The 71,357-nt window shown below is 47.7% G+C and overlaps 4 gene segments (V, D, J or C); 3 read left to right on the forward strand and 1 right to left on the reverse strand.

The window, feature by feature from the left end:
- Positions 1 to 17,479: 17,479 nt before the first annotated feature.
- LOC133772386 (Ig kappa chain V region 3381-like) lies at positions 17,480 to 26,927 on the reverse strand. The segment is given in 4 exon segments: positions 17,480 to 17,583; positions 17,802 to 17,829; positions 26,468 to 26,748; positions 26,873 to 26,927. Coding segments are annotated over 4 exon segments (468 nt in total).
- On the forward strand, positions 25,538 to 26,008 carry LOC133772840 (Ig kappa chain V region 3381-like). The segment is given in 2 exon segments: positions 25,538 to 25,597; positions 25,725 to 26,008. Coding segments are annotated over 2 exon segments (339 nt in total).
- Positions 26,928 to 28,493: 1,566 nt separating the features above from the next.
- Positions 28,494 to 45,938, forward strand: LOC133772388 (Ig kappa chain V region 3381-like). The segment is given in 3 exon segments: positions 28,494 to 28,557; positions 45,419 to 45,721; positions 45,919 to 45,938. Coding segments are annotated over 3 exon segments (378 nt in total).
- A 9,750-nt stretch (positions 45,939 to 55,688) lies between these two features.
- Positions 55,689 to 56,211, forward strand: LOC133772389 (Ig kappa chain V region 3381-like). The segment is given in 2 exon segments: positions 55,689 to 55,743; positions 55,868 to 56,211. Coding segments are annotated over 2 exon segments (399 nt in total).
- Positions 56,212 to 71,357: the final 15,146 nt, after the last annotated feature.

Genomic DNA, 71,357 nt, shown 5'->3' on the forward strand with positions numbered 1-71,357 from the left:
CGTTCTGCCGTGAGGCTACAATGGGAGGGCATCAGAGGAGAAACAGGTAAAAGACATGGCCCTCAGCTTTATGGTGTAACCTAGTATTCCCTAGAAAATGGACTTTCTCCTACAGAATCCCAACATAACCATGAATAGATTACACCACCTTTTTGACCCGTAAACTCACAGTTTTGCCAAATGTCCTTCAGTGACATTGGGAGGTGACGTCTTCTAGTAGAAACACATGCACTACAGGAAAACTGGTGCAGCCCTGGTCTGAGCTGGGGCAGCTGGAGACACAGCCCCTGGGCTGAGTTCTGAGCTGCCCTGGGCCCTTCAGCTGGGCACAACCTGCCCCGCCCCTGCTCATTTGCATGTCCCCAGAGCACCGCCCACCTCTCTGGGCATTTAGGCCCAGGCTGCTCCCGCCCCATGCAGGAGGCAGTGCCAGGCAGGACCCAGCATGGACACGAGGGCCCCCACTCAGCTGCTGGGGCTCCTGCTGCTCTGGCTCCCAGGTAAGGAAGGCCAGCAGCAGGAACGGCCTCGGGCAGTGTGGCCAGGGCATTGTGGTCTCTGCAGGAGCGTCCTCTTAGAACGTGAGGATGAGTGTGGTCTCTGTGTTTCTCTTTCCCTTCTCAGGTGCCAGATGTGCCGACATCGTGATGACCCAGACTCCAGCCTCCACGTCTGCAGCTGTGGGAGGCACAGTCACCATCAATTGCCAGGCCAGTCAGAGCATTTACAGCAATTTAGCCTGGTATCAGCAGAAACCAGGGCAGCCTCCCAAGCTCCTGATCTATGGTGCATCCAATCTGGCATCTGGGGTCCCATCGCGGTTCAAAGGCAGTGGATCTGGGACACAGTTCACTCTCACCATCAGCGGCGTGCAGTGTGACGATGCTGCCACTTACTACTGTCAAAGCACTTATTATAGTAGTGCTACTTAATACCATGTTCCAAGCCCTAACAAAAACCACCAGGAAAGCAGATGTGTGAGGCTGGGCTGCCCCAGCTGCTGCTCCTGGGCCCCATCTGCTGAGAGTGATTCTCAGAGCAGCCAGGCTTGAAGGTCCTGCAGGGTCGGGTGGAAGGGGCCAGGGTGACTCCTTTGAGGCTCCCTCATTTCTTCCTTTGTTGCAGCAGCACAGACATGGTTATGCAACCACTACTTAAAGGAGAGTAATTATTCTACTGGAGAGTTTGACTGTTTTGTATCATCTTTGCTCCACACAGCAAATAGAACATATTATAGGTATGGCAAGAAAAAATACTTTAAATGAAGTGAGGGAGTCTTATGATAGCCTTTGATTTCCTGGGAGAACAGCTGTCAGAGAAGGAGATCGTAGACACAGAGACTCTCAGATCTCTCCTGGAGGCCAAGCACCTCTGGGGCAGAAGGCACAGGTGCTGCCCCGCGTGTCCTCAGCCCTGTCCAGGAAGCCCTGGGGTGGGGGCGCTGGTGCTCTCACTGCCTGCAGCACTCACAGGGGATTCTCCCCCGCCCCTCTGTTCCTGGCTCTGCCTGCAGGAGCTGATTGACAGACGGGAATTCTGCTGGTCTCGTGGTCAAATCTCAGTTAGTTTGTCTAGAATACAATGGTGACCCCAACATGCGGGCTTGATCTAACCCAGGTCTGTACATCCTTTTGTGTTTTCTCTCCACGTGGCAATGTTCCCTGTATAGAGGAGGCCCTGCTTACAGAGCAGGACCAGAGGCACAACCAGGATGGAGTGAAATGCACCGTTCACTGCACCCCTGCTTCAGTCCATGTTGGCTCACACCTGTCACGCAGCTCCTTCTGCAGTTTGGCCACCAAGTACAGTTCTCTCACAAGCAGTGCACACCCCAGGGGACGTTGTTGCAGATTCTGGGAAAGTAAGAGAAGTCGCGTTTCCTCCCCTTCCTCATCTCCTCTGTCCCTTCTCATCCTGGGTCAGTGCTGCCCCCTATGGTCACAGTGTTCTAATCCCTGCCCCCGGTATGGAAACAGATGCACAGACACAAAGCTCTTCTTCCACTCAGGTTCTGCTTGGGAGCCTCTGCCGTCACATACCGAGACTGAAGAGAGACCATGGAAGTGTTTCACCCAGCAGATTTGTATCTAAGAGCAATGCTGTGCTGACTCCCCTCACAATAAACTGCTGTTTGCCTCTTGTCAAGACACCCAACAGGGAGCAAAGTGAAACTTTGGGTGACAGAGCAGGATCAGGAGGGAGGTGAAAGGCGTTGTCTTCCTTGGTGTTTTTTGGTGAATTGTTGCTGTAATGAATTATTACATTCTCTTCGGCTCAATCAAATCCACGTACTGTTATTGAGGTTAGAAGCTCTGAGGTCTCCCTGGAAGAAACCCTAAAGGTAGCAGGGCTGTGTTGTTCTGGAAACTCCTGAAGATGGGATTTGGTGGCTTGAACTAGAAGTCTATAGTCACAGGCATGTTCTGATAGTGGTTTTTTCCTGAGGTAGACAATGCCCATGAGGAAAGCTATGTCCTCACTTTAAAACTTTCTCTCCCTCCTCTTTGGTCTGAAAGGGACGTTTTGCCTGTTTACTGTGCCCATGGTGAAGTAAATCTAGCTGTGAAATTTTAATTTAAGCTTTCCCTTTTGGCTATGCTATTACAGAAATCTGTTAGCGCATCCCCTGTTTTAAGGTCTAAAAATCAAATTGTGCCTCTTGGAGCGTCCTTCGGAATAAAATTAGTTTCCTACCTGAAGAGAATAGAGCAATGAGAGGACAAGTTGGGCTTTAGAATAGAGAGATGAGGGAGCAAGTCCCAGATTGCTTCCTGACAATAGCATTATCAAATGAAAATTTAGGAAAGAATTTCAAGCATTAAATGACAACTTAGGGAAACATTTACCAGAAGGTCCAATGCCTTCTATAAATTTTAAGAACACATGTACTTGGAAACATCTCTTAAATATCTAGCATGGTATATGCTTGTTTAACCAGCAAATTCAAGCATGAACATTTAGAAACGTTTTTTAGTTTCTTTCTACCAACCAAGTGAAAATATCTGATATAGAGATCCAGGTCACATGAATCAAAATTTATCTTTGATTAATTTTAGCAGTTTAAATTTATTGGCAATCTTTTATCTATAAACAATAAAATAAAGTTCTTAATGAATTTTCCTATGTAAAAAAAAAGAATTTTCCCATGTAGACATACAATATGTATACACATATAACATAAGAGATAGAACAATAAAACCATTTCCACAATAGCTCTTTAAACTCTTTAACTGTTTTTCAGGTTACCAGTTGATTCGGATTGCTTCCTGCTCTTAGTTGCCTGAATTAACCCTACTTTCTTCCAGGTGGGACCTGTAGTGCATTCTTGGCTTCATCTGTTTACAGAGCATCCCAAAGTACTGAATACAGTAGAAGTGGCTGGGAAAAAGTCCATCAGAACCGATACAAAACTGTGAATGACAGAAGACTTTAAATAACCATGTTTAAAATTAGAAACCATGACCAACAAAAGCAGTTGCTTTCTTCACACAGTAGTTTTGAAAGCAGCTGTAGGATTTTACAGAACATTTAACCATTTAGGCCTCTGGGCCTTTCTCATTAAGATAACCATCATGTCTAGTAACACAAGATCATTAGACCTTTTTAACTTTAGGACATTTATATCAGCGGCATTTTATATTATTATAGAACTTAAACTTAGCACCATTTCACATGTTGACAGTACTTCTAGTAGAATCCTAATAGCCTGATTAGTTGGTGTCTCTACAAGATGAGAGACATATATCCTTGATTTTTCTAGTTGGTTGGGCCCAAACTGGAAAAATCAAAGTCCAACTTTACTGGAGATTCAGAGTCCAAATTGTTTGGAATTTGATTCTTGATTTTTTGGAATGCCTGTCAAGAATGCCAGGAAGGCTTAAAGTATCTGGTTGAAATAAGATCCTTTACCATCAGGACATAATGTAGACGAAACCTGATCATCCTTAAAAGGCAAATATTCAAATATTTTAGAATAAGCATATATTTAAATAACCCACAGCTCTTAGTAGAAAACTCAGCTGTGTTCTAAACAATTAGAATTTAACAGGGGCACCAGAGAACATAATAGATTACTTTTGGTGGAACAAGGACACAAGCCTCAGCCATTCTCCCTCACTGCCCAGAGGAGGTAAACTTTGGGATGTACTCCTTGCCCTTGAAACTCAGTTGGGTCTCACACCCTATTGCCTTCACACCCCACCCTGCATTCTTTCCCAGGTTCATAAGCCCCCCCCCCCCCCCCCCCCCAGATCCTGGAATTCCCCTCCCTGCTGCCTCCTACCCGGACCCCAGCCCTAGCCCTCCTGGCCTGGCAACTGGGAGTTGAGGCCTTCAGCCACACGCTCCATCTTGTACACACAGGCAGGTGGTCACCCAGCTCCGCGGATTTATTTTCTTTGAATAAATTCAGTCTGTCTGTGAATTCGTGCATTGCCTCTTCTCTAATCTGCAATGGAGGATTAACCAAGTGAGTCATGGCGCCGGCCCCGTAAACCCATCTTTAAAACATAAGTCTGAGACAAAAAAAATAGTGTAAGAATTTCATGAAAACTCCTGAGATGTTAAATTTGGAGGCAGCTTCAGACTCTGACTGGGGTCACCACTCCTTGAGCTCTTCTATGGGTGACAGCTCCAGAGAAGCAGCCTGGGGTATCCTAACGCTTCGTGCACGTACCTCTACGTCTAGAGCAAGCCCCAGTGAGACACTGGAAAGGCATATAGAACTGTTGGTTCTTCCATGGTTTTATCATGCCAAGATACATGGATTTAACTTATTTTAATGCAGGCAAGGTATCCAATTTTTGTCCATTTAACTTGTTAAACTAACATCCCTCTCCTACACTCTGATTTCTTAACCCAAAATGGAAATACTTAACCTTAGATCAACATGGGAGAGAGATGACTACAATGAATGTCTTTACTAAAATACCAAAAAATTTCTCAGAAAACAAAAAAAAGACAATTTCATGCTTTCCAATCTACATTTTTCAAAAAAAGATTTATTTGCTTATATGTAAATCAATGATACACACATACACATACATGCACACACACAAATGCAGAGAGAGAGAGAAAGAGAGAAAGTTTTCTTTCATCTGCTGTTACACTCTACAAATGGCTGCAATGGCCAGGCCTCCCATGTGGGTGCTGGGGCCCAATCACTTGGGACATCTTCAGCTAATTTTCCAGGCCATTAGTATGGAGCTGGATTTGAAGTGGAGCAGCCAGGACTCCAACTGGTGCCCACGTGGGACGCTGGCATTGCAGGGGTGGCTTTATCCATGGCATTTTATCCATGGCTGGCCTGTCGTGTACATGTTTTAAAAGCATCCTGATAGTTCCCCCATATGCCCCATCCTGCCTCACTCCCACCCTCAGTGATCTTCTTTTTTTAATTATTATTTTATTTTAAAAGGATTTATTTATTTATTTGAAATTCAGTGTTACACAGAGAGAGGAGAGGCAGAGAGAGAGAGGTCTTCCATCTGATGATTCACTCCCCAGTTGGCCACAATGGCTGGAGCTGTGCCAATCCAAAGCCAGGAGCCAGGAGCTTCTTCCATTTCTCCCACCTGGGTGCAGGGCCCCAAGGATTTGCATCATCTTCTACTGCTTTCGAAGGCCATAGCAGGGAGCTGGATCAGAAGTGGAGAGCCCGGACTTGAACCATCACCCACATGGGATGCCGGCACTTCAGGTCAAGGCGTTAACCCGCTGTGCCACAGCGCTGGTCCCTATTTTAACTTTTTGAAATGACATACTTTAAATGTAATAAACACTAGCTCAGCCCTTCATATATAATACTTCAACATGGAGTAAGCAGAAAACCACTTCCTTGTTCTAAGACAAGGCTGTGAGTCTCAATCCCCCCAATCCCTCTGTCACTACCAGACCTGAAGTGCACTTGCGCCCCCTGGGGGTCACAGGTGGAGTCGTGTCAGCTTTCAATCCCTGATAGAGCAGTTCTTCATTTAATCTGAAATCAAATAGAGAATTCTCATGGAATTGAACCAATAGTAACTTCATTGTTTGCACACAATGGCACACAACTAATGGATTCACATCTCTTGTAGATGTAGACTAAGGGGAAAACTCGAACACATTCCTTTATCTCATAGATCTTCCATGGTAGTGGGCAGGGCAGATGATATTCAAACCAATGATGTTCTACCTCTGCTCCTGGTATTGGAATTTGACCTTCCAAAAATATAATTTGGGGTGCCATACGATATCACCATATGCTTCTTAATAAGTTGCCCATATTAATAAGCCCATGTGGGTTCTTGCCTAATATTCAGAGAAGAATTTTGAATACTGGCATAAAAGAACAAGGTAGCATGGTACATTTTAAGATTTTATTCAGTGAGAAAAGAGATGAGGGTCCTGTGTAAAGGAGAGAGGTAGATCTGGGTTCACACCAAGTACCAGGAACCAGCCACGTGGAGGAGCATCTAGGTCAGGAAGCATGGGGCGGGTGCCCCAAAGGCCATGCGCCATGGAGGCAGAGGGCTGCAGCCAGCCCCCTACCCAGAAGAAGCCCGGGAAAGAAGGGAGGGAAAGAGGCCAGACACACCATGTCCCAGGCTTTTAATCCACTTCCAAAGGGGAGTGGTTAATTCACCTGACTGGCCAGTGCACACAGGTGTGGCAGCAGTGGAGCAGTGGGGATTCAAAGCAGTCTCTGATGTAGGCTGCTGGTTTGCAAGTGGCAGCCTTATCCACTGTGCCGCGATGCCAGCCTTCCTTCCTCTCTGGATTTTCTTAAGAAAAACGAGAACATCTGGAGAGGGGAGAGAGGGAAGTTGTTTTTCTTGATGTTCCTCAGACCTATGATGAAGCCTAGCACTTTCACTTCTTTTTTCGTTATGCAACCCGACTCAGAACTCTGGCTGCAGACGGGAGAGCGCACCTGTGTGATCTCTCCTCTAAGCACCTGCGTCTCCTGAGTCCTGGTCTCTGGCAGCCGCTTGTTCTGAGGATGTTTATTCTGAGTCAGTACAGAGGTGAGTGTGGACAGAAGTCTCGTCTCTCAGAGACCATCTCCCTGGTGCCGCGGTCTGCCATGAGGGGACAATGTGAGGGCATCAGAACACAAGTAAAGAAATGGCCTTAGGCATAAATTAGTTTATTATCTTTTTTAAAGTAAAGGAACTTTCTCCACAGATCCCAGATAACCATGAATTTATTACACCATCTTGTCCAATAAACACACAATTTTGGCAAATGTCCCTCAGTGACTTTGGGATGTGACGTCTCCCAGTACAAGCATGCGCACTGCAGGTAAACTGGTGCAGCACTGGTCTGAGCTGGGGCAGCTGGAGACACAGCCCCTGGGCTGAGTTCTGAGCTGCCCTGGGCCCTTCAGCTGGGCACAGCCCTGCCCCGCCCCTGCTCATTTGCATGTCCCCAGAGCACCGCCCACCTCTCTGGGCATTTAGGAGCAGGCTGCTCCCGCCCCATGCAGGAGGCAGTGCCAGGCAGGACCCAGCATGGACACGAGGGCCCCCACTCAGCTGCTGGGGCTCCTGCTGCTCTGGCTCCCAGGTAAGGAAGGCCAGCAGCAGGAACGGCCTCGGGCAGTGTGGCCAGGGCATTGTGGTCTCTGCAGGAGCGTCCTCTTAGAACGTGAGGATGAGTGTGGTCTCTGTGTTTCTGTTTCCCTTCTCAGGTGCCAGATGTGCCGACACCGTGATGACCCAGACTCCAGCCACCGCGTCTGCAGCTGTGGGAGGCACAGTCACCATCAATTGCCAGGCCAGTCAGAGCATTTATAGTGCTTTGGCCTGGTATCAGCAGAAACCAGGGCAGCCTCCCAAGCTCCTGATCTATTCTGCATCCACTCTGGCATCTGGGGTCCCATCGCGGTTCAAAGGCAGTGGATCTGGGACACAGTTCACCCTCACCATCAGCGGCGTGCAGTGTGACGATGCTGCCACTTACTACTGTCAAAGCAATTATTATAGTAGTAATACTGATACCACAGTGTTACAAGACATAACAAAAACCAGCAGGAAAGCAGAAGTGTGAGGCTGGGCTGCCCCAGCTGCTCCATCTGGGCCCCATCTGCTGAGAGTGATTCTCAGAGCAGCCAGGCTTGAAGGTCCTGCAGGGTCTTGTGGAAGGGGCCAGGGTGACTCCTCTGAGGCTCCCTGCTTTCCTCCTTTTTGGCGGCTGCAGTACAGACTTTGGGTAACCCTCTCTGCCCCCTGAGATGCAGTCAGATAGGAGAATTCTCTGCAATCCCTCAGCACCTGCAGCCTGACACAATGTCCCCAGGTGTCCACATCAGGCCCAGGTTGCACAGGTCTCCTACAGAGAATGTCTCTCTGGGGGTCTCAGCAGAGAGAGGACCAGTGTGGGTAGAGTGTCCACGCTCTCCTCACGGCTCAGCCCAGCTCTGCTGCTGCTGCTCCACCTGTGACAGGGGCTGCAGGGCTTGCACAGCCCAGAACCTGTGAGAAGCTGAGCAGCTCCTCGGTGTGAATCTGGTGGACGTCACTGAGGCCTGGGTGGCTTCTGCTTTCTCTATTTCCCTAATGGCCTTGGTGTGATGTAAAAGAGCAATAAATAGAAAACATGACGAGGGCTATGATTTATAATAATGGCTGTGCTTGGGTCCGGCCACCCACTGGGAGTCCTACATGGAGTTCTGTGCTCCTGACTGTGGCCTGACCCAGCCTCAGCTGACAGGGTCATCTGGGATACTACCAGCACATGGAAGACTCTCTCTCTCTCTCTCTCTGTCTTCCTCTGTCCCTCCTCTCGCTCTCAGTCTCTCTCATTTCCTCTAACCAATGCTCAGTCTTTCCTTTTTTTTTTGACAGGCATTGTGGACAGTGAGAGAGAGAGAGACAGAGAGAAAAGACTTCTTTTGCCGCTGGTTCACCCCCAATGGCCGCTGCGGCCGGTGCACCTCGCTGATCCGAAGCCAGGAGCCAGGTGCTTCTCCTGGTGTCCCATGGGGTGCAGGGCCCAAGCACTTGGGCCATCCTCCACTGAACTCCTGGGCCACAGCACAGAGCAGGACTGGAAGAGGAGCAACCGGGACAGAATCCGGCGCCCCGACTGGTACTAGAACCAGGGGTGCCGTCGCCGCAGGCAGAGGATTAGCCTATTTAGCCACGGCGCCGGCCCGAGTCTTTCAAGTAAATAAATAAATAAATATGTATTTTAAAAATTTAAATATTACATTTAAGAAAACAAATGGGTGTCACATGTGCAATCGTGTCAGTTTTCAATCTCTGATGGAGTAGTTCTTCATTTATTCCAAAATCAAATACAACATTCTCATCGAATTGCACCATAGCAGCTTCATGGTTGCTACATAAAGGCACACAAGCAATAGTATCACAAACTCTTGGGCCTGAAATAATTGGAACAAGTTGAACTGAGCCCTTTGTGTCATAGATCTTTCATTTCAGTGGGCCGGGCAGAGAAGAAACAAACCAATGACGTTCCCACTGTGCTCCCTAGGGTGCACCTCCCATGGAGCAGGGCCAGTGCTCAGGACAATGAGGCTGTGGGTGTGCAGGTGCACGTGTGCCTCCTTCTGTCTCCACCTAGACAGGAGCAGAGGCAGAGGCAGAGGAGAGGCAATGTATCGGGCAATTCCACATTGTGTTTCCTGAAAAATAAACTCATTGTACTCTCAGTAATGGTCATATAGCCAAACTGTCCCTGACAAAACTTTTAAAATTTCTCCCATGCCTGTAGCATGAAGTCAGCCAACATACAGGTCAGAGGCAATCAGTGCCCTGATGCTGGAGATAAAAAAAAATGAAGCCCAGTGTTAGCAGGGGTGTCTTTTACTGTGGATAATACTTGTTTTGTGAAGATAATATTCTCAAATGCTAACATTTTCCATTTTTCAAAATATTTATTTATTGATATACTTGAAAGATTGAGTATTGGAGAGAGGCAACACAGAGAGATTGAGAGGGCAAAGGAGAAAGAGAGCGAGAGAGAGAGAGAGAGATGTTATGTAATCTGGTGCTCTCCACAGATGACTTCATCAGTGAGTGCTTGGCCAAGCAGAAGCCCAGGACCAAAACTACCCCGGGTCAGAAGCCCAGGACAAAAACTACCCCTGGGTCTCCCCTGTGGGGCAGGAATCCATGAACTTGGGCCATTTTCTGCTGCCTCCCAGGGTGTGCATTAGCAGGAAATGGGATCAGAAGTGGAGCAGTGGGAATTCAACCCTGTCTCTGATGTGGGCTGCTGGCACTGCAAGTGGAAGCCTTATCCACTGTGCCACACTGCCAGCCTTCCCTCCTCTCCTGATTTCTTATTTATTTATTTATTTGAAAGACAAGTAAAAGACATGGCCCTAGGCTTAAATGTATTAACTATCTTGAGAAAAGGGACTTTCTCTTCTAGAATCTCAACATAACCATGAATAAATGACGACAAATTGTCTTCCAGATCAGTTAAAGTTTTAGTAAATGTCCCTCAGTGACATTGGGAGGTGACGTCTCCCAGTACAAGCATGCGCACTGCAGGTAAACTGGTGCAGCCCTGGTCTGAGCTGGGGCAGCTGGAGACACAGCCCCTGGGCTGAGTTCTGAGCTGCCCTGGGCCCTTCAGCTGGGCACAGCCCTGCCCCGCCCCTGCTGATTTGCATGTCCCCAGAGCACCGCCCACCTCTCTGGGCATTTAGGCCCAGGCTGCTCCCACCCCATGCAGGAGGCAGTGCCAGGCAGGACCCAGCATGGACACGAGGGCCCCCACTCAGCTGCTGGGGCTCCTGCTGCTCTGGCTCCCAGGTAAGGAAGGCCAGCAGCAGGAACGGCCTCGGGCAGTGTGGCCAGGGCATTGTGGTCTCTGCAGGAGCATCCTCTTAGAACGTGAGGATGAGTGTGATCTTTGTGTTTCTGTTTTCCTTCTCAGGTGCCAGATGTGCCGACATCGTGATGACCCAGACTCCAGCCTCCGCGTCTGCAGCTGTGGGAGGCACAGTCACCATCAATTGCCAGGTCAGTCAGAGCATTAGCAATGCATTAGCCTGGTATCAGCAGAAACCAGGGCAGCCTCCCAAGCTCCTGATCTATTCTGCATCCACTCTGGCATCTGGGGTCCCATCGCGGTTCAAAGGCAGTGGATCTGGGACAAAGTACACTCTCACCATCAGCGGCGTGCAGTGTGACGATGCTGCCACTTACTACTGTCAAAGCGCTTATTATATTAGTAGTGCTGGTACCACAGTGATCCAAGCCCTAACAAAAACCCCCAGGAAAGCAGAAGTGTGAGGCTGGGCTGCCCCAGCTGCTCCTTGTGGTTCCCCATCTGCTGAGAGTGATTCTCAGAGCAGCCAGGCTGGAAGGTCCTGCAGGATCGGGTGGAAAGGGCCAGGGTGACTCTAATCCCCAGCTTCACCCTCCACTAAACAAAGAATTCAACACGGAGTAGCAGAAAAACCGCTGTTCCTCAAGAGTCTAGTCAAGGTGTGAGTCTCTTCCTCCCAATGCCTCTGTCACTGCCAGACCTGAGGTGCGCTCGCGCCCCCTGGGGGTCGGTCATAGGTGGAATTGCTTCAGTTTTCAATCCCTGCTCCTGCAGTTCGTGGTTTTTTTTTTTTTTTTTTTTTCTAATTTTTTTTTTTTTTTGGACAGTGAGAGAGAGAGACAGAGAGAAAGGTCTTCCTTTTTCGTTGGTTCACCCTCCAATGGCCGCCACAGCCGGCGCGCTGCGGCCAGCACACTGCGCTGATCCGAAGGCAGGAGCCAGGTGCTTCTCCTGGTCTCCCAAGGGGTGCAGGGCCCAAGCACTTGGGCCATCCTCCACTGCACTCCCGGGCCACAGCAGAGAGCTGGCCTGGAAGAGGGGCAACCGTGAGCAGTTCTTCATTCAATGCAAAACCAACAAGAACATTCTCATCAAACTGAACAATAGTGGCTTCATCATTAGCACACAGAGGCACACAAATGCCATTATCACAATCTCCTAGGCATAGAATTACTGTAAAAATTCGGAAAGAGCCCTTCATCTCATAGAGCTTAAATTTTAGTGGGCAGGGAGATAATGCACACACATAGAAGGTTCTCCACCTGCTCCCACTCTGTTTGCATGTGAGATTCCTCCCAGGAGCACTTCCATTGCTTGGGGCAAGTGGGCGGTGTGTGCCCACTTCCAATTAGTGCATCCTCCCATCTTAGGGGCAGAGGCAGAGGGGACGTATCGGGCAGTTCAACTTGTGTTTCCTGAAAAAATGAAATAACTCCAGCCTCAGTAAAAGCTTTTTAAATTTCTTAAATCACTGAAGGCTGAAACCAGGGAGCACACAGGTCAGTGGAAGAATCAGGACACAGGAGACACAGGAGACAAGAAAGAGGAACCCAGTTTAGCAAGGGCGTCTTGTACTGAGATTAATATTTATTTCTAGTGAAGATCATTTTCTTACATGTTCATCCTTTCCACTTTCCATTACATTTATATTTACTTGAAAATCTGAGCGTTGATGAGGTGCAAAGTGAGAGAGACTCTGTGTTTGGTGAGAGAGAGAGAGAGCGAGAGCGAGAGCGAGAGATGAGAGAGAGTGAGAGAGAGAGAGAGAGCGACAGAGAGAGAATCTTCCAGGTGCTGCTACTTCCTAGGAGATCCTGTCAGCTGAGGCTGAGTCAGGCTAAAGTTGAGAGCACAGAACTCCAGGTGACTCCCAGTGTGTGGCAGGGATACAAGCGCAGCCATTTCTGGAAAAATCAAAGCCCTCTCCATGTTTTCTATTTATTGCTCTTACATCACACCAAAGCCATTAGAGAAAGACAGAAAGAGAAAGCGGTCCTGGCCTCAGTGACGTCCACCAGAACCACACCGAGGAGCTGCTCAGCTTCTCGCAGGTTCTGGGCTGTGCAAGCCCTGCAGCCCCTGTCACAGGTGGAGCAGCAGCAGCAAAGCTGGGCTGAGCCGTGAGGAGAGCGTGGACCTCTACCCACACTGGTCCTCTCTCTGCTGAGACCCCAGAGAGACATTCTCTGTAGGAGACCTGTGCAACCTGGGTCTGATGTGGACACCTGGGGACACTGCACCTATGTGCAGGTGCTGAGGGATGGAGAGAAGTCTCCTATCTGACTGTGCATCTCAGCAGGTAGGGTGGGTTACCCATAGTCCCATGGTGAGCATCTGCGGGTGCAGGGATTTGAACTCAGGTCTCTATAACTTTAAATCCATTCCTTCCACAAGGCCAAGTTCATCCCATGGCTGAGGCCAGAGTTTAAAATAACACAGGAGACCAGCCCAGGATGGGGTAGAACACACAGCTCCTCACTGTCTCCGCCTCACTCCATGGGGACCCACATCTGCCACCCAGTCCCTCCTGCAGCTGTGCCCCGACTGCCATTCTCTCAGAGCCTCCTCCACCCCAGGGGACTGCATGTCAGTGTGGGGCAGGGCCTCCTCTGCAGCCCAGACTCTTTCCTCTCCTGCTCCGTCCCTTCTCATCCCTCCACTCATCCTACCTCTCATGTCCCTGTACTTCCAATTACTACCGTCCACGCGGACACAGATCAACCAATCGAAGCCTCCTCCTCCACTCTCGTCCTTTGATAGCTGACCCTGCGGCTGTCACACACCTACACTGACAGGAGGTCACCAAGATACTTACCCAACAGATTCTCTCTCAGAGGAGCTGTGTGCTCGCTCAGCTTACAGTCAGCTGTTCTCTGTGTGCTGTCAGATGGACCCCACGTGAGCACACAGTGACATTGGGAGGATATCAGAGCCCAGCCCCTCACTCAAAAGGGAAAAGACACTGACTTCACCTTCCAAGGTGTGACCAGGTATTCTCTAGAAAAAAGGACTTTCTCGTACAGATCCCACCCTAACAAAGAATAGATTTACCAACAGGTCGTTCAGTTCATTGAAAGGGTTGGCAAATGTCCCTCAGTGACTTTGGGAGGTGACTTCTCCCAGTACAAGCATGCGCACTGCAGGTAAACTTGGGCTGCCCTGGTCTGAGCTGGGGCAGCTGGAGACACAGCCCCTGGGCTGAGTTCTGAGCTGCCCTGGGCCTTCAGCTGGGCACTGCCCTGCCCTGCCCCTGCTCATTTGCATGTCCCCAGAGCACCGCCCACCTCTCTGGGCATTTAGGCCCAGGCTGCTCCCACCCCATGCAGGAGGCAGTGCCAGGCAGGACCCAGCATGGACATGAGGGCCCCCACTCAGCTGCTGGGGCTCCTGCTGCTCTGGCTCCCAGGTAAGGAAGGCCAGCAGCAGGAACGGCCTCGGGCAGTGTGGCCAGGGCATTGTGGTCTCTGCAGGAGCGTCCTCTTAGAACGTGAGGATGAGTGTGGTCTCTGTGTTTCTGTTTCCCTTCTCAGGTGCCAGATGTGCCGACACCGTGATGACCCAGACTCCAGCCTCCACGTCTGCAGCTGTGGGAGGCACAGTCACCATCAATTGCCAGGCCAGTCAGAGCATTAGTAGCAATTTAGCCTGGTATCAGCAGAAACCAGGGCAGCCTCCCAAGCTCCTGATCTATTCTGCATCCACTCTGGCATCTGGGGTCCCATCGCGGTTCAAAGGCAGTGGATCTGGGACACAGTTCACTCTCACCATCAGCGGCGTGCAGTGTGACGATGCTGCCACTTACTACTGTCTAGGCGAATATAGTAGTAGTTGGTACCACAGTGAAACAAGCTCTAACACAAACCCCGCAGGAAAGCAGAAGTGTGAGGCTGGGCTGCCCCAGCTGCTCCTCCTGGGCCCCATCTGCTGAGAGTGATTCTCAGAGCAGCCAAGCTTGAAGGTCCTGCAGGGTCGGGTGGAAGGGGCCAGGGTGACTCCTCTGAGGCTCCCTCCTTTCCTCCTCCTTGGACGCAGCAGCACAGACATGACCATGTCCCTCCTGTGCTAAAGGAAAGCAATTATTCGTTCTGAGTTTTCAAGCTAGAGCATCATATGAGATTCATAGAGCAAATGAGAAAATATTATAGATATTACAAGCAAAAATAGTTTACATACAGGTAATTATAAAATTTTATAAAGGATACAAATTTACATATTTCATATATACAGTTTTTTAAAAAGATTTATTTGCTTATTAAAAGCACAAGCTTCACACACACACACTGTTTCAGAGAGAGAGAGTTCTCTTCCATCTGCTGGGTCACTCCTCCAATGGCTGCACTGGGGCATGCAACTTCTTTCAGGTCTCCTACATGGGTGCCAGGGCTGAAACACGTGTTCCATCCACTGGTGCTTTCCCAGGCCATTAGCAGGGAGCTCGTTTGGAAGTGGAGCAGCCAGGACTCCCACCGGGGCCCATGTGGGATGCTGTTGCTGCATGTGGCGGCTTTACCCACTGCACTAGGTCGGCCCATCCTATCCACAGTGGTGAGCCCATAATGCCACTGCCCACCATGTCCTCCCTCCTTCCTTACTCCCACCCATTCCTCTTCTGTTTCTTCTTCTCATTTGGTTTTTTCACAGACATACTTTCACTTTATAATCCCCAGCTTCACTCTCCACTAAACAGAGAATTCAACACGGAGTAGCAGAAAAACCACTGTTGCTCCAGAGTCTAGACAAGGCTGGGAGTCTCATCCTCCCAGGCGCTTTGTCAGTACCAGACCTGAGGTGCACCGGCTCCCCCAGGAGGTGACAGGTGGAATCACGTCAGCTTTCCATCCCTGATAGAGCAGAGTTCTTCACTCAATCCAAAATCAATAGAAAATTCTCATCGAATTGCACCAGTAGCAGCCTCATTGTTTGTCCACAACTGTACACAAATAACAGCAGCACAACCTTAGGCATAGAATCATTGGCACAGTTAGGCAGGGCAGATAATAAACCAATGACGTTCTACCCCTGCTCCCTCCCGGCTCCATGGTAGAGGCCTCCCCTGGAGCAGCGCCATCGCTCAGGACAAGGGGCCTGTGGGGTCCAGGTGCACTTGTGCATCCTCAGTGTCAGCCTAGACAGGGATGAGGCAGAGAAACGCATCAGTCAGTTCTACACTTGTGTTTCCAGGAAAAAGCTAAGGTGTGGTCTGGGAATGGTCATAGAGACAAGTGTCCTATGATTGCCGAAAAAGTCTTTAAATGTTCACGTTCTTCTGGCATGAAACCAGGCAACACACAGGTCGGTGGCAAGAAACAGTGCCCTGACACTGGAGATAACAACGACTGGAGCCCAGTTTTAAGAGGGTGTCTTTCATTGCGGTTAAAAGTTATTTCTAATGATGTTAATTTTCTTCATGCTACCATTTTCTGGTTTTCAAAATAGTTATTTACCTGAAACCTAGGCATTGAGGAGAGGCAAAGACAGAGACTGATAGGAAGAGAGAGAGAGAGAGAGAGAGAGAGAGAGAGAGAGAGAGAGGAGAGAGCAGAGAGAGAGAGAGAGAGAGAGAGAGAGAGAGAGAAATCTTCAGTAACCTGTGCACTCTACAAAAGGCTGTTACCGTGAGTTCTGGCCAAGCAGAAGCCCAGAGCCAGAACTGCCCCTGGTCTCCCATGTGGGGCAGGAATCCAAGACCTTGGGCCATTTTCTGCTGCCTCCCAGGGCGTGAATTAGCAGGAAATGGGATCAGAAGTGGAGCAGTGGGGATTCAAACCAGTCTCTGATGTGGGCTGCTGGCATTGCAAGTGGCAGCCTTATCCACTGTGCCACGATTCCAGCCTTAACTCCCCTCCAGCTTTTCCTAAGAAAAGTATGAACATTTCAGGACAGGGGAGAGAGGGAAGTTATTTTTCTTGGAGTTCCTCAGACCTGTGGTGACTCCTTGAAACCTGACTTATCTGTTCCTCTTGTATCCCTGACTCAGACTCTGGCTGCATGGGAGAGCACACGCTTGCGTTCTCTCCTCTAAGCACCTGCTTTCTCCTCTGAGTCCTGGTCTCAATCTGGCAGTCGCTTGGTTCAGGGGTGAGTGTGGACAGAGGTCTCGTCTCTCAGAGACCATCTCCCTGGTGCAGCGGTCTGCTGTGAGGGGACAATGGGAGGGCATCAGAGGACAAGCAGGAAAGAGAGGGTCCTCAGCCTTAGGGTGTTAGCTATTCTCTAGAAGAGTGACTTTCTCCTCCAGAATCCCAACAGAATAAATGAAAAATGACAACAAATTTTCTGCGAGTTCACTTAAAGTTTTACAAATGTCCCTCAGTGACTTTGGGAGGTGACGTCTCCTGGTAGAAACACATGCACTGCAGGTAAACGTGTGCAGCCCTGGTCTGAGCTGGGGCAGCTGGAGACACAGCCCCTGGGCTGAGTTCTGAGCTGCCCTGGGCCCTTCAGCTGGGCACAGCCCTGCCCCGCCCCTGCTCATTTGCATGTCCCCAGAGCACTGCCCACCTCTCTGGGCATTTAGGCCCAGGCTGCTCCCACCCCATGCAGGAGGCAGTGCCAGGCAGGACCCAGCATGGACACGAGGGCCCCCACTCAGCTGCTGGGGCTCCTGCTGCTCTGGCTCCCAGGTAAGGAAGGCCAGCAGCAGGAACGGCCTCGGGCAGTGTGGCCAGGGCATTGTGGTCTCTGCAGGAGCGTCCTCTTAGAACGTGAGGATGAGTGTGGTCTCTGTGTTTCTGTTTCCCTTCTCAGGTGCCAGTTGTGCCGACACCGTGATGACCCAGACTCCAGCCTCCACGTCTGCAGCTGTGGGAGGCACAGTCACCATCAATTGCCAGGCCAGTGAGGACATTTATAGCAATTTAGCCTGGTATCAGCAGAAACCAGGGCAGCCTCCCAAGCTCCTGATCTACCAGGCATCCAATCTGGCATCTGGGGTCCCATCGCGGTTCAGTGGAAGTGGATTTGGGACACAGTTCACTCTCACCATCAGCGACGTGGAGTGTGATGATGCTGCCACTTACTTCTGTCAAAGCTATTATTATAGTAGTAGTGTTAGTTACCACAGTGTTGCAAGCCCTAACAAAAACCCCTGAGGAAAGCAGAAGTGTGAGGCTGGGCTGCCCCAGCTGCTCCTCCTGGGCCCCATCTGCTGAGAGTGATTCTCAGAGCAGCCTGGCTTGCAGGTAGTGCAGGGTGAGGTGGAAGGGGCCAGGGTGACTCCTCTGAGGCTCCCTCCTTTCCTCCTCCATGGCAGCAGCAGCACAGACATGACCATGAAATACTATTTTAAGGAGAGCAATTATTCTACTGGAGTCTTTGAGTGTATAGCATCATTTGTAATTCATACAGAATATATAAATTATTATAGATATGGCAAGGAAAAACAGTTTAAATCCAGATGAGTGCAGTCTTACTATAGCCTTTAATATCTGGGAGAACGGCCGTCAGAGAAGGAGATCGTAGACACAGAGACTCTCAGATCTCTCCTGGAGGCCAAGCACCTCTGGGGCAGAAGGCACAGGTGCTGCCCCGCGTGTCCTCAGCCCTGTCCAGGAAGCCCTGGGGTGGGGGCGCTGGTGCTCTCACTGCCTGCAGCACTCACAGGTGGTTCTCCCCGCCCCTCTGTTCCTGGCTCTGCCTACAGGAGCTCATTGACAGGTGGAAATTCTGCTGGTCTTACAGTGAAATCTCAGAGTCTTGATGGTTTCTCTAGAGTGCAACAGTGCCCTATTATGTGGACTTGATCCACTCAGGTCTGTACGTCTCTCTGTATTTTGCTTCCACGTAGCAGTGTTCCCTCTATAGAGGAGGCCCTGGCTGACACAGCAGGAGCAGAGGCACAGCCAGGATGGTGTGAAATGCACCGTTCACTGCACCCCTGCTTCAGTCCATGTCGGCTCACACCTGTCACGCAGCTCCTTCTGCACTTTGGCCACCAAGTACAGTTCTCTCACAAGCAGTGCACACCCCAGGGGACGTTGTTTCCGATTCTGGGAAAGTAAGAGAAGTCGCGTTTCCTCCCCTTCCTCATCTCCTCTGTCCCTTCTCATCCTGGGTCAGTGCTGCCCCTCACGGTCACCGTGTTCTAATCCCTGCCCCCGGTATGGAAACAGATACACAGACACAAAGCTCTTCTTCCACTCAGGTTCTGCTTGGGAGCCTCTGCCGTCACATACCGAGACTGAAGAGAGACCATGGAAGTGTTTCACCCAGCAGATTTGTATCTAAGAGCAATGCTGTGCTGACTCCCCTCACAATAAACTGCTGTTTGCCTCTTGTCAAGACACCCAGTGGGAGCAAAGTGAAACTTTGGGGTGTCAGAGCAGGATCAGGGAGGGAGGTGCAAGGTGTTATCTTCCTTGGTGTTTTTTGGTGAATTGTTGCTGTAATGCATTATTCCATTCTCTTCGCCTCAGACAACTCCAGGTATGTTGTGTGGTCAGGAGCTCTGAGGTCTCCCTGGATGTAACCCTGGAGGCAGCAGGGCTGTGGTGTTCTGAAGCCTCAGAGCGTGTGATTCCATTTATACCTTTGTTAAAAGAAGCAGCCTGGGGTATCCTAACGCTTCGTGCACTTACCTCTAAGTCTAGAGTAAGCCCCAGTGAAACACTGGAAATGTGTATAGAACTGTTAGCTCTTCCATGGATTTATTCATCAAGTTACATGCGTTTACTTACTTTAACACAGGCAAAGTATCCATTTTTTGTCCATTTTATTTAAAAAGATTCATTTATTCATTTGAAAGATAAGAGTTACAGAGAGCCAGAGGCAGAGTGAGGGAGTCTTCCATCCGCTGGTTCACTCCCCAGATGGCTGCAACTGGGGGATCTGCCCCATGCAAAGCCAGGAGCCGGGAGCTTCTTCCTGGTCTCCCACAAGGATGCAGGGGCCCAAGGAGTTTGGTAATCTTCCACTGCTTTCCCAGGCCACAGCAGAGAGAGAAATCGGAAGAGGAGCAGCTGGATCTAGAACCAGAACCATATGGGATGCCGGCAATGCAGGCAATGGCTTAGCCTGCCACACCACAGTGCCGGTCCATACCTTCATTTTTTAAAGAGATGTACTTGTTTATTTTAAGGTCAGTGTTACACACACATGCACACACACAAAAACACATACACACGGGGTGGGAGAATCTTCCATCTGCTGTTACACTCTGCAAATGGCTGCAATGGCCAAGACTATGTCAGGCCAGGCTAAGAGCCAGACTTGATTCAGGTCTCCATGGGTGCCGGGGCCCAATCACTTGGGACATCTTCAGCTAATTTCCCAGGCCGTTACTATGGAGCTGGATTCGAAGTGTAACAGCCAGGACTCCAACCGGTGCCCACGTGGGACGCTGGCATTGCAGGGGTGGCTTTATGCACGGCATTTTATCCATGGCTGGCCTGTCGTGTATACATTTTAAAAGCACCATATGCTCCATCCTGAATCACTCCCACCCTCAGTGATCTTCCTTTTTTAATTTTAATTGAATTTTTTTAAAAAGAATTTATTTATTTATTTGAAATTCAGAGTTACACAGAGAGAGGAGAGGCAGAGAAGGAAAGAGGTCGTCCATCCGATGATTCACTCCCCAGTTGGCCACAATGGCTGCCAATCCGAAGCCAGGAGTCAGGAGCTTCTTCCATTTCTCCCACCTGGGTGCAGGGCCCCAAGGATTTGGGCCATCTTCTACTGCTTTTGCAGGTCATAGCAGAGAGCTGGATCAGAAGTGGAGCAGCCAGGACTTGAACCATCACCCACATGTGATGCTGGCACTTTAGATCAGGGCGTTAACCCGTTGCGCCACAGCGCTGGCCCCTATTTTAACTTTTGAAATGACATACTTTCAATGTATAAACACTAGCTCAGCCCTTCATATATAATACTTCAACATGGAGTAAGCAGAAAACCACTTCCTCGTTCTAAGACAAGGCTGAGAGTCTCAATCCCCCAATCCCTCTGTCACTACCAGACCTGAAGTGCACTTGCGCCCCCTGGGGTTCTCAGGTGGAATCGTGTCAGCTTTCAATCCCTGATAGAGCAGTGCTTCATTTAATCTGAAATCAAATAGAGAATTCTCATCGAATTGAACCAATAGTAACTTCATTGTTTGCACACAATGGCACACAGCTAATGGACTCACATCTCTTGTAGACGTAGACTAAGTGGAAAACTCGAACACATTCCTTTATCTCATAGATCTTCCATTGTAGTGGGCAGGGCAGATGATATTCAAACCAATAATGTTCTACCTCTGCTCCTGATATTGGAATTTGACCTTCCAAAAATATAATTTGGGGTGCCATACGATATCACCATATGCTTCTTAATAAGTTGCCCATATTAATAAGCCCATGTGGGTTCTTGCCTAATATTCAGAGAAGAATTCTGAATACTGGCATAAATGAACAAGGTAGCATGGTACATTTTAAGCTTTTATTCAGTGAGAAAGATGCATAGGAGAGTGAGGGCCCTGTCTAAAGGAGAGAGGTAGATCTGGGTTCACACCAAGTACCAGGAACCAGCCACGTGGAGGAACATCTAGGCCAGGAAGCATGGGGTGGGTGCCCCAAAGGCCATGCGCCATGGAGGCAGAGGGCTGCAACCAGCCCCCTACCGGGAAGAAGCCCGGGAAAGAAGGGAGGGAAAGAGGCCAGACACACCATGTCCCAGGCTTTTAATCCACTTCCAAAGGGGAGTGGTTAATTCACCTGACTGGCCGGTGCGCACACAGGTGTGGCCAGCAGTGGAGCAGTGGGGATTCAAAGCAGTCTCTGATGTAGCTGCTGGTTTGCAAGTGGCAGCTTAAACCACTGTGCCGCGATGCCAGCCTTCCCTCCTCTCTGGATTTTCTTAAGAAAAACATGAATGTTTCTGAAGAAGGGAGAGAGGGAAGTTATTTTTCTTGATGTGTCTCAGCCCTATGGTGACTCCTTGAAACTCGCACTTCTGTTTTCCTCCTGCATCCTTGACTCAGAACTCTGGCTGCAGATGGGAGAGCGCACCTGTGTGATGTCTCATCTAAGCACCTGCGTTCTCCTTCTGAGTCCTGGTCTCTGGCAGCCGCTTGTTCTGAGGATGTTTATTCTGATCAGTACAGAGGTGAGTGTGGGACAGAAGTCTCGTCTCTTAGAGACCATCTCCCTGGTGCAGCGGTCTGCCATGAGGGGACAATGGGAGGGCATCAGAACACAAGTAAAAGAAGTGGCCTTCGGCATAAATTAGTTTATTATCTATTTTAAAGAAAAGGAATTTTCTCCTACAGATTCCAGGTAACCATGAATTTATTACACCATCTGATCCAATAAACACACAATTTTGGCAAATGTCCCTCAGTGACTTTGGGATGTGACATCTCCCAGTACAAGCATGCGCACTGCAGGTAAACTTGTGCAGCCCTGGTCTGAGCTGGGGCAGCTGGAGACACAGCCCCTGGGCTGAGTTCTGAGCTGCCCTGGGCCCTTCAGCTGGGCACAGCCCTGCCCCGCCCCTGCTCATTTGCATGTCCCCAGAGCACCGCCCACCTCTCTGGGCATTTAGGCCCAGGCTGCTCCCGCCCCATGCAGGAGGCAGTGCCAGGCAGGACCCAGCATGGACACGAGGGCCCCCACTCAGCTGCTGGGGCTCCTGCTGCTCTGGCTCCCAGGTAAGGAAGGCCAGCAGCAGGAACGGCCTCGGGCAGTGTGGCCAGGGCATTGTGGTCTCTGCAGGAGCGTCCTCTTAGAACGTGAGGATGAGTGTGGTCTCTGTGTTTCTGTTTTCCTTCTCAGGTGCCAGATGTGATGTTGTGATGACCCAGAATCCAGCCTCCACGTCTGCAGCTGTGGGAGGCACAGTCACCATCAATTGCCAGGCCAGTCAGAGCATTAGCAATGAATTAGCCTGGTATCAGCAGAAACCAGGGCAGCCTCCCAAGCTCCTGATCTATGATGCATTCAAACTGGCATCTGGGGTCCCATCGCGGTTCAAAGGCAGTGGATCTGGGACACAGTTCACTCTCACCATCAGCGGCGTGCAGTGTGACGATGCTGCCACTTACTACTGTCAAAGCACTTATTATAGTGCTGGTACCACAGTGTTACAAGCCGTAACAAAAACCCCCCAGGAAAGCAGAAGTGTGAGGCTGGGCCGCCCCAGCTGCTGCTCCTGGGCCCCATCTGCTGAGAGTGATTCTCAGAGCAGCCAGGCTTGAAGGTCCTGCAGGGTCGGGTGGAAGGGGCCAGGGTGCCTCCTCTGAGGCTCCCTGCTTTCCTCCTTTTTGGCGGCTGCAGCACAGACTATGGGTAACCCTCCCTGTCTGCTGAGATGCACTCAGGAAAATTCTCTCCAATCCCTCAGCACCTGCAGCCAGGCACAATGTCCCCAGGTGTCCACATCTGACCCAGGTTGCACAGGTCTCCTACAGAGAATGTCTCTCTGGGGTCTCAGCAGAGAGAGGACCAGTGTGGGTAGAGTGTCCACGCTCTCCTCACGGCTCAGCCCAGCTCTGCTGCTGCTGCTCCACCTGTGACAGGGGCCGCAGGGCTTGCACAGCCCAGAACCTGGGAGAAGCTGAGCAGCTCCTCGGTGTGAATCTGGTGGACGTCCCTGAGGCCAGGGCGGCTTCTGCTTTCTCTATTTCCCTAATGGCCTTGCTGTGATGTAAAAGAGCAATAGATAGAAAACATGGAGAGGGCTATGATTTATAATAATGGCTGTGCTTGGGTCGGCCACCCACTGGGAGTCCTACATGGAGTCCTGTGCTCTGACTGTGGCCAGACCCAGCCTCAGCTGACAGGGTCACCCGGGAAACTACCAGCACATGGTAGATTCTCTCTCTCTATCTGTGTCTTCCTCTCTCCCTCCTCTCACTCTCAGTCTCTCTCGTTTCCTCTCAGCAATGCTCAGTCTTTCCTTTTTTTTTTTTTTTTTTGGACAGGCAGTGTGGACAGTGAGAGAGAGAGAGACAGAGAGAAAGGTCTTCCTTTTGCCGCTGGTTAACCCTCCAATGGCCGCTGTGGCTGGCGCATCTCGCTGATCCGAAGCCAGGAGCCAGGTGCTTCTCCTGGTGTCCCATGGGGTGCAGGGCCCAAGCACTAGGGCCATCCTCCACTGCACTCCCGGGCCACAGCACAGAGCTGGACTGGAAGAGGAGCAACTGGGACAGAATCCGGCGCCCCAACTGGTACTAGAACCAGGGGTGCTGGCGCCGCAGGCAGAGGATTAGCCTATTGAGCCACGTTGCCAGTCCGAGTCTTTCAAGTAAATAAATAAATAAATATATATTTTAAAAATTTAAATATTACATTTAAGAAAATAAATGGGATTCACATGTGCAATCGTGTCAGTTTTCAATCTCTGATGGAGTAGTTCTTCATTTATTCCAAAATCAAATACAACATTCTCATCGGATTGCACCAATAGCAGCTTCATTGTTGCTACATAAAGGCACACAAGCAATAGTATCACAAATTCTTAGGCTTGAAGTAATTGGAACAAGTTAAACTGAGCCCTTTATGTCATAGATCTTTCATTTTAGTGGGCCGGACAGATAAGAAACAAAGCAATGACGTTCCAACTGTGCTCCCACTGTGCTCCGTGGGATGTGCTTCCAGTGGAGCAGGTCCAGTGCTCAGGACAATGAGGCTGTGGGTGTGCAGGTGCACGTGTGCCTCCTTCTGTCTCCACCTAGACAGGGGCAGAGGCAGAGGGAATGTATCGGGCAATTCCACATCTGTTTGCTGAAACATAAACTCATTGTACTCTCAGTAATGGTCAGATAGCCAAACTGTCCCTGACAAAAGCTTTTAAAATTTCTCCCATGCCTGTAGCATGAAGTCAGCCAACACACAGGTCAGAGGCAATCAGTGCCCTGATGCTGGAGATAAAAAAACATGGAGCCCAGTGTTAGCAGGGGTGTCTTTACTGTGGATAATACTTGTTTCTGTGAAGATAATATTCTCAAATGCTAACATTTTCCATTTTTCAAAATATTTGTTTATTGATATACTTGAAAGATTGAGTATTGGAGAGAGGCAACACAGAGAGATTGAGAGGGCAAAGGAGAAAGAGAGAGAGAGAGAGAGAGAGAGAAAGAGAGAGATGTTATGTAATCTGGTGCTCTCCACAGATGACTTCATCAGTGAGTGCTTGGCCAAGCAGAAGCCCAGGACCAAAACTACCCCTGGGTCTCCCCTGTGGGGCAGGAATCCAAGACCTTGGGCCATTTTCTGCTGCCTCCCAGGGTGTGAATTAGCAGGAAATGGGATGAGAAGTGGAGCAGTGGGGATTCAAACCAGTCTCTGATGTGGGCTGCTGGCATTGCAAGTGGCAGCCTCATCCACTGTGCCACACTGCCAGCCTTCCCTCCTCTCCTGATTTCTTATTTATTTATTTGAAACAAGTAAAAGATATGGCCTTAGGCTTAAATGTATTAACTATCTTGAGAAAAGGGACTTTCTCTTCTAGAATCTCAACATAACCATGAATAAATGACGACAAATTGTCTTCCAGATCAGTTAAAATTTTAGCAAATGTCCCTCAGTGACATTGGGAGGTGACGTCTCCTGGTAGAAACACATGCACTGCAGGTAAACTGGTGCAGCCCTGGTCTGAACTGGGGCAGCTGGAGACACAGCCCCTGGGCTGAGTTCTGAGCTGCCCTGGGCCTTCAGCTGGGCACAGCCCTGCCCCGCCCCTGCTCATTTGCATGTCCCCAGAGCACCGCCCACCTCTCTGGGCATTTAGGCCCAGGCTGCTCCCGCCCCATGCAGGAGGCAGTGCCAGGCAGGACCCAGCATGGACATGAGGGCCCCCACTCAGCTGCTGGGGCTCCTGCTGCTCTGGCTCCCAGGTGAGGAAGGCTAGCAGCAGCAGGAACGGCCTCGGGCAGTGTGGCCAGGGCATTGTGGTCTCTGCAGGAGCGTCCTCTTAGAACGTGAGGATGAGTGTGGTCTCTGTGTTTCTCTTTCCCTTCTCAGGTGCCAGATGTGCCGACATCGTGATGACCCAGACTCCAGCCTCCACGTCTGCAGCTGTGGGAGGCACAGTCACCATCAATTGCCAGGCCAGTCAGAGCATTAGTAGCAATTTAGCCTGGTATCAGCAGAAACCAGGGCAGCCTCCCAAGCTCCTGATCTACAGGGCATCCACTCTGGCATCTGGGGTCCCATCGCGGTTCAAAGGCAGTGGATCTGGGACACAGTTCACTCTCACCATCAGCCGCGTGCAGTGTGACGATGCTGCCACTTACTACTGTCAGTAGACTTATAGCAGTGCTGATACCACAGTGAAACAAGCTATTTGGGAGGTGAACCAGTGGAAGGAAGACCTTTCTCTCTCTCTCTCTCTCTCTCTCTCAATGTCTAACTCTATTATCAAAAAAAATTTTATTTATGTGCAATATCTGTTTTTCTCTTTTGCACAGAGAATCCCAAATGATGCTCCAGCCTAAATACTTGGAAAGAATAATTTCTTTCCTTTAAAGCAGTAGGATCATGTTCATGTCAGTGCAGCAACCACAAAGGAGGAGGAAAGGAGGGAGCCTCAGAGGAGTCACCCTGGCCCCTTCCACCCGACCCTGCAGGACCTTCAAGCCTGGCTGCTCTGAGAATCACTCTCAGCAGATGGGGCCCAGGAGGAGCAGCTGGGGCAGCCCAGCCTCACACTTCTGCTTTCCTGGGGGGTTTTTTAGGGCTTGTAACACTGTAGTTCCAACTACTATGCCTTGACAGTAGTAAGTGGCAGCATCGTCACACTGCACGCCGCTGATGGTGAGAGTGTACTGTGTCCCAGATCCACTGCCTTTGAAGCGTGATGGGACCCCAGATGCCAGTTTGGATGCTTCGTAGATCAGGAGCTTGGGAGGCTGCCCTGGTTTCTGCTGATACCAGGATAACCAATTGCTAATGCTCTGACTGGCCTGGCAATTGATGGTGACTGTGCCTCCCACAGCTGCAGACGTGGAGGCTGGAGTCTGGGTCATCACGACGGCAAATGTGGTACCTGAGAAGGGAAACAGAAACACAGAGACCACACTCATCCTCACGTTCTAAGAGGACGCTCCTGCAGAGACCACAATGCCCTGGCCACACTGCCCGAGGCCGTTCCTGCTGCTGGCCTTCCTTACCTGGGAGCCAGAGCAGCAGGAACCCCAGCAGCTGAGTGGGGGCCCTCGTGTCCATGCTGGGTCCTGCCTGGCACTGCCTGCTGCATGGGGCGGGAGCAGCCTGCTCCTAAATGCCCAGAGAGGTGGGCGGTGCTCTGGGGACATGCAAATGAGCAGGGGCGGGGCAGGGCTGTGCCCAGCTGAAGGGCCCAGGGCAGCTCAGAACTCAGCCCAGGGGCTGTGTCTCCAGCTGCCCCAGCTCAGACCCGGGCTGCACCAGTTTACCTGCAGTGCGCATGCTTCTACCGGGAGACGTCACCTCCCAAAGTCACAGAGGGACATTTGCCAACACTTTAGGTGAACTGCGCACAAGATAGTGTAATGTATTATTGGTTATGTTAGAATTCTGTAGGAGAAAGGGTTTTTTTTTTTTTTTTTTTTCTGGAGAGTGTGTGCTAACATCCTAGAATTACAACCTCACTTGCTCACCATTCGACTTTGGGTAACCCTCCCTGCCCGCTGAGATGCAGTCAGATAGGAGAATTCTCTCCATCCCTCAGCAGCTGCACACAGGCGCAGTGTCCTGAGGGGTCCACATCAGACGAGGTTGCACACGTCTCCTACAGAGAATGTCTCTCTGGGGTCTCAGCAGAGAGAGGACCAGTGTGGATAGAGTGTCCACTGAGAAAAGCTTTTAAAATTTCTCCCATCCCTGTAACATAAAGTCAGTCAGCACACAGGTTAGAGGGAATAATGAGTGCCCAGACACTGGAGATAAAAAGATGGAGCCCAGTTTTAACCCAGGTTTATTAAGCATTAGAAGGAAATGGAATCAGAATTGGAGCAGTGTGGTTCAAACCAGTCTCTGATGTAGGCTCCTGGCATTGCAAGTGGCAGCCTTATCTACCGTGCCATGATGCCAGTCTACCCTCCTCTCTAGATTTTCTTAGAAATAAAGTGAAGGTTTCAGGAGAGAGGAGAGAGGGAACTTATTTTTCTTGATGTCTTCAGACCCTTGGTGAGGCCTGGAACTTTCACTTATCTATTCCTCTTGCATCCTTGACTCAGAACTCTGGCTGCAGAAGGGAGAGTGCACCTGTGTGATCTCTCATCTAAGCACCTGTGTTCTCCTGAGTCCTGGTCTCTGGCAGCCACTTGTTTCAGAGGTGAGTGTGGACAGAAGTCTCGTCTCTCAGAGACCATCTCCCTGGTGCTGCGTTCTGCTGTGAGGCGACAATTTGCGGCATCAGAGGACGAAAAGGTAATTGACATGGCCCTCAGCTTTATGGTGTAACCCAGTATTCCCTAGAAAATTCCTACAGAATCCCAACATAACCATGAATAGATTACACCACCTTTTTGACCCGTAAACTCAAAGTTTTGGAAATGTCCCTCAGTGACTTTGGGAGGTGACGTCTCCCAGTACAAGCATGCGCACTGCAGGTAAACTTGTGCAGCCCTGGTCTGAGCTGGGGCAGTGGAGACACAGCCCCTGGGCTGAGTTCTGAGCTGCCCTGGGCCCTTCAGCTGGGCACTGCCCTGCCCCGCCTCTGCTCATTTGCATGTCCCCAGAGCACCGCCCACCTCTCTGGGCATTTAGGCCCAGGCTGCTCCCGCCCCATGCAGGAGGCAGTGCCAGGCAGGACCCAGCATGGACATGAGGGCCCCCACTCAGCTGCTGGGGCTCCTGCTGCTCTGGCTCCCAGGTAAGGAAGGCCAGCAGCAGGAATGGCCTCGGGCAGTGTGGCCAGGGCATTGTGGTCTCTGCAGGAGCGTCCTCTTAGAACGTGAGGATGAGTGTGGGCTCTGTGTTTCTGTTTCCCTTCTCAGGTGCCAGTTGTGCCACTGTGCTGACCCAGACTCCAGCCTCCACGTCTGCAGCTGTGGGAGGCACAGTCACCATCAATTGCCAGGCCAGTCAGAGTGTTAGTAGTAACTACTTATCCTGGTATCAGCAGAAAGCAGGGCAGCCTCCCAAGCTCCTGATCTATTCTGCATCCACTCTGGCATCTGGGGTCCCATCGCGGTTCAAAGGCAGTGGATCTGGGACACAGTTCACTCTCACCATCAGCAGCGTGCAGTGTGCCGATGCTGCCACTTACTACTGTCAAAGCGTTTATTATAGTAGTGCTACTTATTACCATGTTACAAACTCTAACAAAAACCCCCCAGGAAAGCAGAAGTGTGAGGCTGGGCTGCCCCAGCTGCTCCTCCTGGGCCCCATCTGCTGAGAGTGATTCTCAGAGCAGCCAGGCTTGAAGGTCCTGCAGGGTCGGGTGGAAGGGGCCAGGGTGACTCCTCTGAGGCTCCCTCATTTCTTCCTTGGTGGCAGCAGCACAGACACGGTTATGCTACCACTACTTAAAGGAGAGTAATTATTCTACTGGAGAGTTTGACTGTTTTGTATCATCTTTGCTCACACAGCAAATAGAAAATATTATAGGTATGGCAAGAAAAAATACTTTAAATGAAGTGAGGGAGTCTTATGATAGCCTTTGATTTCCTGGGAGAACAGCTGTCAGAGAAGGAGATCGTAGACACAGAGACTCTCAGATCTCTCCTAGAGGCCAAGCATCTCTGGGGCAGAAGGCACAGGTGCTGCCCCGCGTGTCTTCAGCCCTGTCCAGGAAGCCCTGGGGTGGGGGCGCGGGTGCTCTCACTGCCTGCAGCACTCACAGGGGATTCTCCCCCGCCCCTCTGTTTAGGGTGCTTCCTGCAAAAGCTGATATATAGACTAGAATTCTGCTTGTCTCGTGGTCAAATCTCAGTTAGTTTGTCTAGAATACAATGGTGACCCGAACATGCGGGCTTGATCTAACCCAGGTCTGTACATCTCTCTGTATTTTCTCTCCATGTAGCAGTGTTCCCTCTATATGGAGGCCCTGGCTGACACAGCAGGACCAGAGGCACAGCCAGGATGGTGTGAAATGCACCGTTCACTGCACCCCTGCTTCAGTCCATGTTGGCTCACACCTGTCACGCAGCTCCTTCTGCACTTTGGCCACCAAGTACAGTTCTCTCACAAGCAGTGCACACCCCAGGGGACGTTGTTTCCGATTCTGGGAAAGTAAGAGAAGTCGCGTTTCCTCCCCTTCCTCATCTCCTCTGTCCCTTCTCATCCTGGGTCAGTGCTGCCCCCTATGGTCACCGTGTTCTAATCCCTGCCCCAGGTATGGAAACAGACACACAGATCCAAAGCTCTTCTTCCACTCAGGTTCTGCTTGGGAGCCTCTGCCGTCACATACCGAGACTGAAGAGAGACCATGGAAGTGTTTCACCCAGCAGATTTGTATCTAAGGGGAATGCTGTGCTGACTCCCCTCACAATAAACTGCTATTTGCCTCTTGTCAAGACACCCAATGAGAACAAGGTGTAACTTTGGGATGACAGAGCAGGATCAGGGAGGGAGGTGAAAGGCGTTGTCTTCCTTGGTGTTTTTTGGTGAATTGTTGCTCTAATGAATTATTACATTCTCTTCGGCTCAGACAAATCCACGTACTGTTATTGAGGTTAGAAGCTCTGAGGTCTCCCTGGAAGAAACCCTAAAGGTAGCAGGGCTGTGTTGTTCTGGAAACTCCTGAAGATGGGATTTGGTGGCTTGAACTAGAAGTCTATAGTCACAGGCATGTTCTGATAGTGGTTTTTCCTGAGGTAGACAATGCCCATGAGGAAAGCTATGTCCTCACTTTAAAACTTTCTCTCCCTCTCTTTGGTCTGAAAGGGACGTTTTGCCTGTTTACTGTGCTCATGGTGAAGTAAATCTAGCTGTGAAATTTTAATTTAAGCTTTCCTTTTAGCTATGCTATTACAGAAATCTGTTAGCCATCCCCTTTTTAAGGTCTAAAAATCAAATTGTGCATCTTGGAGAGTCCGTCGGAATAGAGTTAGTTTCCTACCTTGAAGAGAATAGAGAAATGAGAGAACAAGTTGGGCTTAGAATAGAGAGATGAGGGAGCAAGTCCCAGATTGCTTACTGACAATATCATTATCAAATGAAAACTTAGCAAAGAATTTCAACCATTAAATGACAACTTAGGGAAACATTTACCAGAAGGTCCAATGCCTTCTATAAATTTTAAGAATACATGTATTTGGAAACATCTCTTAAATATCTAGCATGGTATAGCTTGTTTAACCAGCAAATTCAAGCACGAACATTTAGAAACGTTTTTAGTTTCTTTCTACCAACCAAGTGAAAATATCTGATACAGAGATTCAGGTCACATGAATCAAAAGGTATCTTTGATTAATTTTAGCAGTTTAAATTTATTAGCAATCTTTTATCTATAAGCCAATAAAATAAAGTTCTTAATGAATTTTCCCATGTAAAAAAAAATTTTCCCATGTAGACATACAATATGTATACACATATAACATAAGAGATAGAAAAATAAACCATTTCCACAATAGCTTTTTAAACTCTTTAACTGTTTTTCAGGTTACCAGTTGATTCGGATTACTTCCTGCTCTTAGTTGCCTGAATTAACCCTACTTTCTTCCAGGTGGGACCTGTAGTGCATTCTTGGCTTCATCTGTTTACAGAGCCATCCCAAAGTACTGAATACAGTAGAAGTGGCTGGAAAAAGTCCATCAGAACTGATACAAAACTGTGAATGACAGAAGACTTTAAATAGTCATGTTTAAAATTAGAAACCATGAACCAACAAAAGGCAGTTGCGTTCTTCACACAGTAGTTTTGAAAGCAGCTGTGGGGTTTTATAGAACATTTGAACTTTTAGGCCTCTGGGCCTTTCTCATTAAGATAACCATCATGTCTAGTAACACAAGATCATTAGACTTTTTAACTTTAGGACATTTATATCAGCAGCATTTTATATGATAGAACTTAAAATTTAGCACCACTTCACATCTTGGCAGTACTTCCAGTAGAATCCAAATAGCCTGATTAGTTGGTGTCTCTACTAGATGAGAGACATATATCCTTTGATTTTTCTAGTTGGTTGGGCCCAAACTGCAAAAATCAAAGTCCAACTTTACTGGAGATTTCAGAGTCCAAATTGTTTGGAATTTGATTTTTTATTTTTTGGAATGCCTGTCAAGGATGCCAGGAAGGCTTAAAGTATCTGGTTGAAATAAGATCCTTGGCCATCAGGACATAATATAGACCAAATTTGATCATCGTTACAAGGCAATGATTCAAATATTTTAGAATAAGCATATATTTAAATAACCCACAGCTCTTAAAAAAAACTCAGCTGTTTCTAAACAATTAGAATTGAACAGCGGCACCAAGAGAACATAATAGATTACTTTTGGTGGAACAAGGACATAAGCCTCAGCCATTCTCCCTCATTGCCCAAAGGAGATAAACTTTGGACAGTATCCCTGCCCTTGAAACTCAATTGGGTCTCACACCCTATTGCCTTCAGACCCCACCATGCATTCTTTTCCAGGTTCATAAGCCCCCCCCCCCCCCCCCAGTTCCTGGAATTTCCCTCCCTGCTGCCCCCTTTTCCCACCCAGCCCAGGCCCTCCTTAAAAAGGCCCGGCCCCTGGGAGTCTTCTGCCAGATGCTTCATCTTGTACATGCAGGCAGTTGGTCACCCAGCTCTGTGGATTTATTTTCTCTGAATAAATTCGGTCTGTCTGTAAATTCGTGCATTGCCTCTTCTCTAATCTGCGCCTCTTTTCCTAACATTTTGGTGCCCCGTGTGACGAGGCACCAATCTGCAACTCTTTTGCTAACAACTTGAACTCATTGCTCTAACAGAGAATCAGATTCTAATTCTATGTCAAAGAGAAATAGATTAATAGCTTTAGTATCCAAAATTTCTTTCTTTCATAATATTTGGTGACTCCCACACACCCTCTTAACTTACTTGAAACATTCCATCATTTCCATTTCAGTCCAGAGTAAACCAGCCATCAGGATGAAGTCATCCTTACAAACCATGTCCTTTCTTTACTCAAAAGAACTCTTTCCTTCTTAACCTTCCTTACCAAACACACCATCTGCCAATTTTCTTTTTTTAATTTATTTTTTATTTTTAAAATTTTGACAGGTAGAGTTACAGGCATATAGATAGAGAGACAGAGGACAGAGAGAAAGGTCTTCCTTCTACTGGTTCACTCCCAAAATGGCCACTATGGCAGGCGTTGCACTGATCTGAAGCCAGGAGCCAGGTGCTTCTCCTGGTCTCCCATGCGGATGCAGGGCCCAAGCACTTGGCCCATCCGCCACTGCCTTCCTGGGCCACAGCAGAGAGCTGGACTGGAAGAGGAGCAATTGGGACTAGAACCCAGTACCCATATGGGATGTCGGCACCATAGGTGGAGGATTAACCAAGTGAGCCACAGTACCGGCCCCCCATCTGCCAATTTTCTAGATTTACATTTTGCAATAACCTGTTAAAAATCTTCACATTAAGACAACAATTTTGAATAACGTAACACAAATGTCAGCCTGAGTTATTTGAAGCAGTGTTGGGATATTTTTCATGGATAGTTTATGAAAACACAGTTGTTTAACAAACCCAAATAGTTCTTCTATAGAATATAACATGCTAAGTACCAAAGTTTACTTTTGGACACATTTTTTTATTTGTCTTTACCCAATTTGAATTAGCAGTTACAGCTAAATGACTTAAGATGTTGATATTACATTATATCTCAATCTGAATGCAATTCAAATTAAAATTGCATTCATCTAAAACAAGTACTAATCAGCCATTGCTGTTTCATTGAGTACTGATTGCCCAGAAACCTGTTAAAATAAATTGCAAAATAAGTTCAGCAAGTGACAAAGCAATATTTGTAAAGGTACTGATCTTCCTAGATTCAAAGAGAGAAATTTTTTCAAACTCACTGTCTGGTTACAGTTGCTTTTTTTTTTTTACACCAAAAACACCTTAGGCCCATGGTGTCATAGCCAACAGTCAGCCACTTGCGACTGCCTCTGAAGCAAAAGTACAGGCAGCTGCCAGTCAGTTCCCAAAGGTGCCTGTGGGCCAAAGGTCGATGCACCAAGGACAAGAAGTGGAGGTCAAAACACCTGATTTTCCTGTCTGGCTTGCTCAAGATAAAGCAAAAGAGCCATCAGAAGGGTGGGATACCTAAGTTGTTTCTCTGTAAGCAGGGAGCTCAGGATGGCATTACCACTCCCTTGCTTTTCTTATGGTAAAACTGGAACAAGAGAGGAAGGGGCAAAAGAGCAGTTGGAGGACCAGGACTGGAGGGTGAAAGCATGGAGACAGCCATTCCCAAACTTGCTAGAGGATCATTGATAAGGCTGGGAGAGGAGACTTTGGACCAGGCCTGGTGCCAAGATAAAGTCGGAACTCTCGGGTGGGAGGGGGAGGCTCAGTGAGCATAGACAGTGAAGAGTTGGGGCCCCAAATGTAGGAGGCAGATGTTTTGGCTCAGGCCCTTGACCTCTAGTGGAAACTTAAGAGGCCAATAGGACCTGGGCCAGAGAGCAGGAAGTAGGCATAGAAGGTTTAGATTGAAGACAGAAAAGCTTGAGCCTATGGGATCTCCTTCCATTTTCCCAAACTCACAGAAGTGATAAAGATCTTGAATGATATCAGGGTCAAACATACCATGGAGGGGCCACTTTGATTGACTGTTAAGGTCATACATGGGCAACGCTCAATTACAGAGAAAGATGTGGTGCCGATGTTTGAGGGCTGGAGCCAGTTTGAGAGGGACCATATTACCTAGGAGGCTAATCCAATGGAACACGGGAAGAGAAAGCTCCCATGGTGACCTGACAGTCAAATTGGTGGCTATTAGGCATCCCTAACTTCATGGCCGTCTGACTAATGAGAGGATATGGGAGTTGAGGGAGGGGTCATCACCCAAGCACTCACTGGAGCCCAGGGCTTAGCCTGTAGAAGGGAAACAGGAGGTTGAGTCATCACCCACACTCACTGTTGCCTGGACACAGTGTCCATAGAGACTAAAAGCCTTTGGGAGTTGTGGTTGGCACCTTGTACTAGGAATTTCAGACGAGAGGAGAGGAGAGTAGAACCACAATCCATAGTAGAATTTGCCATGGGAATTTCCTGTTCTGTGTCTTACCTCAGAATTTGGAAGACTGGTGTGTGGATGTGCTACCGGAGAAGCAAAGGGTCCTTGTCTTTGCGCAAGAAAGAATTAAGGCATGAGAGAGAGAGTAGTGGAAAGCAAAATAGCAAGGTTTATTAGGGCAGGGACATCCATAAGCACGGATGGGCACCTCTCCAGACAGGACCTGAGAGAGAGTGCATAGATCACATTCAGGCTGGGGTTTTTAAGGGGATGGGTCTTGCCTTCCCACCTTTTCCTTCCCCCTCTCCTTCTCCTCCTGGGACAAAGGACTTGTTGGGTGTAAATACAAAAAATTCTTTTCTGAGTTTTTCCCTTTGAAGTTATCAGACAGGGGAAGCCTGACTGGCATCCCCCCGGCTTAGAGGAAGGATGTCTATCAGGCCAGGGAGAAGGGGCAGGACCCCCTAAAAGGTCATCAGGATCCAGGCGGACATTGAAGGGCAGATACTAGGCTTCACCTGGAATGTTATTGGGTAGATGGGTCAGGAATCCCTGGAAGAGCATCAGGATCTGGGTGGGACTTTTGAAGTACCGATACCGGGCTGCACCTGGAAGGTTATCAGGACACTTTGATATGCAGATGCTGGACTGCTGTAGCTGTCAATTCCTTAGGCCTTTGTCACACACATAAATTCATTTCTGACTTCCTACCTAACAGATGAGATCATGGCGTGTTCTGTGGTGAGGAATGAGTTCTGAGGGTGTGTTTTTTGCCTGGCAGGAATCGAGGACCCCAGAGCAGCTCAGAGATCCCAAAGGGATAGCAAAGTCACTGGGGAGCCTGGATCAGAGTCATGGCACCAGTGTAAGGCCACCACAGTACAGGGAAGGTGTGAGTGCTACTGGGTAGAATGAGAGCGCGTGCACACCGCTGTCTCTCGGAGTCTCTGATCTCTGTGTGGACTCCGCTCCTCTGGGACAAGCGAAGCAGCCTCGGGTCACCCACAGCTGCCCTCTGTTGTTTCTCTGCACAAACCCATCTCGGAGCACGAGGCCCCGCCCACTGGTCAATCCCTCGTCACCGTTCTGTAGGGCTATCTCTTTGTTTTTTTAAAAAAAATTCCAGTTGCTTTTAAAGCTGTATATGAGACAGCTAATTTGGAGCTTGTGGTGGGGAAAATGGCAGATGAGAAGGTGGGAGAGGAGAAGTCTGAAAGAACACAGCGAGCTGGAGCCCCAGGGTAACGGATAGGAAGTTCCAGGCACTGCGCTGAGAAGCCATCAGCTGAGAGGAAGCTGAGCCCTTCCAAGAAAACCTACAAAGATCTGAAGGTTTGCATTGGCCACAGGTGGTCAGACGTCCCAGACAGCATCAGCCACATCCACCAGCTGGGTCAATAAGCCTGCAGAGACTGCTCCACCTCTGGCTGCAAAGGCTTTCTCATTAACAGCGCTTGTCATGAAGATGAAGATGGGGAACCAGAGCAGAGGCCTCCAGAAGCCAGGGTGAGGATGAGGAGCCCTGGAAGGGATTCTCCAGCATCAGCCAGACACATCGCTGCAGGAGGGAAAGCCCGGGTTTTCTGAGGAGCAGAGGCTCTGGGAACCAAATACAAAACCTCATCCTGGGGCCGCCGCTGAGGCTCACTAGGCTAATCCTCCGCCTGCGGCGCCGGCACCCCGGGTTCCAGTCCCGGTTGGGGCGCCGGATTCTATCCCGGTTGCTCCTCTTCCAGGCCAGCTCTCTGCTGTGGAATGGGAGTGCAGTGGAGGATGGGCCAAGTCCTTGGGCCCTGCACCCCATGGGAGACCAGGAGAAACGCCTGGCTCCTGGCTTCGACCAGTGTGGTTGATCAGTGTGGTGGGCCGGCCGCAGTGCGCAGGCTGCAGGGGCCATTGGGGAGGTGAACCAATGGAAAAAGGAAGACCTTTCTCTGTCTCCCTCTCTTACTGTCCACTCTGCCTATCAAGAAAAAAAATCATCTTGGAAATGGCTGTGACCTAGACAACTGAATGACGCATTTTGAAATTGGCGTTGGGTGTGCAGTGGGTGTCAAGCACAAAGGAACAATTTCCCTTTTTAAAGAATGATATTGTTGCACCTGCTTGTCAGCTAAAATAGAGTATTACAATACCAGTGACAGTCACACAGGCATTTTATTGAAAATGAGAAGCAAATGAGAGACACATGAGAGGCAGGGTAACAGTTAGGGACTGGCTACCCATCGGGAACAACACTCCTTACCAGAGTGTGGCCCCCACCAGCGGCTTACACAGCTTTTTATAGTATTCTGTCCACTAGGGCTCACAATTTCAAACCGGACCCCAGGTATGCAGTGAACAATAAATAGGAAAACCAGAATATGGCTGTAAGATAACAGTTACCAATAACAAACCCAGGAACAGACCCAAGGTATGGTTGTAAGATAACAGTGAGTGACACATTTCAGTCAACCTAGTTCCTGGGAATTTAGGCCACATAGTTTCACAAGATGCACCCGTAGCCATTAGCGAGCAAAGCTACCATGTACAGAAGCAAGAGATCTGCAATAGGCTCTTAGCCACACTCACTCCATTTTGATTCTGATTCTACAATACAAGGCTGTCTTTGGAGCCACTTTAAAAAAATTTTTTTTTAAGATTGAGTGGTACGCTAATAAATGAGAGCTTGAAATTCGAGGTCATTTATGTTCTACACATAACTTTCAAACATTTGCTGATTTTGTAGCTTTGTGTGGTCAGTTTCCAAAGGTTACAGATAATAAAGAAGTCAGAATGGCACCTGTTAAAGAATTGTATATCTTTAGACATTCTATTAGCACAACCAAAAGGAAGCACAACTTTATTGTCTACTTAAAGCTGTGAGTAGTTAACTCTCCTAACTCCCTCCTTCCCTGGGCTGACAGCCAACCAGAGCAGCCTTATACAGAGAAGGGGGTATTGTACTGAGAAAAAAAGTTATCTTTGACTGAAACTAAATTGAGATAAAATTAAATACAGCCTTTTCTTCATGGGCATTTGTTTTGTTTGAAGTCACCATATACTTGGTGTTGCATTGCTGTCAGTGGATACCACGGCTTAGCTCTTTAAAAAAATAACTTTTAGATAAACTATGGAGTATTTGAAATAGCCTACTTCCCCTTAAGGGGTCTTGTCTGCCTTCCTTTGTCTTCCAAGACAACCATATGCTACCAAAGTGAATCAGTATTTTGAATGTGCTTCTCTTGGTTTTTGTTTATTAGCTAGTTCTTGTAGGCATTTCCGCCAGAACTTGAGGAAAATCAGAAGGAAGTTGATTCTTTTAAAATAGAAGCCACGACCAAAATTGTATCTGTACATATGGCTGAAGTACTTGGCTATTTTTAAAATTTTTTAAACTATAAAAACACCAAAAAAATTAACAATGTATAAGATGGAAAATGGGAAGCTGCACTGTCTGTAACTTTGTCTGCACATTTAAGTTACTAAGTTGTAAATCACATTTGAATTAAGCTCACTACAGGTCATCTTATTTATTTATTTTTTTTAGATTTATTTATTTATTTATTTGAAAGTCAGAGGTACACAGAGAGAGGAGAGGCAGAGAGAGAGAGAGAGAGAGAGGTATTCCATCTGCTGGTTCACTCCTCCATTGGCCACAGTGGCCATAGTTGTGCCGATCTGAAGCCAAGGGCCAGGAGCTTCTTCCATGTCTCCCACCTGGGTGCAGGGGCCCAAGGACTTGGGACATCTTCTACTGCTTTCCCAGGCCATAGCAGGCAGCTGGATGAAAAGTGGAGCAGCCAGGACTTGAACCATTGCCCACATGGGATGCTGGCACTTCAGGCCAGGGCGTTAGCCCGCTGTGCCACGGTGCCGGCCCCTATTTTATCTTTTGCAATGACATACTTTCAATGTATTTTATAAACACTGGCTCAGTCCTCCACATATACAGAATTCAACATGGAGTAAGCAGAAAACCACTGTTCCTCATCCTAAAGACAATGCTGTGCGTCTCAATCCCCCAATTCCTCTGTCACTACCAGACCAGAGTTGTACTGGCACACCCTGGGAGGGGTCACAAGTGGGATTGTGTCAGCTTTCAATTCCTTATGGAGCAGTTTTTCATTTAATCTGAAATCAAATACAAAATTCTCAGCGAATTGAACCAATAGTAGCTTCATTATTTGCACTCAATGGCACACAACTAATGGATTCCCAATCTCTTGTAGATGTAGACTAACTGGAAAAATCTAACAGAGCCCTTCATTTCATAGATCTTCCATTTTAGTGGGCAGGCCTGATAATATTCAAACTAATCATGATCTACCTCTGCTCCTGATATTGGAATTTGACGCCCCCAAAATATAATTTGGGGTGCCATACGATATTACCATATGCTTATTAATAAGTTCCCCATATTCATAAGCCCATGTGGGTTCTTGCCTAATATTCAGAGAAGAATTCTGAATACTGGCATAAATGAACAAGGCAGCACAGTACATTTTAAGCTTTTATTCAGTGAGAAAGGAGAGTGAGGGCCCCATCTAAAGGAGAGAGGTAGATCTGGGTTCACACCAAGTACCAGGAACCAGCCACATGGAGGAGCAGCTAGGCCCGGAAGCATGGGGTGGGTGGCCCGAAGGCCACGGGCCATGGAGGCTCAGGGCTGCAGCCAGCCCCCTAGTGGCAAGAAGCCAGGGAAGAGAGGGAGGGAAAGAGGCCAGACACACCTTGTCCCAGGCTTTTAATCCACATATAAAGGGGAGTGGTAATTTACCTGATTGGCTGGTGGGCGCTCTGGTGTGGCCGGGTAGGGGCATGAGGTCACACAGGGGCAAGGTGAAGGCGTGGTCTTCCAGCTCACAAACCTAATCAATTTTAACCTGTGTGCCTGCCTAATTCACTCCCACTCTGCTCTGTGTGAGAGGCCTCCCCTGGAGCAATGCTACTGCTCATGGAAAGTGAGCAGTGGGCGTCCAAGTCCACTTAGTACAACCCCCTGTCTCAGCCTAGGCAGGGGCAGGGGCAGAGGCAGAGGGAATACAGTAGGCAGTTCAACATGAATGTTTCCTGGAAAAACAAACTAATTGGAGTCTCATTAATGGTGAAAGCCAAACTGTCCTTTGATTGACGACAAAGTCTTTAAAATTTATCTTGTTCCTGTAGCACCGAACCAGGCAACATACAGGTCAGCTGCAAGAATCAGTGGCCTGACACTGAAGATAACAAAAGAGGAGCCCAGTTTTAAGAGAGTGTCTTTTATTGTGTCAACAGTTGTCTCGTATGTTAATTTTCTTTCATGTTACCATCCTTTACTTTTCCAAAATATTTCTTTCTTTATTTAAAACCTGAGCATTGGAGAGAGGTAAAGACAGAGAAAGATGGAGAGGTAGAGAGAAGAGAAGAGAAGAGAAGAGAAGAGAAGAGAAGAGAAGAGAAGACGGGAGGGGAGGGGAAGGGAGGGAAGTTCTGTAATCTGGTCTCTCCACAATGGCTATAACAGTGAGTTCCTGGCCAAGCAAAAGCCCAGAGCCAGATCTACCCCTGGTCTCCCAAGCGGGCCAGGAATTGAACTTGGGCCATCTTTGGCTGCCTCCCAGGGTGTGCATTAGCAGAAAATGGCATCAGAAGGGAAGCAGTGGGTTTTAAAGCGAGTTTCTGATTTAGGCTGCTAGCTTTGCAAGTGCAGCCTTATCCACTGTGCCACAATGCCAGCCTTCCCTCCTTTCCCGATTTTCTTAGGAAAAACGTGAAGGTGTCTGGGTACAGGAGAGAGGGAAGTTAGTTTGCTTGATGTTCCTCAGACCTATGGTGACTCCTTGAAACTCGCACTTGTCTCCTCCTCTTGTAGCCCTGACCCAGAACTCTGGCTGCAGATGGGAGAGCACAACTTACTTTCTCTCATCTAAGCACCTGCTTTCTCCTCTGAGTCCTGGTCTCTCTGGCAGCCGCTTGTTTCAGAGGTGAGTGTGGACAGAAGCCTTGTCTCTCAGAGACCATCTCCCTGGTGCAGCGGTCTGCCGTGAGGGGACAATGAGAGGGCATCAGAGGACAAGCAGGTAAAAACACTGACCTCAGCTTTAAGGGGTAACTAAGTATTCCCTAGGAAATGGACTTTCTCCTAAAGAACCCAAGCATACCATGAATACATTACACCTTCTTGTCCTCCAGTTCAATTAGTGTTGGCAAATGTCCCTCAGTGACTTTGGGATGTGACGTCTCCTGGTAGAAACATGCACACTGCAGGTAAACTTGTGCAGCCCTGGTCTGAGCTGGGGCAGCTGGAGACACAGCCCCTGGGCTGAGTTCTGAGCTGCCCTGGGCCCTTCAGCTGGGCACAGCCCTGCCCCGCCCCTGCTGATTTGCATGTCCCCAGAGCACCGCCCACCTCTCTGGGGATTTAGGCCCAGGCTGCTCCCACCCCATGCAGGAGGCAGTGCCAGGCAGGACCCAGCATGGACACGAGGGCCCCCACTCAGCTGCTGGGGCTCCTGCTGCTCTGGCTCCCAGGTAAGGAAGGCCAGCAGCAGGAACGGCCTCGGGCAGTGTGGCCAGGGCATTGTGGTCTCTGCAGGAGCGTCCTCTTAGAACGTGAGGATGAGTGTGGTCTCTGTGTTTCTGTTTCCCTTCTCAGGTGCCAGATGTGCCGACACCGTGATGACCCAGACTCCAGCCTCTGCGTCTGCAGCTGTGGGAGGCACAGTCACCATCAATTGCCAGGCCAGTCAGAGCATTAGTAGTGCTTTAGCCTGGTATCAGCAGAAACCAGGGCAGCCTCCCAAGCTCCTGATCTATTCTGCATCCACTCTGGCATCTGGGGTCCCATCGCGGTTCAGCGGCAGTGGATCTGGGACACAGTTCACTCTCACCATCAGCGGCGTGGAATGTGACGATGCTGCCACTTACTACTGTCAAAGCAATTATTATGTTAGTAGTAATGGTGCCACAGTGATACAAGCTGTAACAAAAACCACCAGGAAAGCAGAAGTGTGAGGCTGGGCTGCCCCAGCTGCTGCTCCTGGGCCCCATCTGCTGAGAGTGATTCTCAGAGCAGCCAGGCTTGAAGGTCCTGCAGGGTCGGGTGGAAGGGGCCAGGGTGACTCCTCTGAGGCTCCCGCCTTTCCTCCTCCTTGGTAGCCACAGCACAGACATGACCATGTCCCTACTGTGCTAAAGGAAAGCAGTTATTCTTACTGAGAATTCAAAGCTAGAGCATCATTTGGAATTCATAGAGCAAAAGAGAGAACACTATAGGTATTACAAGGAAAAGTAGTGTAAATAGAGGTGATTATAAAATTTTATTTAATAAACAATTTCATATCTACAGTTATTTAAAAACATTTTTTGCTTATTGAAAGTCTACATTTTACACACAGACACATATACACACACAAAGTTTCAGAGAGAGAGAGTTATCTTTTTTTTTTTTAAACTTTTATTTAATGAATATAAATTTCCAAAGTACAGCTTATGGATTACAATGCCCCCCCCCCCCATAACTTCCCTCCCACCCGCAACCCTCCCCTTTCCCGCTCCCTCTCCCCTTCCGTTCACATCAAGATTCATTTTCAATTCTCTTTATATACAGAAGATCAGTTTAGTATATATTAAGTAAAGATTTCAACAGTTTGCCCCCACACAGCAACACAAAGTGAAAAATACTGGTGGAGTACTAGTTATAGCATTAAATCACAATGTACAGCACATTAAGGACAGAGATCCTACATGAAATTTTTTTAAGAATTGATTAATTTTCTATGCAATTTCCAATTTAACACCAAGTTTTTCTTCATTTTCAATTATCTTTATATACAGAAGATTGATTCAATATATATTAAATAAGGATTTCATCAGTTTGCACCCACACAGAAACACAAGGTGTAAAAATACTGTTTCAGTACTAGTTATAGCATTACTTCACATTGGACAACACATTAAGGACAGATCCCACATGAGACGTAAGTACACAGTGACTCCTGTTGTTGATTTAACAAATTGACACTCTTGTTTATGGCGTCAGTAATCTCCCTAGGCTCTAGTCATGAGTTGCCGAGGCTATGGAAGCCTTTAGGGTTCGCCAACTTTGATCTTACTCCGACAGGGTCATAGTCAAAGTGGAAGTTCTCTCCTCCCTTCAGAGAAAGGTACCTCCTTCTTTGATGGCCCCGTTCTTTCCACTGGGATCTCACTCGTAGAGATCTTTCATTTAGGTCTTCTTCTTTTTTTTTTTTTTTTTTCCCCAGAGTGTCTTGGCTTCTCATGCCTAAAATACGAGAGAGTTATCTTTCATCTTCTTTTGCAATCCTCTATGGCTTCAGTTGCTTAGGCAGTGTCTTGCAAGAGCTGGAGATGGAACTTCTCTCAGGTCTCCCACATGGGTGCCAGGGCTCCAACACTGGATCCAGGAGCTTTCCCAGGCCAAGAAGGAAGCTGGATTGGAAGTGGAGCAGCCAGGATTCCCACCAGTGCGCATGTGGGATGCTGGCCCTGCCTTTGGCGGCATTACCCCACTGCACAAGTCGGGCCATCCTATCCACAGTTGTGAGCATAATGCCACTTCCCACCATGTCCTCCCTCCTTCCTCCCCTCCATCCCCACTCCCCACCCCTTTTTCTTTTATGTTTTGCGTGGACATACATTCAATTTATTACCACCAGCCTAACCTTCCAGTAAACAAAGAATTCAACGAGGAGTGAGCAGAGAAACCACTGTTCCTCAGGGGTCTGGACAAGGCTGGGAGTCTCAATCCTCCCAATCCCTCTGTCACTGCCTTGGGCTACCAGTGCACTGGCTCCCCTGGGGTCACAGGTGTCATCATGTTGGCTTTTAATTCCTGAGTCAGAAGGTTTTCATTTAATCCAAATCAAATAGAAAATTCTCATCGAATTGACCAGTAATATAGCTTCATTGTTCGCACACCATGTACACAGCTAACAGGATCATAATCTCTTGTAGATGTAGAGTAAATGGGAAAAAGGAGCAGAGCCCTCTATCTCATAGATCTCTCATTTTAGTGGGCAGGAGGATAATAAACAAACATATCATGTTGTCCATGTGCTCCCACTCTGCTCCATGGCAGAGGCCACCGAGGAGCAAGGCCATTGCTCTGGGCAAGGGGGCAGTGGGTGACCAGGAACTCTTAGAGCATTGTACTGTCTCACCCTAGCCAGGGCAGGGGCAGAGACAGAGAGAATGAATTGGTTCATTCTCAAGTTCACAAGTTCACAAGTTCAACACTTGTGTTCCTGAAGAAACAGACTAAGGTGTAGTCTCAGTAATGGGCAGACAGCCAAATTGTACTTTGATTGAGGACAAAGTTTGTAAAATTTCTCTTGTTCCTGTAGCATGAAACCAGGCAACACACAAGTCCGTGGCAAGAATCAGTGCCCTGACACTGGAGATAACAACAAATGGAGCCCAGATATGTTCTGTAAGCTGGTGCATCCACAAATGGCTGTAACAGTGAGTTCCTGGCCAAATAGAAGCCCAGAGCCAGAACTGCCCCTGGGTCTCCCCTGTGGGGCAGCAATCCAAGGACTTGGGCCATTTTCTGCTGCCTCCCAGGGTGTGCATTAGCAGAAAATGGGATCAGCTGTGGAGCAGTGGGGATTCAACCCAGTCTCTGATGTAGGCTGCTGGCTGTGCAAGTGGAAGCCTCATCCACTGTGCCACGAAGCCAGCCTTCCCTCCTCTCTAGATTTTCTTATGAATAAAGTGAAGGTTTCAGGACAGAGGAGAGAGGGAAATTATTTTTCTTGATGTTCCTCAGAGCTATGGTGAGGCCTTGAACTTTCACTTATCATTTCCTCTTGCATCCTTGACTCAGAACTCTGGCTGCAGATGGGAGAGCGCACCTGTGTGGTCTCTCCTCTAAGCTCCTGCGTCTCCTTCTGAGTCCTGGTCTCTCTCTGGCAGCCGCTTGTTCTGAGGATGTTTATTCTGATCAGTACAGAGGTGAGTGTGGACAGAAGTCTCGTCTCTCAGAGACCATCTCCCTGGAGCAGCGGTCTGCCATGAGGGGACAATGTGAGGGCATCAGAGTACAATCAGGTAAAATCAATGATCTGAGCTTTAATGTTCTCCTATGAATCCAAACATAACCATGATATATTACACCATCTTGGCCTCCAGTTCACTTAAAGTGTTGGCAAATGGCCCTCAGTGACTTTGGGAGGTGAGGTCTCCTGGTAGGAGCATGCGCACTGCAGGTCAACTGGTGCAGCCCTGGTCTGAGCTGGGGCAGCTGGAGACACAGCCCCTGGGCTGAGTTCTGAGCTGCCCTGGGCCCTTGAGCTGGGCACAGCCCTGCCCCGCCCCTGCTCATTTGCATGTCCCCAGAGCACCGCCCACCTCTCTGGGGATTTAGGCCCAGGCTGCTCCCGCCCCATGTAGGAGGCAGTGCCAGGCAGGACCCAGCATGGACACGAGGGCCCCCACTCAGCTGCTGGGGCTCCTGCTGCTCTGGCTCCCAGGTAAGGAAGGCCAGCAGCAGGAACGGCCTCGGGCAGTGTGGCCAGGGCATTGTGGTCTCTGCAGGAGCGTCCTCTTAGAACATGAGGATGAGTGTGGTCTCTGTGTTTCTGTTTCCCTTCTCAGGTGCCAGATGTGATGTCGTGATGACCCAGACTCCAGCCTCCACGTCTGCAGCTGTGGAAGGCACAGTCACCATCAATTGCCAGGCCAGTCAGAGCATTTATAGTGGTTTGGCCTGGTATCAGCAGAAACCAGGGCAGCCTCCCAAGCTCCTGATCTATGGTGCATCCAATCTGGCATCTGGGGTCCCATCACGGTTCAAAGGCAGTGGATCTGGGACACAGTTCACTCTCACCATCAGCGGCGTGCAGTGTGACGATGCTGCCACTTACTACTGTCAAAGCAATTATTATGTTAGTAGTAATGGTGCCACAGTGATACAAGCCCTAACAAAAACCCCCCAGGAAAGCAGAAGTGTGAGGCTGGGCTGCCCCAGCTGCTGCTCCTGGGCCCCATCTGCTGAGAGTGATTCTCAGAGCAGCCAGGCTTGAAGGTCCTGCAGGGTCGGGTGGAAGGGGCCAGGGTGACTCCTCTGAGGCTCCTCCTTTCCTCCTCCTTGGCAGCAGCAGCAGCACAGACATGACCATGTCCCTACTGTGCTAAAGGAAATCAACTATTCTTTCTGAGTATGGAAGCTAGAGCATCCTTTGAGATTCAAAGAGCAAAAGAGAAAACATTATAGATATTACAAGAAAAATATTTTAAAGACAGGTGATTATTTTATAAAGGATACAAATTTTATATGTACAGTTTTTATATGTAGAGTTTTTAATACATTGATTTGCTTATGAAAGCCCATGCTTTAACAGACACACACAAACACACTCAGTGGAGAGAGCGCTCTCTTCCATCTTCTGGTTCTCTCCTCCAATGGCTACACCAGCTGAGGCTGTGCCTGCCAAAAGCTAGGAGATGGAACTTCTTTTTTTTTAAGATTTATTTTATATTTGAAAGAGTTACAGAGGGACGTGCAGAAAAATAAGTCTTCTATCATCTGGTTCACTCCCCAGGTGGCTACAATGGCCAGAGCTGTGCCGATCAGAAGCCAGGAGCCAGGAGATTCTACCGGGTCTCCCATGCTGGTGCAGGGGCCCAAACATTTGGGCTATTTTCCACTGCTATACCAGGCCATAGCAGAGAGCTGGATTGGAAGAGGAGCAGCCGGGACTAGAACTGGCGCAATGTGGGATGCTGGCGCTTCAGGCCAGGGCTTTAATCCTCTGCGCCACAGCGCCGGGCCCGGGAGATGGAAGGTCTTTCAGGTCTCCTACCTGGGTGCCAGGGCTGAAACACATGTTCCGGCTGCCTGCTATGGCCTGGGAAAGCAGTAGAAGATGGCCCAAGTGGTTGGGCCCCTGCACCCACATGGGAGACCTGGAAGAAGCTCCTGGCCCTGGCTTTGGATTGGCACAGTTCCGGCCATTGTGGACAGTTGGGGAGTGAACCAGCGGATGGAAGGCCTCTCTCTCTCTCTCTCTCTCTCTCTGCCTCTCCATCACGCTCTGTGTAACTCTGACTTTCAAATACATAAATAAATCTTTTTTTTTTTTAAAAAGTAGCAGGGAAGAAGAAGGTATGTATTTACTTTCCTTTGTGGGCTTGAGAACAGTGAGCCCCTATCATAGCCTCCTAATGGAGCGCAGCTGGAGTGCTCACACAGTAAAGTCACACAGAGATTCTGTGCAGCCAGCTGTGCTGGGCTTTGCCCGGAGAGAGCGGTGTGAGAAGAAGAAAAGAGCTCAGATTAGGAGCTGAAGAGCCTGGTTTAGTCTCAGCGCTGCTGAGCTGGGAGAAGACCCGGTGCTCTGGCCTCCTGTTCCCTGTGTCTAGGTGGGAGGGACAGAGGGCTCCCCAGGTTCTTTTGCTGTCAGGCTCTTTGTTATGGGGGTGGGAAAGGTGGGGGAGCAGTGTTCCTGGGAGCTGCAGAGCATCAGAGTGGACACCAGAGGGCGGGACTCCGTGGTTCAGAAGAAAGCCCATCTTCAGTTTCCCACCAGGTGCCCACTGTCTTTTTTCCCATCCACTGACAGCGAATGTTCACAACAGGAAAGCGGGGTGTCGTTACCGATTGTGATGAACGCATCCATGTGATGTGTCAGCTGGATGTGCAGTGGAAAAGTACTGTGTGTACTGCTTACAATTTTTTGATTTGTAAATTTAAAGCTATTCTGAAATGGAAAATTTCTTTCAACAACAACAAAACAACACCACCAACAAACTAACTGAGAATCACAGCAAACTGAAAAAGAAAAAAAAATCCCACCTGGCGTGATTTTAGTGTTCATATTGTCCTGCTGATTGTCTGCAAGAGGCTGACGGGCATCTGCAGATAAGAAATAAGCCCTGGAAAGAGTCTTTGAAAATTGTGTATGTATTTATTTTTATTTGAGCGGGGGAGAGAGAGAGAGAGAGAGAGAGAGAGAGAGAGATCTTCTGTCCATTGGTTTACTCTCCCAAAGGCCAGGCTGAAGGCAGTAGCCCAGGACTCCACCCAGGCCTCCCACGTAGATGGCAGGGACCCAGGCCCTGAGTCCTCACTCTCAGGGTGCACATGAGCAGGAAGCTGGCATCAGGAGCAGACTGGGATAGACCAGGCAGTCAGTGTGGGATGTGAGCAACCCAAGGGCCAGGCTGATGCCAGGGCTCAGGAACTCCATCTGGGCCTGTGTGGGGGGCAGCAGCCAAAGGACTTAGGCCACCATCTGTGCTTCCCAGGTGCATGAGCAGGAAGATGCATCAGAAGCGGAGCTGAGACTCAATCCCTGGCACTCAAATGTGGGCGGTGGGTGTTCCAAGTGGCAGCTTAAGACATTGCCACAGCATCCAGTCTTTGCTCCAATTTCTATTATTAATTTCCTTCCAGTGACTCTTGGTTTGCTTTATTTTTTCTATGTCTTGAGATGCACTGTCACATTTTAATTTTGATATCTTTCTGGTTTTTTTTGGATGTGAGTACATATTGCATTAAACTTCCCTGGCTCCTGGCTTTGGGCTGGCCCAGCCCTGGCCATTGTGGGCCCTCTGGGGAGTGATCCCTCATTCTCTCTGCCTCTGTTACTCCCTCTCCGTAAGTCTACCTTTAAATAAATAAATTAATAAATCCTTTCTGTTAAAAAATTAAAAAGGCCTGAGGCTGCAATCTCCCTGCAGCCACTTGCTCAGGGGATATTCCCCCTCCCCCAGCTTGGAGAATCCCAGTTCAAGTTTATCCAGCTCGTCAGACCAGGAGTCAAAGGCAGAGCAGTCTGGATGGGCTGCCTCACAAGCTATGCCCGCTTCCAGGTTTCACACGTTTCTTACGGGGTGGGTGCGTGCACTCGTCAGGTTTACACAGCACGGATTTCGGTGTTGTCAATCACACGGAGAATCCAGCAGGATACTGGTAATAGTTAGGGTCTTGGTCATGGATTACACAGGTGCACTGCGTGCCACACTTGATGCTACCTATGTGCGCAGTGAGGTCCTTCATCACTTTCCCACGATGGCCCTGGGCTGTGAAGCTTCCTCCCCTCAGGGCGCAGCAGTCCCCCGGGTCACAGAGTTTGCTGAGAAGTTGTGCTCCTTGGGGACTGACTGAAAGCAAGAGTTGTATCAGATACGTTAGTCCCCAAAGTCCAGGAGGGGTAGAGGGCTGATGATCTGTCTTTAGAGCTACTTCCTGCTACATGGGGTGATGAGGTTCTCTCTGCTGGCATGGGGCGATGTCTCAAGCTGCTGTCTCCTGGGTGGAGAGCTGAGTATATCCCTGTAGCAGCATTTGGTTGACCACCGGGTTGCTGAAGGGCTTGGTTTGTTCCATTATCAACTCCTGTAAACACTTAAACAGACACGGTAGTATAAAAGACAGCGTGAGAACAGCAACCAATGATCCTAAGAGTGGCATTAACCAGGTAATGAGAGGTTTCACAGAGGAGAGGAAATGGGGGAGGGGACTCTGCTCCCTGTGAGAACTGTTTGATGGACATGGTTTAAAGCTGATCCCAAGCAACCTGGAGAAAGGCCACTCAACTTTTGCAGGTAGAGGGGTTTGTCTGTAGGGAAATTCTGAACAATCATACAACATCAAGTGGGGGAGAGGCCCATAAATACACACAGGTCAGGATTAGAGCCATTGATGTTAGAGTAGAGGCTATGATTATAAAGGAATGAGGCCCCAGATGTGCTAGATAGGGTCTAGAACAAAGGACAGAGTCATTACTAGAGGACCCAAGAGAGCTGCTGTCTAAACCATGACTGAGTTCTCCAATTGAGAGGCAATAGAAACTGACAGAAGGGGCTTGATAATAATCTGGTGGGCTTTAGGCCTTGTCAGTTAAGAGGCCCAGACCTATCTCTTCATATAGGGTACATCCTAAGGGAGGTGTGAACCTCCTGGGGAAGGCACCCTGTTGACTTCCATTACCTACCTGGCCTGGGAGGAGAGCTGGCTGGGTAAAGGCAGGTGGCATCTCTAACAGGAAACTTACAGTTCTGCCTGCAATGTTGGTGGCCCTACTTGGCTGTCCCCTAAGCAGTAGAGGTCACTTTGGAAACAGGGCTGAGTGAAGGGTTCTTCAGCTTGGAGCCAGCAAGATCTGTGGTTCTGACCTGGGTATCCTTTGACTCCAGGGCAGTTCCATTTCCAGAGATCCAACTCTTGGCTGGCAGAGCTGACAGGGCTCTTCATAAGCGGACTTCTGCTGAACCCAGGCTTACCACATTGAAAGCCACTGCAGTGGACTGGCCTGTTGGGTCTCCTTGAGGGCAGATCATTGTGCAGAGCTGCCTTTAATAGGCCTGCCACCTCTCTTTACATTGCTTCTGATCCCTAGCTTTCTTTTTCTTCCTGGTTTTGGTTAAAACAGACCAGAGGATGCAAGTCAAGGAGGTGCTCATGTCCCATCTCTAATCTTCGGTGGCCTCAACTAGAAGTCTGTAGTCACAGGCATGTTCTGATAGTGGTTTGTCCTGAGGTAGACAATGCACATGAGGAAAACTATGTCCTCACTTTCAAATGTTCTCTCTCTCTCTCTCTCTATTTGGTCTGAAAGGGACATTTTGCCTGTTTACTGTGCCCATGGCAAGGTAAAACAAGCTATGAAATTATAATTTAAGCTTTCCTTTTGGCTATGCTGTTACAGAAATCTGTTAGCCATCCCTTTTACAAGGTCTAAAAATCAAATTGTACCTCTTCAAGAGTCCTTTGGAATAGAATTAGTTTCCTACCTTGAAGAGAATAGCGCAATGAGAGGACAAGTTGGACTTAGAATAGAGAGATGAGGGAGCAAGTCCCAGATTGCTTCCTGATAATAGCATTACGAAATGAAAACTTAGCAGAGAATTTCAACCATTAAATGACAACTTAGGAAAACATTTACCAGAAGGTCCAATTCCTTCTATAAATTTTAAGAACACATGTATTTGGAAACATCTCTTAAGTATCTAGCATGGTGTAGCTTGTTTAACCAGCAAATTCAAGCACAAACATAGAAACCCTTTTAGTTTCTTTCTACCAACCAAGTGAAAACATCTGATACAGAGATCCAGGTCACATGAATCAAAAGGTATCTTTGATTAATTTTTGCAGTTTAAATTTATTAGCGCTCTTTTACCTATAAGGCATTCAAAAGAAGTTCTTAATAAATTTCCCATGTAGACATACAATATGTATACACATATAACATAAGAGATAGAAAAATAAAACCATTTCCACAATAGCTTTTTAAACTCTTTAACTGTTTTTCAGGTTACCAGTTGATTCGGATTACTTCCTGCTCTTAGTTGCCTGAATTACCCCTACTTTCTTCCAGGTGGGACCTGTAGTGATTATTGGCTTCACCTGTTTACAGAGCCATCCCAAAGTACTGAATACAGTAGAAGTGGCTGGAAAAAGTCCATCAGAACCTATACAAAACTGTGAATGACAGAAGACTTTAAATAGTCATGTTTAAAATTAGAAACCATGAACCAACAAAAGGTAGTTGCATCCTTCACACAGTAGTTTTGAAAGCACCTGTAGGGTTTTACAGAACATTTAACCTTTTAGGCCTCTGGGCCTTTCTCATTAAGATAACCATCATGTCTAGTAACACAAGATCATTAGACTTTTTAACTTTAGGACATTTATATCAGTGGCATTTTATATTATTATAGAACTTAAAACTTAGCACCATTTCACATGTTGACAATACTTCTAGTAGAATCCAAATAGCCTGATTAGTTGGTGTCTCTACAAGATGAGAGACATATATCCTTTGATTTTTCTAGTTGGTTGGGCCCAAACTGGAAAAATCAAAGTCCAACTTTACTGGAGATTTCAGAGTCCAAATTCTTTGGAACTTTGATTTTTGATTTTTTTGGAATGCCTGTCAAGGATGCCAGGAAGGCTTAAAGTATCTGGTTGAAATAAGATCCTTGGCCATCAGGACATAATGTAGACCAAACCTGATCATTGTTAAAAGGCAATGATTCCGGCCGGCGCCGCGACTCACTAGGCTAATCCTCCGCTTTGTGGCGCCGGCACACCGGATTCTAGTCCCGGTCGGGGCGCCGGTTCTGTCCCGGTTGCCCCTCTTCCAGGCCAGCTCTCTGCTGTGGCCAGGGAGTGCAGTGGAGGATGGCCCAAGTGCTTGGGCCCTGCACCCCATGGGAGACCAGGAGAAGCACCTGGCTCCTGCCATCGGATCAGCGTGGTGCGCCGGCCGCAGCACGCCAGCCGTGGCAGCCATTTGAGGGTGAACCAACAGCAAAGGATAGACCTTTCTCTGTGTCTCTCTCACTCACTGTCCACTCTGCCTGTCAAAAAAAAAAAAAAAAAAAAAAAGGCAATGATTCAAATATTTTAGAATAAGCATATATTTAAATAACCCACAGCTCTTAATAAAACACTCAGCTGTTTCTAAACAGAATTGAACAGCGGCACCAAGAGAACATAATAGATTACTTTTGGTGGAACAAGGACATAAGCCTCAGCCATTCTCCCTCATTGCCCACAGGAGATAAACTTTGGGATGTACTCCTTGCCCTTGAAACTCAGTTGGGTCTCACACCCTATTGCCTTCACACCCCACCCTGCATTCTTTTCCAGGTTCATAAGACCCCCACCCACCCCCAGTTCCTGGAATTCCCCTCCCTGCTGCCTCCTACCTGGACCCCAGCCCTAGCCCTCCTGGCCTGGCAACTGGGAGTCGAGGCCTTCTGCCACACGCTCCATCTTGTACACACAGGCAGGTGGTCACCCAGCTCCGCGGATTTATTTTCTTTGAATAAATTCAGTCTGTCTGTGAATTCGTGCATTGCCTCTTCTCTAATCTGCAATGGAGGATTAACCAAGTGAGTCATGGCGCCGGCCCCGTAAACCCATCTTTAAAACAGAAGTCTGAGACAAAAAAAATAGTGTAAGGATTTCATGAAAACTCCTGAGATGTTAAATTTGGAGGCCGCTCCAGACTCTGACTGGGGTCACCACTCCTTGAGCTCTTCTCTAGGTGAAGCAGCCTGGGGTATCCTAACGCTTCGTGCACTTACCTCTAAGTCTAGAGTAAGCCCCAGTGAAACACTGGGAAAGCATATAGAACTGTTAGCTCTCACATGGATTTATCATACCAAGATACATGGATTTAACTTATTTTAATGCAGGCAAGGCATTCAATTTTTGTCCATTTAACTTGTTAAAATAACATTCCTCTCCTACACACTGATTTCTTAACCCAAAATTGAAATACTTAACCTTAGATCAAGATGAGAGAGAGATGACTACAATGAATGTCTTTACTAAAATACCAAAAAATTTCTCAGACAACAAAAAAAGACAATTTCATGCTTTCCAATCTACAAATTTTCAAAAAAGGATTTATTTGCTTATATGTAAATCAATGATACACACATACACACACATGCACATGCACAAATGCAGAGAGAGAGAGAGAGAAAGAGAAAGAGTTTTCTTCCATCTGCTGTTACACTCTACAAATGGCTGCAATGGCCAGGCCTCCCATGTGGGTGCCAGGGCCCAATCACTTGGGACATCTTCAGCTAATTTTCCAGGCCATTAGTATGGAGCTGGATTTGAAGTGGAACAGCCAGGACTCCAACTGGTGCCCACGTGGGACGCTGGCATTGCAGGGGTGGCTTTATCCACGGCATTTTATCCATGGCTGGCCTGTTGTGTACATGTTTTAAAAGCATCCTGATAGTTCCACCATATGCCCCATCCTGCCTCACTCCCACCCTCAGTGATCTTCTTTTTTTAATTTTTATTTTATTTTAAAAGGATTTATTTATTTATTTGAAATTCAGTGTTACACAGAGAGAGGAGAGGCAGAGAGAGAGAGAGGCCTTCCATCCGATGATTCACTCCCCAGTTGGCCATAATGGCCGGAGCTGTGCCAATCCAAAGCCAGGAGCCAGGAGCTTCTTCCATTTCTCCCACCTGGGTGCAGGGCCCCAAGGATTTGGGCCATCTTCTACTGCTTTTGAAGGCCATAGCAGGGAGCTGGATCAGAAGTGGAGAGCCAGGACTTGAACCATCACCCACATGGGATGCCGGCACTTCAGGTCAAGGCGTTAACCCGCTGTGCCACAGCGCTGGCCCCTATTTTAACTTTTGAAATGACATACATTCAATGTATAAACACTAGCTCAGCCCTTCATATATAATACTTCAACATGGAGTAAGCAGAAAACCACTTCCTCGTTCTAAGACAAGGCTGTGAGTCTCAATCCCCCCAATCCCTCTGTCACTACCAGACCTGAAGTGCACTTTCGCCCCCTGGGGGTCACAGGTGGAATCGTGTCAGCTTTCAATCCCTGATAGAGCAGTGCTTCATTTAATCTGAAATCAAATAGAGAATTCTCATGGAATTGAACCAATAGTAACTTCATTGTTTGCACACAATGGCACACAGCTAATGGACTCACATCTCTTGTAGATGTAGACTAAGTGGAAAATTCGAACACATTCCTTTATCTCATAGATCTTCCATGGTAGTGGGCGGGGCAGATGATATTCAAACCAATAATGTTCTACCTCTGCTCCTGATATTGGAATTTGACCTTCAAAAACATAATTTGAAGTGCCATACGATATCACCATATGCTTATTAATAAGTTGCCCATATTAATAAGCCCATGTGGGTTCTTGCCTAAAATTCAGAGAAGAATTCTGAATACTGGCATAAATGAACAAGGTAGCATGGTACATTTTAAGATTTTATTCAGTGAGAAAAGAGATGAGGGTCCTGTGTAAAGGAGAGAGGTAGATCTGGGTTCACACCAAGTACCAGGAACCAGCCATGTGGAGGAACATCTAGGCCAGGAAGCATGGGGTGGGTGGCCTGAAGGCCATGGGCCATGGAGGCAGAGGGCTGCAGCCAGCCCCCTACCGCGAAGAAGCCCGGGAAAGAAGGGAGGGAAAGAGGCCAGACACACCATGTCCCAGGCTTTTAATCCACTTCCAAAGGGGAGTGGTTAATTCACCTGACTGGCCGGTGTGCACACAGGTGTGGCCAGCAGTGGAGCAGTGGGGATTCAAAGCAGTCTCTGATGTAGGCTGCTGGCTTTGCAAGTGGCAGCTTAATCCACTGTGCCGCGATGCCAGCCTTCCCTCCTCTATGGATTTTCTTAAGAAAAACGTGAACGTTTCTGGAGAGGGGAGAGAGGGAAGTTAATTTTCTTGATGTTTCTCAGACCTATGATGAAGCCTAGAACTTTCACTTCTTTTTTCGTTATGCAACCCGACTCAGAACTCTGGCTGCAGACGGGAGAGCGCACCTGTGTGATCTCCTCTAAGCACCTGCGTTCTCCTTCTGAGTCCTGGTCTCTGGCAGCCGCTTGTTCTGAGGATGTTTATTCTGAGTCAGCACAGAGGTGAGTGTGGACAGAAGTCTCGTCTCTCAGAGACCATCTCCCTGGTGCAGCGGTCTCCATGAGGTGACAATGTGAGGGCATCAGAACACAAGTAAAAGAAATGGCATTCGGCATAAATTAGTTTACTATCTATTTTAAAGAAAAGGAACTTTCTCTTACAGATCCCAGATAACCATGAATTTATTACACCATCTTATCCAATAAACACACAATTTTGGCAAATGTCCCTCAGTGACTTTGGGATGTGACGTCTCCCAGTACAAGCATGCGCACTGCAGGTAAACTTGTGCAGCCCTGGTCTGAGCTGGGGCAGCTGGAGACACAGCCCCTGGGCTGAGTTCTGAGCTGCCCTGGGCCCTTCAGCTGGGCACAGCCCTGCCCCGCCCCTGCTCATTTGCATGTTCCCAGAGCACCGCCCAGCTCTCTGGGCATTTAGGCCCAGGCTGCTCCTGCCCCATGCAGGAGGCAGTGCCAGGCAGGACCCAGCATGGACATGAGGGCCCCCACTCAGCTGCTGGGGCTCCTGCTGCTCTGGCTCCCAGGTAAGGAAGGCCAGCAGCAGGAACGGCCTCGGGCAGTGTGGCCAGGGCATTGTGGTCTCTGCAGGAGCGTCCTCTTAGAACGTGAGGATGAGTGTGGTCTCTGTGTTTCTGTTTCCCTTCTCAGGTGCCAGATGTGCCGACACCGTGATGACCCAGACTCCAGCCTCCACGTCTGCAGCTGTGGGAGGCACAGTCACCATCAATTGCCAGGCCAGTCAGAGCATTTACAGCTACTTATCCTGGTATCAGCAGAAACCAGGGCAGCCTCCCAAGCTCCTGATCTACAAGGCATCCACTCTGGCATCTGGGGTCCCATCGCGGTTCAAAGGCAGTGGATCTGGGACACAGTTCACTCTCACCATCAGCGGCGTGCAGTGTGAGGATGCTGCCACTTACTACTGTCAAAGCAATTATGGTAGTAGTAGTAATGGTTACACAGTGATACTGAAGGAAATTAGACAGGTTTAAAGAAAGAAATTAGGCAGCCTGGGTTTAAAATGGAGTCGCTTGGCTAACTGCATATTGTTCTGCTTTTGTACAAAATAGCTGGGCTTGCAAAATGCCTTCATGTGCTAGTTGAACTTTAGTTAAATTTGTAGCATGTGATGATTGTGCTAATGCTTTTATGAGATAATTGAGCATATGATTATTATTTTAGGAGCTATGTTAAGTTTTTGGTCATGATGACCCCGTGTTTATGCTTGCTTAAGGTCTTTTGTACCCTCACCCTGGATCTTATGATGGTTTGTCATGCTGCGGTTTATCTTGTGATCCTCTGTGTCATGCTATGGAGATATGCTAATGTTGTGGTTTTCAATCTTAAATACGCTGTGCGGTTGATGATCAGGGCCTCTCTTCTTGCACAGAGATGGCCCATCTGCGCAGATGTAATAAACTTCCTCATGCACTTGCAGCGATTGGATTGGAATCGTGTTTCTGGGGTCGGTAAAAGTGTGAGACACCTGTCGGGGGTCTTACATTCTTGGAGGTCCCACCGAGATTCGAGACCCCAGACCCACGCTCCATTTTCCAATCGGAGGTAAGTTTTTGCTGTTTTAAGTGTTTTTGTGTGTTTTGTTGATTTTGTTATTATTTTATTTTCTTTCCGGGGCGCTTTTGTTATTATTTTATTTTCTTCCCGGGGCGCTTGACGTACCGGAGGTTTATGTTTTACTGAAATTGTGCCTGCAGGACCTGTATCTGTATTGAGCCAGTAGTAGGAAGGACAGACGTGTCAAGACCCCTGGCTCAGGCCCTTGGAGGACGCTCCATTGGCGGTATTCTGGGGGGGGCCTGGCGGGTGGCAGCCGCTTCGCTCCCATTATTAAGCTTACCAGGGGAGCGTGGCGGGTGGCAGCCGCTTCGCTCTCATCGGAAGCTCTGGTTAGGATTCAGTAGGGTTTCTTCCCCGGGAGAAGAGCTGGTGGCAGCAGCCACTCCCGTTTTGGTTTCAGTTTTGTTGCGCGCAGGTCTCGTCTCATTAGGGCGCGCAGGTCTCGTTCCATTGTTGTGCGCAGTGTCTTTGTGAGTCTTGTGATTTGTGAGTCTTGTGATTGTTTCTGTGTTCTAATATACTCTCCTGATTGAGTCTTACTTTATGAGTCTTAATTGGGAAAACTGCAAAGTTGTTTATGTTGTTTATCTGTTTTCAGTGTTTGAGTGATTACTCAACTGATCAGAGGTGTACTAATTGTTGGCCAAACCGCTTGACTCTGACAGCTTAAATTCTAAACTGAGTCTTCCAACTTTGGGCTTCCAGTCGGATCCCTGGAACTCTCAAAGGAAGAGACTCTAAAAATTTGTTAAAATAAAATATATTAAAATGCTTTAGACATGTTTCTCTTAACGATGAAGATCTTTTTAAGGTTATGTCCATGTTTGCTGTCCAGGAGGAGTTATTCTTATGTTACTTAAAAGCATGGAAATGTAATTTTGACTTTTAATTCAGAACTCAGTGTCTTAAGCCATCTAGGCATCAATGCTAAGCAAAATGTAAAAAAAATGTATTGTACTTTTCACATCTTAAATTCGATAGGAGAGACTGTTTGAGTTTGTTAACATGTATTTTTATAGATTGTCTATACATAACAATTTAAGACTATGTAAAAGTAACTACAGGTATAAAGTTTCAGAAAATGTAAGCAAGTCATAAAAAGTTTTAAAGGGTTTGCAACTTTAGAATTGTTTACAGAGTTTTCTTTGGGTTAAGTGCTAATGCCAAAATTACATTGACCTAAAGTTAAAGTCTGATCTTCTGTTACAACAAAATACCTAAAAATGGTCTAAAATCTGTTTTTGCAAAAATTGTAATGTCTATTTTAACAGTGTCTACTGAATCAGTTATTCTGCCATTTTTAGAGTTAGGTCCTATAAGCTCTTTTTGACTCTGTTGGGTAGTTCTAAATTATGTAAACCCTTATGTTCAAGGTTTTTATTTCTGGTTTGCTTAACAACAGACATAAAATTCATGTTTTACCAAAGTGATCTATTGTGTACTCTACTGTTTCTGTTAAGTTTAAATTAATAAAAAGCATTGTTAAGTATTATGATCAAATCTGGTTTAAAAGTGTAAAAATCACCCTGTCTAATAAATGGCTATCATTTCAGGATGTTAAGAAATTCTATTTTGACCAGATACTCTAAGTTCTCTTGGCACCTTTAACAGACTTTCTAAAAATCCAAGTTCTAAATTATCCGAACTTTTGGCACCCCCAGAGGGCCCCTGGAGATGTCAAAAAGAGATCTCTCATTTTGCAGAGATAATAACCAATCGGCTGTTTAAATTAAGAGTGCTAAACTTCAGCTATAAACATGTTTCTTTCTAGCTGCTCCAGTCTCTGGCTCAGAAGCCAGATCCTTTAAAGAGGGACCGATGAAGTCTCCGTCCAGCTAACGCTAAACAACCAGGCGTTGCTAGTTCAAATGTATTGCTAGTTCAAATGTGGATCAAACGGGAGGTCTAGCCAAAAGGGAAACAAATAGTTAAGATTGTACAAACCTACAAAAATGTAATAATTAAATGGTTAATGCAAAATGTTAGCTCATTTGTTAATTGGACTGTGTGCGCCTCAACATGTCTGTTTATTGAAATGGTACTGTTTTTTTTATGCTCCTGACATTGGTGCCCTTTTTGGAAACCAGAAGAGAAATGGAGAAGGAAAAATCCGATAAAACAGAGGAGGATGAAGCAGAGGAGGGAGGACCCCCGGCCCGTTCTAACTGGCCGTCCTCCTCCTCCATATAACTGGGAAGGCAAGCCCTGACAGGACTTGCAGGGCCTGTTTTACTAACATTAATTTTACTACACTTAAATGGAATTTTGTAAAAGATTCAGTCTCTACTGCCAGACTCCCCTGAGGAGTTTAGCTGAAGGGGTTAAAGTTTTTTAGTTAAAAAAGGGGAAGTTTAAAATGGGCTAAGAAAGAGGAACTAACTAGGATCCTGACCACCACAGTTAACAGGAAGCAGAGTAAGGGAGAATCAGGGTAAGCAGGGACCCCCGGAGACTGGCAAAAGCACAGAGAAGTGCCCAAAAGGACAAGTCTGCCTAAGGTCCGACTAACAACGGGAGTCAAGTGGTGTACGACTGCCACACGAGACTGAACTGACCGAAACGACCCCTGCAAGACGACAAGAGAAAAGATGACAACAGCGGAGTGGTGAGACTGGGCGACAGCGGCCCCTCGGCCCCTCCCTCATTGGGACACGTCTGGGTTTCCACCTTCAACCCCCCGAGGACTCTGCTCTGCAGGCAGGGCTGATCGCTATGGACCATGCACTCCGTGCAGCTAAGAAAAAGGAGCGGGTGGCAATGCACAAGAACAGCAGGTACGCTCTCGCCACTACCTACGGGGAACTCAAAATGGACAGAGGCTTTATCGACCAGGAAGAAGAATTGTGCCAATGTTTCCCTGATTTGGACTACCAAAGGTACTGGGGTCAGACACTGGGCCGGCCTTCGTCTCCAGGGTAAGTCAGATGGTGGCACAGGTGTTGGAAATAGAAAGTTACATTGTGTTTATAGGGTAAGTCAGATGGTGGTAGCGGTAGCCAAGGTACTGGGGATATAGTTAGGAAAAACATATAATTAATGGTGGGGACTGGCACTGGAGACTGGGTCAAATTGCTGCTACACATTTTTATAATGCTACATATTTTTTATATGCTGCTACACTTTTGCAACTTCCCTATTTTGCCAGGCTTTGCTTAAATGTCTGCCTTTTAGGGCTTTCTTTAAAGGCTTCCTGAAGAAGCAGTCCTTGGCTCTGCTCTCCGAGCAGCGGAAGATGAGTGACTGCGAGTTTGCCTATGTGCATATGCTGGCTTAGGACTATTTGCTGTATATCCTGAAGACGCCGCAGCCTGGACAGGGATTGAGCAAGACGTCCAGAGTGCTGCAGAACGTCACCTTTTCCATCCAGCAAGAAGTGGAAGAGGCTCTGCTTTATACATAATTCTGGTTAAAAGATTTTTTGAAAGTTACCAAACAGATCTGTGTGAAATTGTCATTGCTAAAAAAAGAATATTACTTTTAATTATTACCCTGTATAATAAATAGGCTTCTTTAGTTTATTAAAAGTAAAATTGTTTTATCACTCACGCCTTGGTCCTGACCCAGCAGTGCCAAAGTTTAAAAATGAAGGACATAAAAGAAAAAAAGTATTGTTGGTGAAAAGGGTTTAAAAGAGAGAGAGCTTTTTATATAAGGAAAGGACATGGTTTGTCAGAATGACTTTATCCGGATGGCTAGTTTACTCTAGACTGAAATGGAAATGGTAAAATGTTTAAAGTAAGTCGAAGAGGGTGTGTGAAAGTCACAGAAAGTATTTGGGTCAATTCAGCTGAACAGGCACCAGGTATTAATCCAAATTTGTATGACTTCTTTAGGAATGTGTTTTTTGTTTTTTTTGTCTCTGTTGTATTTTCTGTTTTTGAATTTTGATGCCTTTTTGTAACTTTGTATTCTGCGGGGCCTACTTCCCCTACCCTGCAGACTTGCTTTTGTGCTTATAAGATTGGCTGTATTGTTTTACCCCGGTGATGGGCAGCCCACATATCCCAATAAAGATCACGTGGGAGGTAATATCTGGTACCGCTGAGGTTGTGTGGCCCGCGTGGCCCCTTCTGGGATATGGTGGCCCTCCTTGCACCTGTTTTCTGATCAGACTCCCCTATGAAACAAAGGAATTGTTACCAATGTGGGACAAAATTTAAAGAAGTAATCCCTTAAATTTTAAGATTAAAATTTGACGAAAAGAAAAGGGGGGAATGAAGGAAATTAGACAGGTTTAAAGAAAGAAATTAGGCAGCCTGGGTTTAAAATGGAGTCGCTTGGCTAACTGCATATTGTTCTGCTTTTGTACAAAATAGCTGGGCTTGCAAAATGCCTTCATGTGCTAGTTGAACTTTAGTTAAATTTGTAGCATGTGATGATTGTGCTAATGCTTTTATGAGATAATTGAGCATATGATTATTATTTTAGGAGCTATGTTAAGTTTTTGGTCATGATGACCCCGTGTTTATGCTTGCTTAAGGTCTTTTGTACCCTCACCCTGGATCTTATGATGGTTTGTCATGCTGCGGTTTATCTTGTGATCCTCTGTGTCATGCTATGGAGATATGCTAATGTTGTGGTTTTCAATCTTAAATACGCTGTGCGGTTGATGATCAGGGCCTCTCTTCTTGCACAGAGATGGCCCATCTGCGCAGATGTAATAAACTTCCTCATGCACTTGCAGCGATTGGATTGGAATCGTGTTTCTGGGGTCGGTAAAAGTGTGAGACACCTGTCGGGGGTCTTACAATACAAGCCCTAACAAAAACCCCCCAGGAAAGAAGAAGTGTGAGGCTGTTTGCCCCAGCTGCTCCTCCTGGGCCCCATCTGCTGAGAGTGATTCTCAGAGCAGCCAGGCTTGAAGGTCCTGCAGGGTCGGGTGGAAGGGGCCAGGGTGACTCCTCTGAGGCTCTCTGCTTTTCTCCTTTTTTGGGGCTGCAGCACAGACTTTGGGTAACCCTCCCTGCCCGCTGAGATGCAGTCAGATAGGAGAATTCTCTCCATCCCTCAGCACCTGCACAGGTGCCGTGTCCCCAGGTGTCCACATCAGACCCAGGTTGCACAGGTCTCCTATAGAGAATGTCTCTCTGGGGTCTCAGCAGAGAGAGGACCAGTGTGGGTAGAGGTCCATGCTCTCCTCACGGCTCAGCCCAGCTTTGCTGCTGCTGCTACTCCACCTGTGACAGGGGCTGCAGGGCTTGCACAGCCCAGAACCTGGGAGAAAGCTGAGCAGCTCCTCGGTGTGGTTCTGGTGGACGTCACTGAGGCCTGGGCGGCTTCTGCTTTCTCCTATTCCCTAATGGTCTTCGTTTAATGTAAAAGAGCAATGAATAGAAACATGGCGAGGGCTATGACTTATAAAAATGGCTGTGCTTGGATCCTGCCACCCACTGGAGTCCTACATGGAGTTCTGTGCTCTGTATACACAGAATTTACTCTCATTTTTATAAGACTACTTTAGCTGGAAAGCAAAAACATGAATACAACATAGGTCTGACCTCATTTACAACATATTAATACACTTCACATCATCAGAATTGACTCAAACAGCTGTTACTTTAACAAATCTACAGTCTTGTCCTTAGAGAGTTCAGGCATCCGACTGGAAGCCTCAAAGTTGGAAGGTTCGGTTTAGAATTTAAACTGTCAGTCAAACTGTTACCGGAGAAATTGCAGGGTTCTTGTCCTCGCGCAAGAAAGAATTCAGGGGTGAGACAGAGAGTAGTGGGAGGTAAAATAGCAAGGTTTGTTAGGGAAGGGACATCTGTAAGGACAGATGGGCACCTCTCCAGACAGAGCCTGAGAGACTGGGGAGGAGGAAGGAGGGAGGTTACATGTTGCGTGGAGAGATTACACCTGACCAGGCCAGGCAGGCAGCTCAGCGAAGATGCAGAGAGCTGAGCGCACAGTCCAGTTGAGGCTGGGGGTTTTTAAGGAGATGGGTCTGGCTTCCCCACCTCTGTCCTCTTGGAACAAAGGACTTTTTGGATGTAAATAGAAAAACCTCTCTTGAAGGTCTGAAACAAAGGACTTTATGGATGCAAATGTTATCAGACAGGAGGAAGGGAGCAGGGTGTTTGAGATGCAGATACTAGGCTGCACCTGGGAGATTGTGGAAGATTGCAGGCAGAAGGGGTGGGAACCTCCACCTGGCAGGTTATCAGGTAGAAGGGGGCAGGGCAGGATGCGAGGGCCAGGCTGCCCCTGAAACATTATCGGGATGACCTTGAGATGCAGATGCATATGCTGGACATAGATGTCTTCTCTTTAGGCCTGTTACACACACACAAGCTCATAACTGACTTCCTACCTAACATATACAAGCCTTTATGTTGTTGACTAAAGTAAGCCAATACAGATTGGTTCAGAAAATTGGGTAATGCAAATGCCCTTCGGTTTGCTTGGTTAGCTCGCTCAGTTTTACATGTCTTTGATATGCTTTAAACTTGTTTCTTTTAGAGATGAAGATCTTTTCAAAGTTGTAAGCATGCACTAGTGCCCGTGTTTGCTGCTCAGGAGGTGTTATCCTCATGTTACTTAAAAGCATGGAAATGTAATTTTGACTTTTAACTCAGATAATGGTGTGGTCTTAAGTCATCTAGGCATCGGTGCTAAGTAGAACATGGGAAAATGTATTATGTGTGCTTTTCACATCTTAAATTCGATGAGAGAGACTGAGTTTGCTAGCATGTATTCTCATAGGTTGTCCATAAATGACAATTCAGGACTATGTAAAAGTAACTAGGGGTCTAAGTTTCAGAAGGTGTGAGCAAGTCATAAAAAGCTTTAAAAAGTTTACGATTTTAAAATATTGTTTACAGGGTTTTCTATAAGTTGAGTGTTAATGTCAAAATTACACTGACCTAAAGTTGAAGTCTGATCATCTGTTACAACAATGGGGTTTTTAAAAAATGTGTACTCGTGTTAGTGAATATCTGGAAATGGTCTAAATCATAAATCTTAGAATCTGTTTTTGCAAAAACTGTAAGTTCTCTTTTTAACAGAGTCTGCTTAATTGGTTACTCTGCCATTTCTAGAGTTAGGTCCTGTAAGCTCTTTTTGACTCTGTTAAATAGTTCTGAGTTATGTGATGATTTCGTGTGCTAACTCCTATGTTCAAGGTTTTTATTTCTGGTTTATTCGACAACAAGAGACATAAAATTCATGTTCTGCCAAAGTAATCTATTGTGTACTCTACTGTCTCTGTTAAGTTCAGATTGGTGAAAAGCATTGTTAAATATCATTATGATATGATCTGGTCAAAAAGTGTTAAAATCACCCTGACTAAATGAATGGCTATCATTTCAGCATGTTAAGGAATTCTATTTTGACCAGATACTCTTGGCACCTTTAACAGACTTTCTAAAAATCAAAGTTCTAAATTCTCTGGACTTTTGGTATATCTAGAGGGCCCCTGGAGATGTCAAAAGATCTATCTCTCATCTTGCAGAGATAATAACCAATTGGGCTGTTTAGATTAAAAATGCTGCCAAGATGTGAAATGATGCTAAACTTCAGTTATAAACATGTTTCTTTCTAGCTGCTGCAGTCTCTGGCTCAGAAGCCAGATCCTTTAAAGAGGGACTGACAAAGTCTCCATCCAGCTAATGCTGAACAACTAGGCATTGCTAGTTCAAATGTATTGCTAATTCAAATGTGGATCAAATGGAGGTCTAGCCAAAGGGGAGAAAGTGTTCCCAAAGAGACTTAGAGATAATTGGAGATGGTTATGTCAGGTAGGAAGTCAGATATGAGCTTATGTGTGTGTGACAAAGGCCTAAAGTCTATGTCCAGCACATGCATCTGCATCTCAAAGTCAATCCGATAACGTTGCAGGGGCAGCCCAGTGTTCGCATCCTGCCCTGCCCCCTTCTTCCCAATAACCTGCCAGGTGGGGGTCCCTGCCCCTTCTACCTGACGATCTTCCACAGTCTTCCAGGTGCAGCCCAGTGTCTGCATTTCAAATACCCTGCTCTGGACCCTGATTCCCCAGGGGGGTCTTGCTCGCCCTTCCTCTAAACCCAGGACGATGCCAGCTAGCCTTCCCCCTGTCTGATAAATTCAGGGGAAAACTCAGATAGGAGTTACTAGTATTTACAAAGTCTTTTGTTTCAGGAGGAGATGTGTGAAGACAAAGACCCATCTCCTTAAAAACCCCCGGCCTCAACTGGACTGTGCGCTCAGTCCTCTGCCTCTCTGCTGAGCCGCCCGCCTGGCCTGGTCAGGTGTATTCTCCACTTAACCATGTAACCCTGTTCTCCCCCAGTCCGAGCGACTGGGCACTCTCTCTCAGGTTCTGTCTGGAGAGGTGCCCATCCGTTCTTACGGATGTTCCTGCCCTAATAAACTTTGCTATTTTACTTTCCACTAATCCCTCACGCCTGAATTCTTTCTTGCGTGAAGACAAGAACCCTGCCATTCGCTGGTAACACATTGAGCACAGCTGCTTGACAGAGTTTGATCAATGCAGTGCGGTTTTAGAACTCAGAATTTGATGAGCGCCCAAGGAAATTGTGGTTGTTCCCCAGGCTCATGCCTGTTGTAAGCCACTTGGGTGATGCTCAGCTGTGTGTGTGTGTGTGTGTGTTTTAAGAATTCTTTATTTATTTGAAAGACAGTTACACAAAGAGATGAGAGCAGAGAGAGAGAGAGAGAGAGAGAGGTCTTCCTTCCAATGGTTCACTCCCCAATTGGCCACAAAGGCCTGGGCTGTGCCAATCCAAATTCAGGAGCCAGGAGCTTCTTCCTGGTCTCCCACATGGGTGCAGGGACCCAAGCACTTGGGCCATCTTCTACTGCTTTCCCAGGCCATAGCAGAGAGCTGGATCAGAAGTGGAGCAGTCAGGATACGAACCAGATGCTGGCAACACAGGTGGAGGAGTAACCTACTGCACGTAGCCTGGGCCCCTCAACTGCACCCTTACACATCAGCTACAGTTTGTAACCCTACATGACTTGTCACAGAATCCAGGGGATTCTGAGCAGGTAATTTAGAAACTTAGTTAAACCTCCTGGATACTTCAGCAAGTGTGTTGAAAAGAATTAGGAGATAAGCTTGTTCATCAGCAAGGAAGTTTGAAACCATGCATAATTTTCATAATATGCATTTTCCCTATCTTTTGAAAATCGCTTGTTATTGTGGCATCAGTACAGGGAAGGTGTGAGTGCTGCTGGGTAGAATAGGAGAGCGCGTGCACATCGCTGTCTCTCGGAGTCTCTGAGCTCTGTGTGGACTCGCTCCTCGGGGACAAGCGAAGCAGCCTCGGGTCACCCACAGCTGCCCTCTGTGGTTTCTCTGCACAAACCCATCTCAGAGAACCAGGCCCCACACACTGGTGATTCTCTCTTGTACCATTCTGTAGGTCTTAATTGCTTTTAAAAATGTATATAAATGCAACCAATTTGGAGCCCGCGGCTAGGAAAATGGCGGACGGGAAGGCGGGGGAGAGAAGCCCCTAGGGCCGCAGTGGGCTGGAGCCCCAGGTAATGGAGGGGAACAACCTGGAGCAGCGCTGAAAGCCTCAGCGGAGAGGAAGCTGAGCCCCCAACAAATCCTACAGAGACCTGCAGGTCTGCGTTGGCCACAGGTGGTCAGACGTCCCAGACAGCATCAGCCACATCCACCAGCTGGGTCAATAAGAGACTGCTCCACCTCTGGCTGCAAACGCCCTCTCAGTAGCAGCGCTTGTAATGAAGATGAAGATGGGGAACCGGAGCAGAGGCCTCCAGGAGCCAAGGTGAGGATGAGGAGCCCTGGAAGGGATTCGCCAGCATCGGCCGGACACATCGCTGCAGGAGGGAAAGCCCGGGGTTTCTGAGGAGCAGAGGCTCTGGGAGCCAAATATCAAACCTCATCCTGGAAATGGCCGTGACCAAGACAACTGAATGATGAGTTTAGTAATTGGGGCTGGGTGTGGGGTGGGCGTCCAGTTAAAAGGAACAGGTTCCCTTTTTGAAGAATGGTACAAGGCAGAGTTTGAAGCTGCTTTGTTTTCTTCTTTTTCATATCTTCTAAAGATGCGTGGTATTCTAATAAATGAGAATTTGAAATTGAAGGACAGTTGTGTTCTATATGTGGCTTTCAGACATTTGTTAATTTTGTAGCTTTGTGTGCTCAGTTTCCAAGGCTACAGATAATAAAGAAATCAGAAGTGGCACCTGTTAAAGAATTGCATATCTTTAGACACAACTATCAGCACATCAAGGGGGAAGCACAACTTTACTGTCTTAGCTCTCTGAGCTCCCTCCTTGCCTGAACTCTCAGCCTCCCAGGAGCAGCCTTATACAGAGAAGGGGCATTGTACTGAGAAAAAGGGGCTGACTACTGACTGAGAGTAAATTGGGATAAACTAAGCTCAGCCTTTTCTTCCTGGGCATTTGTTGGGTTTGAAGTCACCAGAAACTCGGTGTTGCATTGCAGTCAGTGGATACCACGGCTTTAGCCTTTTAAAAAATTAACTTTGTGTGTAAACTATCGAGTATTTGACATAGCCTGCTTCACCCTAAGGGGTCTTGTCTGCCTTCATTAGTTGTCCAAGGCCAACCGTTTGCTACCAAAGTGAATCAGTATTTCGAATGTGCTTCTCTTCGTTTTTGGTTATTAGCTAGTTCCTGTATGTGTTACCCCAGACTGAGGCAAATCAGAAGGAAGCTGTTTCTTTTAAAATGCAGATCACCAAGAACGTAAACGTACCCATTGCTCAAGCATTTGGCTGTTTTTTAATTTTTTAAAATGTGTAAACACCTAGTAAATCAGCATTACATGGGATGGAAATGGAGAAGATGTGTTTTCTGTAACTTTGTCTACGCATTGAAGTTACCACGTTGTGATGTCATATTTGAAGTCCTCTCATCACAGACCGTCTGATTAGCAATTATATCATTTAGTTTAAGAGCTTACATATTCCAGCACTATGTTGCAGTGGGTTAAAGCCCCGGTCTGAAGCGCCGGTATCCCATATGGGTGCCGGTTCTAGTCCTGGCTCTCCACTTCCTATCCAGCTCTGTGCTATGGCCTGGGAAAGAAGTGGAAGATGGCCCAAGGTCTTGGGCCCCTGCACCCACGTGGGATTTCTGGAGAATCTTCAGGCTGCTGTCTTTGGAAAGGTTAAGCTCCGGCCATTGCAGCCATCTTGGGAGTGAACCAGAGGATGAAAGACCTCTTTCTCTGTCTCTACTTCTCTCTGTAACTTTGTCTTTCAAATAAATAAAATAAATCTTTAATGAAAAAGAGCATACATGTTGATCAAAACTTCTCCAAAGCTCATTTTAGGCACTGAAATACAAAGAAAATGCACTTTCAAACATATTAGATTTGCATTATGTCGGCTCTTTTTTTTTGTATTTGTGTATTGCATATGACCTCTTTTTTTTTTTTACTTTGACAGTTATACCCATCTTTAAAAACAAGTCACAGACAGAAAAAAGAGAGTATAAGGACTTCCTTGAAGACTTCTGAGATGTTAAATGTGGAGGCCGCTTCAGACTCTGACTGGGGTCACCACTCCTTGAGCTCTTCTATGGGTGAAGCAGCCTGGGGTATTCCTAACGCTTCGTGCACTTACCTCTAAGTCTGGAGTAAGCCCCAGTGAAATGCTGGGAATGCATATAGAACTGTTAGTTCTTACATGGATTTATTAATCAAGTCACATGAATTTACATACTTTAATGTAAGCAAAGTATCCATTTGTTGTCCATTTTAAAAAATATTTATTTATTTGAAAGTTAAGAGTCACAGAGAGGCAGAGGTAGAGAGAGAGTGAGAGAGATCTTCCATCCGCTGGTTCACTCCACAGATGGCTGCTGTTGGGAGCCACTGTGCTGGTTTCCCTGTTTTGAGTATAGGCCTCTGTTTAGATTAACCTTCAACTGTGTTCCCATAAGGAGGAATCACTAGAAAATTCCATTGTACAGATCACTGATATGGTTGGCGCTTGGCCGTCTGGGTTCAGTGCTCTTCTGACCTCACGAATTCTTGTACCTTGATAAGCACGTCTGGTAGCTGTAAGACCCCGTGGTAATACCCTTTGTCAAATTGATGTTGATTTAAAACTCCTGTAAAACTATTCCTTTGAACTATGTTGTAAGATGACCTCTGCTTGCCCTCGACTGTTACAATCCTTGCCTTGTACTATATAAGCTACCTCCTTCTCCAATAAAGTGAGACCTTGATCAGAATACAGTCTTGGTCTCCCCTCTCATTCTGGTTTGTCTCTCCATTCAGGTCTGCCCTCCTCGTGTCCTAGTTGATTACCTCGCAGGCCGGGGCAGCTGCAACTGGGGGATCTACCCCATCCAAAGCCAGAATCCAGGAGCTTCTTCCTGGTCTCCCACGAGAGTACATGGCCCCAAGGACTTAGGCCATCTTCCTCTGCTTTCCCAGGTCATAGCAGAGAGCTGAATCGGAAGAGGAGCAGCAGGGACTAGAACCCACACACATATGGGATGCCGGCAATTCAGGCAATGGCTTAACCCACCACACCACAGTGCCAGCCCCAGCTTCATTTTTTTGAGATTTATTTGCTTATTTGAAAGTCAGTGTTACACACACACACACACAGGTGAGCGAGAGGAGATATCTTCCATCTGCTGTTACACTCTGCAAATGGCTGCAATGGCCAAGACTACGTCAGGCCAGGCTAAGAGCCAGAATTCTTTCAGGTCTCCCATGGGTGCCAGGCCCCAAACACTTGGGACATCTTCAGCTGATTTCCCAGGCCGTTACTATGGAGCTGGATTGGAAGTGGAGAAGCCAGGACTCCAAGGGGTGCACCTATGGGATGCTGGCATTGCAGGGGTGGCTTTATCCACTACACCACAGTGCTGGCTGTCATATACACATTTTGAGAATTCATGATACTTTGCATCATACTCTCCTTCCTTCCTCACTCCCACCCTACTACTCTTCTTTTTTTTAAAATTTTTTTCAATTAAGCTTTACTACATACTTTCAATGTCCTTTATAAACTCTAGCTCAGCCTTCCAGTAAACAAAGAATTCAGCGAGGAGTGAGCAGAAAAACCACTGTTCCTCCAGAGTCTAGACAAGGCTGTGAGTCTCAATCCTCCCAATCCCTCTGTCACTGCCAGACCTGAGGTGCACTGGCGCCCCCGGGGGTCCATGATGGAATCGCATCAGCTTTCAATCCCTAATAGTGGTTTTTCATTCATTGCAAAATCAGACAGACAATTCTCATCGAAAAGAAACAATAGTGGCTTCATTGTTTGTACACAAAGGTACACGACTGACAGTATCACAATCTTTTGTAGATGTAGAAAAAGGACAAGAAATCGAACAGAGCTCTTTAACCCATAGATCTTTTTTTAGTGATCAGGGCTAATAAGCAAACCTATGTTTCACACCTGCTCCCATGTGCTTCAAGTGAGATCCTCCCTGGACACTGCCATTGCTGGGGGCACGTGGGCAGTGGGTGTCCAGGTCCACCTAGTGCACCCTCCTGTCTCGGGCAGAGGCAGAGGGAGAGGCAGAGGGAACGAATCGGGCAGTTCCACACTGTGTCTCCTGAAAAGATACACTAATTGTAGTCTCAGTAATGGTCAGATGGCCAATAGTCCTTCCATTGAGGAAAAAGTTTTTTAAATTTCTCCAATTGCTGTAGCATGAAACCAGCCAACACACAGGTCAGTGCCCAGACAGTGGATGTTAAAATAATAGATCCCATGGTGCTATGGCACAGCGGGTTAAATCCCTGGCCAAAAGCGTCAGCATCCCATGTGGGAGCTGGTTCTAGACTCAGCTGCCCCTCTTTTGACCCAGCTCTCCTCTATGGCCTGGGAAAGCAGTAGAAGATGTCCCAAGTCCTTGGGCCCCTGCACCCGTATGTGGGACCCAGAAGAAGCTCCTGGCTTTTTTCTTTTTTTTCTTTTTCTTTTTTTTTTTTTTTTTGGACAGGCAGAGTAGACAGTGAGAGAGAGAGAGACAGAGAGAAAGGTCTTCCTTTGCTGTTGGTTCACCCTCCAATGGCTGCCGCGGTCGGCGCAGGACTCTGATCCGAAGCCAGGAGCCAGGTGCTTCTCCTGGTCTCCCATGGGGTGCAGGGCCCAAGCACTTGGGCCATCCTCCACTGCCCTCCTGGGCCATAGCAGAGAGCTGGACTGGAAGAGGGGCAACTGGGACAGAATCCGGCACCCCGACCGGGACTAGAACCCGGTGTGCCGGTGCCGCAAGGCAGAGGATTAGCCTATTGAGCCGCAGCGCTGGCCATACTCCTGGCTTTTGACTTCAGCTCGGTGCAGCTCTGGCCGTTAAGGACATCTGTGGAGTGAACCAGTGATGGAAGACCTCTCTCTCTCTACCTCTCTCTGTAACTCTGTCTTTCAAATAAATTAGATAAATTTTTAAAAAATAGAGCCTAGTTTTAGCAGGGTGTCTTGTACTGTGGTGAATACTTGTTGCTAATAAAGATAATTTTCATAAATGTTAACATTTTCCATTTTTCAAAATATTTATTTATTCACTTGTAAGTCTGAGCATTGGAGGGAGGCAAAGACAGAGGGGGGTGGGGGTTCTGTAATCTGGTCTCTCCACAAATGGCTGTAAC

Source organism: Lepus europaeus, chromosome 13 (assembly GCF_033115175.1).
Source record: "Lepus europaeus isolate LE1 chromosome 13, mLepTim1.pri, whole genome shotgun sequence".
Classification (NCBI taxonomy): domain Eukaryota; kingdom Metazoa; phylum Chordata; class Mammalia; order Lagomorpha; family Leporidae; genus Lepus; species Lepus europaeus.